General features: G+C 29.7%; 4 protein-coding genes across 4 annotated transcripts in view; all 4 read right to left on the reverse strand.

The window, feature by feature from the left end:
- LOC117926087 (probable LRR receptor-like serine/threonine-protein kinase At3g47570) overlaps positions 1-4,845 on the reverse strand; it is a 6,215-nt gene extending 1,370 nt beyond the window's left edge. The window contains exons 1-3 of the mRNA XM_034845171.1: positions 4,740-4,845; positions 2,750-3,040; positions 1-2,633 (exon numbers count right to left, since the gene is read on the reverse strand). The exon at positions 1-2,633 is cut by the window's left edge and continues 757 nt beyond it. Coding sequence (XP_034701062.1) covers positions 1-2,633; positions 2,750-3,040; positions 4,740-4,845 — 3,030 coding nt within the window. The remainder of the gene's footprint in view (positions 2,634-2,749; positions 3,041-4,739) is intronic.
- A 13,897-nt stretch (positions 4,846-18,742) lies between these two features.
- On the reverse strand, positions 18,743-20,333 carry LOC117926349 (trans-resveratrol di-O-methyltransferase-like). Its single transcript, XM_034845441.1, has 2 exons — positions 19,544-20,333; positions 18,743-19,200 (listed from the first exon to the last, which is right to left on the reverse strand). The coding sequence occupies exons 1-2, from the start codon at positions 20,312-20,314 to the stop codon at positions 18,898-18,900; spliced, it is 1,074 nt and encodes a 357-aa protein (XP_034701332.1). The 5' UTR covers positions 20,315-20,333; the 3' UTR covers positions 18,743-18,897.
- Positions 20,334-22,748: 2,415 nt separating this feature from the next.
- On the reverse strand, positions 22,749-38,815 carry LOC117926088 (LRR receptor-like serine/threonine-protein kinase FLS2). Its single transcript, XM_034845173.1, has 5 exons — positions 38,582-38,815; positions 31,624-31,666; positions 26,208-26,693; positions 23,502-26,087; positions 22,749-23,155 (listed from the first exon to the last, which is right to left on the reverse strand). The coding sequence occupies exons 1-5, from the start codon at positions 38,813-38,815 to the stop codon at positions 22,749-22,751; spliced, it is 3,756 nt and encodes a 1,251-aa protein (XP_034701064.1).
- A 1,521-nt stretch (positions 38,816-40,336) lies between these two features.
- LOC117926089 (receptor kinase-like protein Xa21) lies at positions 40,337-46,236 on the reverse strand. The gene is made up of 4 exons (XM_034845174.1): positions 45,964-46,236; positions 43,957-44,442; positions 41,189-43,840; positions 40,337-40,826 (listed from the first exon to the last, which is right to left on the reverse strand). The coding sequence occupies exons 1-4, from the start codon at positions 46,067-46,069 to the stop codon at positions 40,477-40,479; spliced, it is 3,594 nt and encodes a 1,197-aa protein (XP_034701065.1). The 5' UTR covers positions 46,070-46,236; the 3' UTR covers positions 40,337-40,476.
- Between the last annotated feature and the right edge of the window lie 20,835 nt (positions 46,237-67,071).

A 67,071-nucleotide genomic window follows, 5' to 3' on the forward strand; every position in this document is an offset into this window, starting at 1 on the left:
AGCTTCATTGAAGATGAATGATTCAGCAGTGAAATTCATGAAAGGTCCTCCATCCGGAATTTCTCCTTGTAGTTTATTGAAAGAAACATTTAGATATTTGAGATAAGTAAGAGCCTCTAATGACTTGGGAATGACTCCAGATAAATTGTTTTGGGACAAATCCAAGAATTTCAAGCTTAGCAAATCACCAAACTCTAGAGGTATAGGGCCTTGTAGTCTGTTTTGGGACAAGGAAAGGTCTTCCAAACTTTGTAGTTCTCCCAATGTTCTTGGAATGTGACCTGAAACTTGGTTCTTTGACAGGTCCAATGTTCTAATGGACTTTATGTTTCCAACTTCGGGAGGTAGATGACCAGTTAGGAAATTTGAAGACAAGTTAAGAACCAACAAACCTCTAAGGGTCCATAAGGACGGAGGAATGTTGGAAGCTAATGCATTGGAGTGAAGAGAGAGTTCTCGTAGTGGAGGAAGATATCCAAGACAACTTGGGATTGATCCAGTTAGTTGGTTAGAACTCAAAAACAAGTATCCCAAGTTCTTCAAACGACAAAGATCATTTGGAATGGATCCTCGTAGTCTATTTCCAGCAATGCCTAATTCCTGGAGCTTCTTTAGTTGACCCAATGTAGTTGGAATCAACCCTGTCAAGTCATTATCTCCTAGCTCTAGAGATATCAAACTGGTCAAATTACCAATTCCTGTGGGGATGGTTCCTCTGAATTGGCAGGCTGATGCATCAAAACTTTCAAGAGAAATGGAAAGATTCCCTAGTGAATTTGGAAGAATACCTTTTAAAGGATTATCTTCTATCCACAATGTTCTCAAAAATTTACAATTTGTCAGAGAAGTAAGAAAACCAACCTCAGAGGCGGAGTGTTCATCAGTCAATTGATTGAATCCAAGGTCGAGAAATTCAAGCCTTCTCAAGTTACCTAGATCTTTTGGCACATCACCAGTGAAGAAATTGTCCCATATGTCCAGCTCGGTAAGTTCTGACATGTTTGAAATAGACATTGGAATTATTCCACTGAATTCATTGCGTCCTATAGCAAGCCCTTCAAGATCGGGGAGTTGAGTGCCAAGTCTTGATGGGAGACTGCCTGAAAAGTGATTTTGTGCCAACGAAAGGCTCTGCAGTTTTGAGATGTTAAAAATAGCTTCTGGTATTATCCCTGTTAGATTGTTTTCGCTAAGTTTCAAGTTCTGTAAGTTGATGAGATTCCCCAACTCATTGGGGATGTTACCTTGAATATTGTTGTCCCCCAATTCAAGATCCTGTAAGGCGGTTAAATTACCAAATGAAGGTGGAATGTTACCTGTGAACCTATTCCCCCATAAAGACAGTGACAGCAATTGTCCACATAAGGAGAGAGTTGTAGGAAGTTGACCACTGAGCTGATTGAAAGAAAGATAAAGCCCTTGAAGATTATGAAGATGTTTGCAGATATCCATTGGAAGAGTCCTAGAAAGGCTATTATCAGTCAAAGCAATCTCTTGCAATGAAGAGATATTGAAAAGTTGGTCAGGAATAGGACCATTTAGTCCACTAGACTCAAAGTCCAGAATATTTAAATTTGAAAGATTCCCAATCTCTCTAGGAATTCCACCTGCCAATTTGTTATAACCAAGATATAATTCTTCAAGATTCAATAAACTCCCTATAGCTTTTGGTATGCCTCCAGTTAAGTGATTGACTGATAATGATAGCACTCGGAGCTGTCGACAATGCAACAAGCTGGAGGGGATTTCACCTTTGAGTTGATTGCTTGAGAGATCAATGAATTCAAGCTTGGGAAGATCAGGAAGATGTTTGCAGATATCCATTGGAAGACTCCCAGAAAGGCTATTATTACTAAAATCAATCTCTTGCAATGAAGAGATATTGAAAATTGCTTCTGGTATTATCCTTGTTAGATTGTTTGCGCCAAGTTTCAAGTACTGTAAGTTGATGAGATTCCCCAACTCACTGGGGATGTTACCTTGAATATTGTTTTCCGCCAATTCAAGAACCTGTAAGGCGGTTAAATTACCAAATGAAGGTGGAATGTTACCTGTGAACCTATTCCCCCATAAAGACAGTGACTGCAATTGTCCACATAAGGACAGAGTTGAAGGAAGTTGACCACTGAGCTTATTCCAAGAAAGATAGAGCCCTTGGAGATTAGGAAGATGTTTGCAGATATCCATTGGAAGACTCCCAGGAAGGCTATTATCAGTCAAATCGATTATTTGCAAAGAAGAGATATTGAAAATTTCAGGAGGAATAGGGCCACTTATTCCACTAGACCCAAGCTGCAAAATATTTAAATTTGAAAGATTCCCAATCTCTTTAGGAATTCCACCTGCCAAATTGTTATAAGCAAGATATAATTCTTCAAGATTCGATAAACTCCCTATGGCTTGTGGTATGCCTCCAGTGAACTGATTGAGTGATAATGATAGCCCTCGGAGATGTCGACAATGCGACAAGCTGGAGGGGATTTCACCTTCGAGTTGATTGGTTGAGAGATCAATGATTTCAAGCTTGGGAAGATCATAACCCATGCCTGTAGGGAGGATACCTACTAGGTTATTTTCTCCCAGATGCAAAAACCTCAATGAAGAGATGTTGAACAGTGATTGAGGTATTTCTCCTGCAAGAAAAATAAAATGAGTGGGTTGGAAAAACAACAACACTATGCTTACATATTTGAAAGCTTAAGGAAAAGTGAGAGAGGATCGAAAAAAAGAGAGGAAAGAAAAAGTGTACCTGTCAAGCTGTTATTGAGGAGAGACAATCTCTGAAGCTCCACCAAATTACCAATTGCTCTTGGTATGCTCCCCGTGAATTCATTATATGATAAGGAAATTGCTTGAAGGTTTGTACATTGGCCTAAACTGGTGGGGATCTTTCCACTCAAGTGATTTGACGTAAGATTAAGCTCCTTGAGCTTTGGATTGGTGTTGCACATATCCATGGGAAGACTTCCAGAGAGGCTATTGTAGGAGAGACTAATGTTGAGCAAAGAAGATATGTTGAAAATGGTGGCAGGTATGGAACCTGTTAAGTTGTTCATTCGCAAAGACAATATCTTCAGATTACGAAGATGACTGAACGTCTTTGGAATTTCACCGGTCAACTGATTATTGCCAAGATATAGCTCTTCAAGTTTTGATAAATTACAAATGGCTTCTGGAATGCTTCCAACCAATTTATTATTAAATAAATTCAGTTGTTGAAGCTCTTTGCACTTACCTAAAATAAAAGAAAAAAAAATTGAAATATTATTATTTTGAACATGTAGACTATGCTTGGTTCAAAAGAGTATTAAAGAAAAAAATATATCAAGATAATTTTCTTTGGTTTTACTATAAAAAATAAGAAAAAAAAAATAAAATATAATTAAAATTAATTAGAATTTTATGTATTTTTAAACTATTAAATCTTTGTATCAAATAATTAAAATAAGGTAATGAATTTGAAGAAACACAAAAAAAATTAATTTATTAACTTTAAATTTATTTTCTTTCCCTTATATTTTCCCAAATATAGTCATAGGTTTTATTTAGTTGGAAAAAAATATGAGAGAAAGAAAATTGAGAAGAAAAATAGGAAGACAAAATAAAGAAAAAATATTTAAAGTCAATAAATTATTTATATGCTATTTCAAACACATTTAATTTGTTTTAAATTTTCTATATAAAGATTAAATAATTTAAAAATAGATAATTTTTAATTAATTTTGATTATATTAGATTTTTTTATATTTTTACAAAAAATCAAATATAAGGAAATTATTTTCTTTAATATTTTTTTCTTAGTACTTTCACAGAATGAATCATAAATTGACATTTGCTACGAAATTAGGTTTAGTTGAAACCTTTACGTTGGTGTGAGTTGTGTACAATAATGTTTCTTACTCTATAATAATAATTTGTGAAATTAACTATACACTTCATAGAAATGTTGAGTATTACATAGAATATGATCAACTAATTTTCATTTTTTTATTAGGAATATTAACAACAAAATAATCCACTATTGTTTATCACAAATAAATATTATATTGTAGCTTTAAATATTTTATATTGAATTAAATTAAGTTATATATATGAAATTATTTGATATCTATTAAATATTTGATTACATTTTAATGTATAATATATTACATTAAATTATGTTGTTTTTTAAATAATTTAATTTTTTTGGATCAAAATTTTCTATATTTGAAATTATCTATCAATTGTAAAATGTTACAATAAATAAATCAATTAATGTTATAACTTAAAAAGAAAAGAACTAAGTCAGTTGAAACTTTTTATTATTGTTGTGTATATTTATTTAGATTTGTATTTGGTATTACTCATTCTAAAATTTAAAACAAAAAATTATCACCATCCCTATAGTTATGCTAAATTCATTCAAAATAGAAAAAGAAAATAATTTTTAAGAAATGAAAAAAAAACTAGAACTAATTTTTAACTTGTATAATGATTGATTTAATTAAAATGAATTTTGTATCAAAATAAAGAGAATAAATTAAACCTGTATTATTATACATGATCACAATAATTTAACAATCCAATTTGCCAAATATTTAATTATTATTTTTGAAACTATAATTTATCAATTATGCAACTATTTCATCATGGTTGAAAGTAAAATATTATGGTAATCCTAGCTTTTATTGATGTTATATATTGAAGTAGGAAACATGAGTATTGACTTATAAAGTAGACAAAATTTATGAGAATCTTACCAATATCCTTGGGAAGAGATGCATGGAAGTAGTTATTACTGAGATCAAGGGAAACAAGAAAAGAGAGGTTGCCGACTTGTGGCACAATAGTTCCTTGAAGACCCATGTTCGAGAGATTGATTGCAGAAACTCTTTGTTGAGGAGCGTTGCAAGAAATACCATACCAACTACAATAGGAGCTTTTGGTAGACCAATTTGTTGCCAAAATGCCTTGGGAATCATATGTGATATGGGCTTTCAAGGCAATAAGAGCAACCTCATCAACTAAATTGATGGAGAAAACCATGGGAGTGAAGCAAGCCACCCAACAATATACCAAAACAAATGCTAAAACAAAAGGAGAAAAGAGGTACATCTTTCCCATTGGAGAAAAAACAAGAAGAAAATGAAGTGGATACAATAATGTTGGACGAGGATGTTATATAGTATATGAAGTTGGGGTAAAGGGAAAGTAATTGGTGGCAAAAACAATCTTTTTTTTTTCTACAAAAGAAGGGTTAATGAGGTCAAAAAGAGGCATCTTTACAGCAACGTGTATACTCAAGAGGGAACAACCATGTAACATTCCACCTACTAAATGGGAAAAAAATTAAGAATTACACTACTTTCACATGTAGTTGTCTGAATGGTGCAAAAGCATTAGTTATTGATTGTGAAGTCTCACATTCAAATGCTACTCCTTTTTTATTAGAAGGCAATTCAATGCATTATATATTCAATAAAAAATGTTTTAACAACTTCCATATATTTTACAACTCAATGATTATTGCAGTGATCGATCATTGAGTTGGTAGTTGATAAAGGTTGGAGGAGATTAGAATAAGGTTAAAAGCTGAGGTTAAGGGAGGGAAAGTGATCAGTGGGCAACAACCTTTTTTTGGGAAAAAGGGGTCTAGGGTGGTGGAAAAGGCTTCAGTGTAGTCCTATGGAGATTGACAACACCATGGTGCAGTCCACTTACCAAAGAAGAACAAAAAAAAAAAAAGGAAACACAACTTAACAAAGTGGTGCACAAGCATTGGCTATTGACTTCGTAGTCCAACTTCCCATGCTACTCTTTTTTTAGAGGATAATTCAATCTATGTAATCTGTTTAATAATTTATTAAATTAATTTAACATCTTTGATATAATTACACACTCAATGATGGTTGCACTCAAAGTAATTAATCCATCAATCTTGTGCTTAGAATTTTCTTTCTATAAGTTAATTGGATTGCATATGTACCATAATATATATTTGAACAAAATATTTATCATTTTATATCTCTATCACATTAGAGATTAGAGACATTAGTAGATCATGTTATTCCATTTCAAGTATGAGTTTGTCCAAATTATTGATTTTTTTTTTCTTAATCTAATTTGCTTTAAGTGATCATTCCATGTTTTTTGTATTGTTATTTCTAAATGATATTTTAATATATTTTATGAAAAACTTATTTCCTATATTTTCATTTTCCTAATTTGAAATATTCATAGAAAATCTAAATTATCTCAATTTGATTCTAAACTTTAAACCAAGTTTGAACTTCATTGATTGTTGTGTTAATTGGATGAGATGATATATATATATATATATATATATATATATATATATTATTTTTTAATTGAAATAAAACCATAATGGTCATGGCGGTGTGACACCTGCATTGTCATGGTAATTATTTTTGGGAAAAGTTGCTTCCTATTGACAAATCAAAGGTACATATCATCCCATTAGTTAATCTTCATTTTTAATTTTTTTTTTCTTTCTAACATTTTACTGGATTTTTTTTTTCAAATTGAGATTTTAATTCTCATATGTAAAAAATATAAAATTAAAATCATTGACCTTTTAAAAATTGCTCAAATTCAATGGTTGATGGTGAATATTGATCATGTTATATATCTGATTAAGTAAAACAATGATACCACCTTTACTCTCTACAAGTAGAAAAGTGTATAGTTATGACCATATCCAACGGGTGCAACATGGAAAACACGCAACTATACAGTTCTTCTATCACAAAAATCCTCCTTTTCATTCCTTTTCCCTCTCTCTCTCTCTCTCTCTCCCTCTCTCTCTCTTTTCCTTTTCTTCTCTCTCTCTCCCTTCCTTGGTTGTGAGAAAAAGCCCCCTTAAAAAAAAAGTCCAATTTTCTCTAAAAATAATTTTGATTTTCTATTTAAAAATTTGAGTTCTCCCTTAAAAAAAATATTTAATTTTCTGTTTAAAAATTTTATATTTCATTTTTTTTTACCCCAAAAAAATTCTCATTTTTTATTTCAAAAAATTATGATCTTCTCTCAAAACATCCTAATTTTACCCTTAAAAATTTCTGATTTCTCTCTTTCCAAAACAAATATAAAAAGTTTATAGGTCAAGTGTAAGAGGGTAAAAATATTTCTAATTCAATGGGTTTTAAAAGACCCTAGGACAAATTTCAAGTTTACAAATACATCTATCTTTTCCTTGAGTGATTAGGAATTAATTAATGTTAGACGAGGATGTGGTAGTACATGAAGCTATCATTAAGGTGAAGTAATTGGTGGGGAAAAACCTTTTTCTGTTTTTTTTTTCTTGAAGTCAAAAGTATGCATCTTTAGTGCAAAGTGTATTCAAGAAGAAATTAGGAAAAAAATTAAGAAGCACACCGCTTTCACATGGAGTTGTCTCAATGGTGCAAAAACATTGGTTATTTACTAGGTAGTCTCACATCCAATGCTACTCCTTTATTAGAAGATAATTCGAGTAGTAATTTATTTAATGATTTAATAAAAATATTTTAACTATAAGATTATGAAACCTGAATTAATTTTGTTATACTAGATAGAGGATATCAAAAGTTTTCCAATTTTGTTATATTAAACAGAGGACATCGGAAGTTGATAAATTGAACTATCAAAAAAAAAATTATTTCTTGAATGGATGAGTTTGCCCAAATGTATTTAACTCATAATTTAGGGTTTAGTGAAAAAGTGAAAAAACATGTTTGTAGCCACTAGTATGAGAAGAAGAAAAAACTCTACTACTATAACTTTTTATTTCCGTTTGATGAGTGGATTTTACACTCACAGGAGGTAAGGAGGTTGGAGAAGATTAGGATGTGTCATAAAAGCTGAGGTTAAGGAAGCAAAAGTAACGAAAGTTTTTCCAGAAAACTCAACTCTCTTTCTTCTATTTTTATTCTTTCATACTAACCATTGTGTAACAGTCTTAACTAATCCAAAGAGTCTAACAAACTACCTAACCTATCTAAATGCAGCAACTTCTAAAGCACACCAGCAGTCCTTCCACTACTGAGAGCTATGAGAGATCTTGATGTCTATCAAGTAATTAGCGGGCAACAACTTTTTTCACCCAAAGATGTCCGTAATTAGTGGGCAACAACCTTTTTTTAGAAAAAGATGTCATCCCATCAGAGTGACAACCATGGTGCAGTCCACTCACCAAAGTGGTGCAAAAACATTGGTTATTTATTGACTGGTAAACCCTTCTTTAGATAATTGAATCTATTTGATCTGTTTAATAATTTAATAAAATATTGTTTTAACAACTTTGATGTAATCTGTTTAGTAATTTAACAAACCTGTTTTAAGATATTATTACAACTCATTGATGATTGGATTCAAATTAATTAATCCCTTAAGATTCTGCTTGGAATTATCTACCTTAATATTCTTAAAATTTTCTCCTTTTTTAGAAGTAAATTGATTACACATCATAATATATATGTAAACAAAATATTTGTCATTTCATATCTATATCACTTTAAATATAGATATAGATGTATTAATATGAATGTCCATATTATTCCATTCAAGTATGAGTTAATTGTTTGATGAATTGCTGATTTTTCTTTTTCTTTTTTTATTTTTATTTTTAAATCTAATTTGCTTAAGTAATTCCATATTTTTAGTATTTTTGTTATTAAAAGATGCTTTAATATATCTTATGAAAGACTTATTTCCCATATTTTCAAATTCCTACTTTGAAGTATTCATAGGATATCTAAGTTATTTCTATTTGATTTTAAAATTCAATCTAAGTTCAAACTTAGTTGATTACCATATGGATTTGATGAAATGACAAATTTTTGTTTATAGAAATAAAATCATGATTGACAGTGCTATATGGTGATTATTGTCGGAAAAGTTAATATTCATTCAAATTTGTTTTTATTTTTCCTTTTTCTTTTTATTTTTTTAACATTTTATTGAATTCTTTTCATAATTTGAGATTTGAATTCTCACAAAAAAATAAAAAATTAAAATTATTGACCTTTTCAAAATTGCTCAGATTCAATGATAAATATTGATAAAAAAAAATTAATTTAAGTTATTTAAAGTAAATACAAAAATAAAAATTTTCACATAAAAAGTAAAATTTTTAAGCCATTTTAAATTTTATGTTTAAGAAAAAAGAATAAGGAAAAAAATAAAAAATAAAAAATAGAAAAAGACTAAAATATGGTATAAGATATCAACTTCCAACAAAAAGCTCCATTTCATGGACTTTTTTTGTAACTTTACAAATTAAGCTTCATGATAAATTTCTTAGTAAAATAATTAAATTTCTTAAAATTCCTATGCAACTAAATAAAGATTAATATATATATTAAGAAAAATCATATTTATGTTTTTGATTAGCAAGGTCATATAAATGTTAAACACTTGTTGATGACAATGTTTAGTTTAATGACAAGAAATATGAGTGATTAAATTAATCTTTTTATATTGATTACTTGTTTAAAGTTTTAATAAAATTTTATGGAAATTTTAGTTTTCAAATATGTAGCTCAAACAAAAAACATTTGTTTAGACTTTGAAAAAAGAAAACAGTTAAAAAAAATTAATTTGATGCAAAAGCATTGGTTATTGACTAGCTAGTCTCACATCCAATGCTACTTCTTTATTAACTTGTTTAACGATTTAATAAAAATGTTTTAATTATAAGATTATGACACCTGAATTGGTTTTATTATACTAGATAGAGGACATCAAAAGTTTTCCGATTTTGTTATATTAAACAGAGGATATCAGAAGTCGATAAATTGAACTATCAAAAAAAAAAAATTATTTATTGAATGGATGAGTTTGCCCCAAATGTATTTAACCCATTATGATTTAGGGTTAAGTGAAAAAGAGAAAAAAAAAAAAATGTTTGTAGCCACAAGTATGAGAAGAAGAAAAATCTTTACTATTTTAACTTATTATTTTCTGTTTGATGAGTGGATTATGGAGTGTTGTTACACTCACTAGAGGTAAGGAGGTTGGAGAAGATTAGGATGTGTCATAAACGCTGAGGTTAAGGTGTAATGCCCAAAACCCAATTTAGGGGTAAAATCATAATTTAAAAATTATTAATTAATTAGAGTAATTCAATAATGGTAAAAAGGTCTTTTCGTATTAAAAACCCCTAAATATATATTAGATATTTCTTATCTTCTCTATTCAAAAAACCCTTTTACACAGAAATCAGAAATATCAGAAAGCATAGGGCTGAAGATTTGGAGGTTTAGGATCTGAACATTAATTTTTCAAGTAAAATCTTTAATCCTTAAATTAATATTTTATATTCGTTAATTAGTTTTGAACACTTTAGATATTCTTTAAAATATCTCAATTTTGATTAGAGTTCGTTTAATTAATTTCTAGGTCAAAAAGATTAAAAATTTATGAACATAGTTTGATTTATTAATAGAGATCGATAAATTTTGATTACTCAAATGAATAGATCTATATATATATATATATAGTTTCAGATGTGAAAATTACACAAAATTTGTGAATATGGAGGTTAAAAATTTTGACTTTAGAGAGGAAAAAAAATGATGAAAGATGCGTAGGAAGGATTTGGCATGTTGAAAAAAAAAAAAGAGAATTGCATGGGGTATTTGTTAAGTTTCAGTAGGAGATTTAAATAATAATAATAATAATAGTTTAATGCAAATAAATATTCTTAAAAGATTTAATTTAGATAAGTTAGAAAAAAGAAATAAATTATTGTTTAGGAAGTTGAAAATAATATTGGATGACAATAATATTAATATGAAAAATTAATTAGGATCCCTAATACTAAATAAAATATTTTTAAGATTGTCAAATTTATATATTTAGATAAATAATCAATAATCAATATTGTGTATGATATTATGTTAGGTGATGGGTAAATTTGTCAAGCTAAATACTTCAAGTTTTTGAGTGCTTCTTCAAGGTAAGGGAAATTAATGCAGATTTTTATAAAAGAAAATAATTTTCTTTTTATATTATATTTTGAAATGTGTAAAAATATTATTTTTATCTTTTCACATGGATCAAATATGTGTTTTGTATGAAAAGTATTTTTTTGAGAATTTTCTTTGTTTATTTATGAAAAATGAAAAATTGAGGAGATATGATATTTTGTTTTGTAAGTTTGAATTAACGAAATAAAGTGTTTGACTCTGGATTATATGGTCCTAGTCAACGGGTTATAATTGTTGACATTTTTGACCCTAATCAACGGGTTATAATAGTTGATATTATATGATCCTAGTTAACGGTTTATAATTATTTATTGAATGGATGAGTTTGCCCAAATGTATTTAACTCATAATTTAGGGTTTAGTGAAAAAGTGAAAAAACATGTTTGTAGCCACTAGCATGAGAAGAAGAAAAAACTCACAGGAGGTAAGGAGGTTGGAGAAGATTAGGATGTGTCATAAAAGCTGAGGTTAAGGAAGCAAAAGTAATGCAAAGTTTTTCCAGAAAACTCAACTCTCTTTCTTCTATTTTTATTCTTTCATACTAAACATTGTGTAACAGTCTTAACTAATCTAAAGAGTCTAACAAACTACCTAACCTATCTAAATGCAACAACTTCTAAAGCACACCAGCAGTCCTTCCACTACTGAGAGCTATGAGAGATCTTGATGTCTATCAAGTAATCAGTGGGCAACAACTTTTTTAACCAAAAGATGCCCGTAATTAGTGGGCAACAACCTCTTTTAGAAAAAGATGTCATCCCATCAGAGTGACAACCATGGTGCAGTCCACTCACTAAAGTGGTGCAAAAACATTGGTTATTTATTGACTTGGTAGTCACCATTTCCGGTGCTACCCCTTCTTTAGATAATTGAATCTATTTGATCTGTTTAATAATTTAATAAAATATTGTTTTAACAACTTTGATGTAATCTGTTTAGTAATTTAACAAAACTGTTTTAACAACTTCCATATAATTACAACTCATCGATGTAATGAACTGTTTCAAGACCAACCCCAATTGCTTTTTGAATTGATCCCCATCAGAACGAAATTAACTTGATTGATACATGTACCTACTAATTCGACATAGATCCAAGATATTTCATTGAATCATGTGATGAAGAGACTCGACTTGTCCCCTCCCTGAACCAAATTCTTAGAGAAAAAAGAATTTTCGATAACTTATTGATCCCTCTTCCCCGATTTATCGTTTGTTAATTTCCTGGCTTAGTTTAGTGTGAGATAGAGATAGGCATATCTCATCTTAACAATGAGTGAATCAATGAATGACAGTGGAAGAAATGGTGTTTAACCTGTTTTGTTTTGACGAACAAATGACTACCTGAAAAGAGACTATCTTTCGTATTTTCGAATTATTAATTTATATTTTTTTATATATTTTATATTTTTATTTGTCTTTATCATTATTTATTATTTAAACTTTATTATTTTAATTTTTTTTTTTTTAATATTAATTATTTTTAATATACTTATAGTAAAATAAGTAATATCGATTTATATATAGAATGTTGATTAGAATGACTGATTCATGAATCTAAATGACGAATAAAAAAATTCTATGGAATTCTCTACCTTAATATTCTTAAAATTTTCTCCTCTTTTTAGAACATAATATATATGTAAACAAAATATTTTTTTTATGAATGTTCATGTTATTCCATTCAAGTATGAGTTTGTTTGATGAATCGGTGATTTTTCTTTTTATATATATTTTTTATTTTTTTAATCTAAGTTGTTTCTATTTGATTTTAAAATTCAATCCAAGTTCAAATTTAGTTGATTACCATATGATTGGATGAAATGACAAATTTTTGTGTATAGAAATAAAACCATGGTGATTATTGTTGGAAAAGTTACTTTATATTAACAAATCAACTGTATATAACATCCCAAAAGTTAATCTTCATTCAATTTTTTTTTTCCTTTTTTCTTTTAACATTTTACTAAATTATTTTCATAATTTGAGATCTTAATTCTCACAAATAAAAAATAAAAAATTAAAATTGTTGACCTTTTCAAAATTGCTCAAATTCAATGATGAATATTGATCAAAATATTAATTTAAGTTATTCAAAGTAAATACAAAAATAAAAATTTTCACATAAAAAGTAGATTTTTTAAGCCATTTTAAATTTTATATTTAAGAAAAAGAATAAGGAAAAAAAAAATAAAAAACTAAAATATGGTATAAGATATCGACTACCAACAAAAAGCTCCATTTCATGGACTTTTTGGTAACTTTACAAATTAAGCTTCATGCTGAATTTCTTAGTAAAATAATTAAATTTCTTAAAATTCCTATGCAACCAAATAACGATTAATATATATTAAGAAAAATCATATTTATGTTTTGATTAGAAAGGTTATATAAATGTTAAATACTTGTTGATGGCAATGTACAGTTTAATGACTAGAAATATGAGTGATTAAATTAATCTTTTTATATTGATTACTTGTTTAAAGTTTTAATAAAATTTTATTGAAATTTTAGTTTCAAATATATAGCACAAACAAAAAACATTTGTTTAGACTTTGAAAAAAGAATACAATTAAAAAAAATTATATTTAATTAACTCATTCTCAAACTTGACTTGTTCAACCTGTTTCTAAAAATAAAAAAATAGGAAGTATATTCAAAGTTTTATATTTTATATTTTTGGTTTGGTTCAATACACATTGTGTAATATTTTTTCATTTTTACTCAAGGATATGGTTTTCCATGATGCAAATATGGATAATTTTAGTCCAAAAAGAAAAAGAAAAAAAAAAGAAAAAAAAGAAAAAACTGTAGTATTAATTAACCTTTTTGTGCTTTTTTTTTAGTTTCACATTATTTTTAACTCTTTGATAATGAACATAATTAAAGACTTAAGGATAATTTATTTTACAAAATTAACCCTACACTCATTATATAAAAAGTTTTAAATGTTATTTTAGTACATGAAGCTATCTTTAAGGTGAAGTAATTGGTGGGCAAAAACCTTTTTCTGTTTTTTTTCCTAAGGTCAAAAGGATGCATCTGTAGTGCAAAGTGTATTCAAGAAGAAATTAGGAAAAAATTAAGAAGCACACCGCTTTCACACGGAGCTGTCTCAATGGTCCAAAAGCATTAATGGTTATTGACTAGCTAGTCTCACATCCAATGCTACTTCTTTATTAGTAACTTGTTTAACGATTTAATAAAAATGTTTTAATTATAAGATTATGAAACTTGCATTGGTTTTGTTTTAATTATAAGATTATGAAACCTGAATTAGTTTTGTTATACTAGATAGAGGATATCAAAAGTTTTTTGATTTTGTTATATTAAACAGAGGATATCAGAAGTCGATAAATTAAACTATCGAAAAAAAATTATTTATTGAATGGATGAGTTTGCCCCAAATGCATTTAACCCCTTATGATTTAGGGTTTAGTGAAAAAGAGAAAAAAAATGTTTGTAGCCACAAGTATGAGAAGAAGAAAAATCTTTACTATTATAACTTTTTATTTTTTGTTTCCTTAGTGGATTATGGAGTGTTGTTACACTCACCGGAGGTAAGGAGGTCGGAGAAGATTGGGATGTGTCATAAACGCTTAGGTTAAGGTGTAATGTCCAAAACCCAATTTAGGGGTAAATCATAATTTAGAAATTATTAATTAATTAGAGTAATTTAATAAGGGTAAAAAGATCTTTTCATATTTAAAACCCCTAAATATATATTAGATTTTTCCTATCTTCTTTATTCAGAAAACCATTTTACATAGAAATCAGAAAGATTAGAAAGCATAGGGTTGAAGATTTAGAGGTTTAGGGTCTAAAGATCAATTTTTCAAGTAAAATTTTTAATCCTTAAATTAATATTTTATATTTGTTAATTAGTTTTGAATACTTTATATATTCTTTAGAATATCTCAATTTTGATTAGAGTTCGTTTAATTAATTTCTCAGTCAAAAAGATTAAAAATTTATAAACATAGTTTGATTTATTAGTGGAGATTGATAAATTTTGATTACTCAAATGAATAGATCTAGATAAAAAAAAAATTATATAGTTTCGGATGTGAAATTACATAAAATTTGTGAGTATGGAGGTTAAAAGGTTTTGACTTTAGAAAGGAAAAAAAATGATGAAAGATGCGTAGGAAGGATTTGGCATGTTGAAAAAAGAAAAAGAAAAAAGAAAGAATTGCATGAGGTATTTGTTAAGTTTCACTAGGAGATTTAAATAATAGTAATAATAGTTTAATACAAATAAATATTCTTAAAAGATTTAATTTAGATAAGTTAGAAAAAAAAATATTAAATAGTAATAATAGTTTAATACAAATAAATATTCTTAAAAGATTTAATTTAGATAAGTTAGAAAAATAAATAAATAAATAAATAAATTATTGTTTAGGAAGTTGAAAATAATATTGGATGGTAATAATATTAATATGAGAAATTAATTAGGATCCCTATTACTAAATAAAATATTATTTTTAAGATTGTCAAATTTATATATTTAGATAAATAATCAATAATCAATATTGTGTATGATATGGTGTTAGGTGAGGAGTAAATTTGTCAAGATAAATACTTCAAGTTTTTGAGTGCTTCTTCAAGGTAAGAGAAATTAATGCAGATTTTTATAAAAGAAAATAATTTTTTTTTAATATTATATTTTGAAATGTGTAAAAATATTATTTTTATCTTTTCACATGGATCAAATATGTGTTTTTTATGAAAAATATATTTTTTTAAAAAGTTTTTTCTTTGTTTATTTGTGAAAAGTGAAAAATTGAGGAGATATGATATTTTATTTTGTAAGTTTGAATTAATGAAATAAAGTGTTTGACTCTAAATTATATGACCCTAGTCAACGAGTTATAATTGTTGACATTTTCGCCATAATCTATGGATTATAATAGTTGATATTATATAACCCTAGTCAATGGGTTATAATTATTGACATTTGGTTTTATTCACCTTAACTATAACGAATTTAAAATTAGCCACTCATTTGTGAAGTCCCACCTAATTGGACACCATTTGTTATTTGATAACCATAGTAAATATATTTTGAATGCATTCGATTTGGTTTTGATGAGAAATTGTTTTGAAATGGATATGAGAAAGTTTTGTTAAAAAGTTTGAATGTATTAGTATTTTGAACTCAAAAGTTTTTATGAAAATAAGTATATGTTATATCTCATATTTGTAAGTATGATTGAAAATGTTTGATCCATGAAATTGCATTGATATTCCTTATTGAGCTTTAAGCTCATGCCCCTTCGTTGATAATTTTTCAAGTACTCTCAGGTGAGGAGTGATGGCTAGGCTGAGAAATTTTTCTTTATTAGGATTTTAGTTCAAACTTTATTTTGGACATTGTTTAGATGTTAAAATTTAATTCCCCATTTAAAATTTTGTCCTACTAGTCTGAACAGGAATTTGGTAATTAGTAATTTTTAGTTACAATATGAATATTTGTGTCTTTCCACTTTGAGCCTTTGAGCTTGAGGTGTGAAATGACCGTCATGCCCTTGAAATGAGTTTTGGGGTGTGACACAAGGAAGGGAAGTAACGAAAGTTTTTTTTAGAAAACTCAACTCTCCTATTTTTATTCTTTCATGATATCCATTGTGTAACAGTCTAAGTAACCCAAAGAGTCTAACAAACCACCTAACCTATCTAAATGCAACAACTTCTAATTCACACCAGCAGTCGTCTTCCACTACTGAGAGCAATGAGAGATCTTGATGTCTATCAAGTAATCAGTGGGCAACAACTTTTTTAACAAAAAGATGTCCGTAATTAGTGGGCAACAACCTTTTTTAGAAAAAGATGTCATCCCATCAGAGTGACAACCATGGTGCAGTCCACTTACCAAAGTGGTGCAAAAACATTGGCTAGTTATTGACTTAGTAGTCACCATTTCCGGTGCTACCCCTTTTTTAGATAATCGAATCTATTTGATCCGTTTAATAATTTAATAAAATATTGTTTTAACAACTTTGATGTAATCTGTTTAGTAGTTTAACAAAAATGTTTTACCAACTTCGATATAATTACAACTCAAGGATGATTGCACTCATACTAATTAATCCCTTAAAGATTCTGCTTGGAATTCTCTACCTTAATATTCTTAAAATTTTCTCCTCTTTTTAGAAGTAAATTGATTACACATCATAACATATATGTAAACAAAATATTTGTCATTTCAAATGTATATCACTTTACATGTAGATATATATAGATGTATTAATATGAATGTTCATGTTATTCCATTTAAGTATGAGTTTGTTTTTTCTTTTTATATTTTTTTATTTTTTTAATCTAAGTTGTTTTTATTTGATTTTAAAATTCAATCTAAGTTCAAACTTAATTGATTACTATAGGATTTGATGAAATGACAAATTTTTGTGTATAGAAATAAAACCATGGTTAGCCCTGCAATGAGACACCCACGTTGCCATGGTGATTATTGTTGGAAAAGTTATTTCCTATTGATAAATCAACTGTATATAATATCCCAAAAGTTAATCTTCATTCAATTTTTTTTCCTTCTTTTTTTTTTTTTTTAACATTTTACTGAAATCTTTTCATAATTTGAGATCTTAATTCTCACAAATAAAAAATAAAAAATAAAAATTGTTGACCTTTTCTACATTTCACTTAGAACTTAGCAACATAGTCAACTCTTGTTTTAACATAGGAGAGATGATACCTAAGTTCAAGGTCAAAACCATAGAGAAAAGTAAGGACATCAACTCTCTACGAGATTTGATGAACTTATAGGATCATTTTAGACCTATGAAATGTCTCTACATGAGACCTAGAAGCCACAGGAAACCACTTTTAAGGCTTCTAGGAATGAAAAAAAAAAAAAAAACCGAGAATTTTGAATTGGGACGAATAGAAGAGCTTGCCTTAATATCTAAATGAACTAAAGATGCTATGAGATTTCAAAGAAGGCTCTTTAGGAGATAAGACTCAAAGAAAGTTTGATGAACAAGAAAAAGAATTTAGTGAATACCCTTCTTCCACATTATGGAAGAGGACTTTTGGTTCGCCGAAGAAGCCAACGCGAACAAGAACACACATGAGGCGCTGAAGGCATGTTGCTTTAGATGATTGGACTGAGACGACAGTGACCAGTTCAGAGGGTCATGGGTTGGCTGTGGTTGTGGTTGTGGATGGCATCCGATATGTCATGTCTAATGGCTAATTAATAATAAGAAAAATGATTTTTTTCATGTTTGGTCTCTATATTAAAAAAAATTAAATATCATTAAAATTAGTTAAAAATTTATATATTTTTAAATTATTTAATCTTTATGCAGAAGTAGAAAAATAAATCAAATGAGTTTGAAGTAATATATAAAATAATTTAATAACTTTAAATCTATTTTTATTTTATTTTATTTTATCTTTTACTTTTTCTCTCTATTTTATTTTCATAGTAGTTTTCCTCACATTTTTCGATAACCAAACGTAATCTTAAGTATTTGAATCTACAATCATTTCATGAGTCGACTTTCTTTGAATTTACACATGGCTTTAATAAAATGGAAAGGTAATTTTTTTCTTTTTTTCTTTTTGATAAATTGAGGGAAAAACATAGAGGATGAGATTCAAAGAGGGTATAAGATCATATTAAACAACCAATTTTTCTAAAATTTTAAACTTATAGAATTTAGGCTCACAATCATGCACTCTAACTTATAGAACCACCAAATTTAATATTACAGAAAATAATAATTCATTACTCCAAAACAAACACGTAGATTATATGAAGAAATTCATTATTATTATTGAAATTCGTACAACAAAGATGAACAGTACTTCTGCCCAATCAAACGGAGCAAGAACCATCTTAATCTTAGCAGACTTTATATGAATAAACCATGCATAAATTTGCCATACTACAAACAAATAGAGCATCAAGGATAAACCTCAATGAGGGACCTCAAACCCAAAATGGGAGTTATCTTGTAGTGACTGAAACCAGCATCCAAGAATAGCTTCTCCCATTCGTTCTCGTCCCTCTCTCTACCCGCGGCGAAAATCATCATCGTCATATCAAAGAACAGCTGTGTTTCTGTGGACTTGTAGTCTCCTTGATTCTTCATCATGATCATGTCTATGATAATCACCTTTCCTCCGTTTTCCTTGCTCGGAATTGCTTCCCTGCATCGCTTTAGTATCTTCACGCATTCTTCATCGCTCCAGTCGTGCAGTATCCACTAGTCATTTGAATTCCAGTTAGACATGGAAGTATATAATTAGGTTCGGATGGAGAAAGCTTCACCAGAAATCCAATTCAATTCATGTCCATGGACAAAAACTATGAAAGAGCCACATGATGAATTCGACACCTAGTATTTTGTGATCGGTGTGACCTTATTTCAGTTGGTTTTTCCAGCCGAACCCCTATATAACATGTAGCATATTTGAACCCGGACTGACTGACAACGTAGAATGATTTTTTATTTTTTATTTATTTTTGAACATTTAGAAAAAAAATCTTTCTTATTCTTTGTGATCCAGACAACGTTATGTAACTGACAAGAGAAAATTGGGGTATACCTTGAGTAAAATTGCATCTGCAGGAGGAATTGCCTCAAACATATCACCTGCAAAGTAGTTCAAGTTCTTGCTCCCTTGCAAGCCAGCAACCACGTGGGGGAGATCTAACACGGTGCAGTTCAAATGTGGGAAAGCGTTAGCAATGGCCTTGGCCACTTTTCCGGTGCCACCCCCTACATCAACTAATGAGTTCAACCCCGCAAATACGCCCTTGCCCTCCTTAATCAGCACGCTGGTGAGTAAGCGAGCATCGCTAGCCATGGCTTCATTGAAGGAATTGTTGAGCTGAGGTTCATGGCCGGCATAATCCCAAAATGGCCGCTCATAAGCAGTGTGGAACGGAGTGGGATCATCATTTTGAAACCAAGCACTCAGATAATGCCATGGTTTAGTTAAAATTGGGTCGAGCATGGCAAGCACCAAGGGCCTTATGCTCAAGGAGTCATCCATTAGAAGGAGCCTAGAGGCATCTGTAAGCACATAACCCTCTTCTTCCTCACCTTGTTGGACTCTTTGCGCAGCAAGGAAGCCAGAATGAACAAGAATGCGCATGAGACGGTACACGCACTGACTCCTTTTAGGGTGGACTGGGAGCTTAGCGACCAGCTCAGGAAGAGTCATGGGCTTGCCATGGTTGTGGATGATGTCTGGGATGCCTAGTTGAGTAGCACATTTTAGTGACATAGACTTTATGAAGTTGAATATATGGTTCCAGACATGAGCTTGAGCATGAAGCAGCTCAGCTGATATCTCACCGTTTGCCAAATCCATGTATCTCACACCGATCTCTTACCGCTGATTTTTACATATTCCAACCTTGAACCTCGACCTCTTTATATAGCCAAGGCACGTAATATTCCAAAACCACGCCACTGAAAGAGAAACGTTGCGTTCTGTGTATAAGAGTGGGTCCTAATATTAAAAACATAATACACGTGTTTGCCTAGTGAATGGGCAGAGAGAGTGAAAGACAACTGTGGTGTACTTTTGTGGACAGATGCAGCACCGGGCCCAGAGTGCCATCGTACTGTCGCTGAACTGACGGGGCCGCCGATTTGGACCTGTTGTATATAAAGCTCTTTATTCCCTTTACACGTGGGAATGTGCTATTCAACTTCATAAATTCCATGTCTCTGAAATGTGCTATTCAACTTGGCATCCCATACATCATTCACTACCATTGTCAGCCCATGACTCTTCATGAGCTGGTTGCTAAGCTCCCTGTCCGTCCGAATGAGACACTGTGCGTTCATCGCCTCATGCGCATTCTTGTTCATTCTGGATTCTTTACTAAGCAAAGAGTCCAAGAAAGTGCGGACGAAGACCTCCTTGTGTTTATTAAATTTGTTGAAAAATACAGTGCAGCAGGGCAACGACACCTCCTTGGAAATTGGTCCGAAGAAAGAAATTGGTCATGGAAAAAAGTGTATTCAAGAAGAAAGAAATTGGTCGGAAGCCACCTCCTTGGAAAAAAGTGGGTCATGGAGGGCAAGCAGGGGCAACGAACAGTGCAGTCCTACCAAAACCGAGAAAGAAACCTGAAAAGTTGGTCAAGCAAAGCGTATTCAAGAAGAGGCGACGATGGTGCAGTCCACCTACCAAAGGGGGAAAAAACACCACTTGCACATGGAGCTGTCCAGCTAAGTGATGCAAAGGCATTCAGTCTTGATTGGAAGGTTTTGATCCAACGGCAGGAATTTTGCAGGTACGGTACCAACTTCGGTGCCGTAGAAATTTCCATTGTGTAACAGTCTAACTAATCTAAGGAAGTCTAACAAACTACCTATTTTGGAACAAGATGTCCTAGGAGGTGAAAAAGGGCTTCAATATAGTCCATCCAGAGTGATAACCATGGTGCAGTTCACTTACCAAAGTGGTGCAAGAACATTGGTTATTGACTTGGTAGTCACACTTTCCGATGCTACCCTTTTTTTAGAAAATTTGTTTAATAATTTAATAAATTGTTTTAACAACTTTGATATAAAACATTAATATTCTTTTATATATATGAATAAAATATTTTATCATTCCATATCTATCACTTTAAATATAGATATAGATGTATTGATACTAATGGTCATGCTTTTTCATTCAAATATGAATTTGTTCTATGAATTGCTGATTTTTTTTAAATCTAATTTGCTTAAATAATTCCATATTTTTTAGGATTATTGTTCCTAAAAGATGTTTTAATATATTTTGTGAAAGACTTATTCATCATATTTTCAATTTCCTAATTTGGAGTATTCATAGGAAATCTAAGTTATATCTATTTGATTCTAAAATTCAATCTAAGTTCAAACTACATTGATTACCATATGACTTTGATGAAATGACAAATTTTTGTTTATAGAAACAAAACCATGGTTAGCAGTGCTATGTGACACCCACATTACCATAGTGATTATTTTCAAAAAAGTTACTTCGTATTGACAAATGACTTGTATATATCATCCCCAAAGTTAATCTTCACTCAATCTATTGTTGGTTTTTTTTTTTTTTTTTTTAACATTTTACTAAATTCTTTTTCCAATTTGAGATCTTAATTCTTACAAATAAAAACACAAAATTAAAATTGTTGACCTTTTCAAAATTGTTCAGATTACATAATAAATATTGATCATGTTACATTTCTAATTGAGTAAAATAAACCATTTTTACTCTATTCTTTCAATAGTTGATTGTTGTCAATTTATATTACATTCTTTTCAAACCATAAAACATGTTTGGAAGAAGAAAGACACATTTTAATATGAATTCTCAAAGTTCTTAATTCTCACGAGCCATGATTTTGAAATAAGCCAAATCCATTTATACACAATCTGGAAGTAATTGCAAGTTATAAGAAATTAAGATATGTCTGCAAGCAGATGTCGATTTTGACTAGACAATTTGTTGAAATGATCAATCATAGACAAATAATTTATTGTAGTAAAGTCTATTATATCTTAAAAAGAAAAGCACAAAATGTTCTTCCAAAAATTACTCACTGGGCACCTTCATTTAATGTTATGTTAATGGAAAAATACAAAATAAAAGCATTTAATTAGACCCATGACATTATTCAAACTGAATTACATTAGGGAAAATGGATGGAACTACACAAACACTTGAGCATAATTTGCATAGAGTTCATATAATAAGGAACTTTCAACTACTTGGCAGGCCATGCCCAATGGTCCCTCAATTCTTGATTTGTGAACTTTTAAACAAGCTCAGGGAGGAAGAAAGAGACCTGATCTTCATGCCTTCTTTCTCTTAATTGTGGAGTCCTTACATCAGTAATTTGATTGAGGATCTTCTTGAGTCTAACCACCACATCTTTCATATTAATCCTCTTCCGAGGAGGCTCAGTTGTACAATCCAAAGCTAATGTCCTGATGGAAGAAAAACAAGCTTGTTTTAAGGCAAAATTTTCATCTTCTTCTATTAGAAGATTTACATCTATAACCTCCATTATGTTGTTGGTTGATGACTCCACCCAACTCTTCAAGGTTAGTTCCTCCATGAACATTTCATCTGTAGGCTTTTTCCTCACAAAAGTTTCCATCAGCATAATCCCATAACTATATATATCACCTTTTGTGGATACTATTCCCTCTGAGCTAGACTCTACATGCTTGCATATTAGTTTTCATTAATAAAATGAACAAAGAAAGATAAATATTAATAAAAAACGATCTTATGAAAAAATATTAAGTATTAAGAAGTCATAAAAGATGTAAGACATTTATAAAGAGCCAATGATTGAAAACAATTTTAAAAACCTAGAAAACTTGCAATAACTTATCCTCTAACTTGCTCCCTGCATGTAATATTAGTTGTTCATTATGTAAAACTTTGATGCCAACTAGTGCTTGTTGGTCAAATGGAAAACCAGCTAGTTGAGAGAGAAAAAAATGGCATAAGTTCGTATCATTGTAATATATGAATGTGTTGAAGTTGTTGGAAACTTTACCTGGTGCCATATAGCCTATGGTGCCCAAGGTTTTGGTTCGCTTCATAAACTCATTTCCCATCAACAGTTTCGCAATGCCAAAATCACTAATGTGTGCAACCATGTCATCATCTAACAAGACATTGCTAGGCTTCAAGTCACAGTGAACCACAGGATTTGAATAATCATGATGGAGATACTCTAGCCCTGATGCCACATCTATCATAATTTTTAATCGTTGGACAAAATCCAAGAAGTAGTTGTGATAGTACAACCACTTCTCTAAGCTCCCATTAGGCATATGCTCAAGCACCAAGGCTTTGAAGTCCAAGTTGTAGCAACTACTGGTTATCTTGGCAAGATTTCTATGCCGAATATTCTGCATTACTTCATAATATTCTACCTCAAAACTCTTGAAACCTCCTTGCAATTCCACATTGAAAACCTTTACAGCAACAATCAACCCATCGGATAACACCCCTTTATATACCATTCCTAAGCTTCCTTTCCCAATCAAATTCTCTTCATCAAAATAGTTGGTTGCATAAAGGAGTTCTTGATGTGAAATCATTGGACGCATTCTGGGAAGCAATGTCAAATCAACTTGAACCTGCAGTGCTTCTGATTTAGTCTGTCTTTGCTTCCGTAGAACAAAGAGAACCACTACTATTATTATTGATAATGATACAGCCAGTGGAACAATACATTTCAAGAGGAGTGATTTTGTGTGCCTTCTAGGATCTTTCTCACATGCCATGACTTGAAACCGAGGTGCTCCACAAAGTGCTAGGTTGGAGATGAAAGATTCAGCAGTGAAGTTTGCAAAGGGTCCTCCGTTTGGAATCTCTCGTTGTAGTTTGTTGAAAGAAACATTTAAGTATTTGAGATATTTCAGAGCCTCTAATGACATGGGAATAGAACCAGATAAATTGTTCCCAGACAGATCCAAGTATTCCAAGCTCACCAAATCACCAAAATTGGGGGGCATATGACCCTGCAGCTTGTTATGGGATAAGTGAAGTTGGACCAGTTTTTGAAGAAGTGATATGGTGCTTGGGATGTTTCCTGAAAATTGGTTCTTTGACAGGTCCAATACCACTAAAGACTTCATGTTTCCAACTTCTAGAGGCAATTGGCTGTTGAGGAAGTTTGAAGACAAGTTAAGAACCAAGAGATCTCTAAGGGTCCACAGAGATGAAGGTACTTCAGAAGCTAGTCCATTGGAGTGAAGATTGATGCCTCGTAGTAAAGTAAGATTCCCAAAGCAGCCAGGGATTGTTCCGGAAAGTTTATTGGAACTCAAATCCAAGAATCCCAAGTTTGCCAAATGGCATAGACCACTAGGAATGGGCCCGTGTATTTGGTTTTGAGAAAAATACAACACCTGGAGCTTCTGTAGCCGTCCAGATGATGTTGGAATCAACCCTGTCAAGTTATTATCATCAAGTCTCAAATCGATCAAGTTGGTTAGATTACTAATCCCTGTAGGGATGGTGCCTCTGAGTTGGCAGCCACTCGCGACAATACTTTCAAGAGAAATGGAGAGATTCCCTAATGAATTTGGAATAATGCCTTTTAAAGGATTAGCACTGATCCACAAATTTCTCAAAGAGTTGCAATTCGTTAATGATGTAAGAAAGGCAAGCTCAGAGTCAGAGTGTTCATTACTCAACTGGTTTCGTGAAAGGGAGAGGTATTGGAGTCGTCTCAAGTTACCTAGATCTTTTGGCACATATCCAGTGAAGAAGTTAACGCTGATGTCTAGGACTGTTAGCTTTGACATGTTTAAAATAGACAATGGAATTATTCCACTAAATTGATTGCCACCTATATAAAGCCCTTCAAGATCCGGGAGCCAAGTGCCAATACTTGATGGGAGACTGCCTGAAAGGTGATTTAGTACCAGCGAAAGGGACTGCAGCTTAGAGACGTTAAAAATAGCTTCTGGTACTATCCCCGTTAGATTGCTTGGGCCAAGATTCAAGAATTTTAAGTTGATGAGACTCCCCAACTCCTTGGGGATATTACCTTGAATATTGTTTTCCCCCAATTGAAGATCCTGTAAGGCAGTTAAATTACCAAATGAAGGTGGAATGGTACCTGTGAATTTGTTGTAAAATAGGGACAGTGACAGAAGTTGCCTGCATAAGGATATAGTTGCAGGAAGTTGACCACTGAGCTGATTGATAGCAAGATAAAGCCCTTTGAGATTAGGAAGATGTTCGCAGATATCCATTGGAAGACTCCCAGAAAAACTATTATTACTTAAATAAATCTCTTGCAATGAAGAGATATTGAAAATTTTGGTAGGAATAGGACCACTTAGTCCACTAGAAGTTAGGCTCAAAATATTTAAATTAAGAAGATTCCCCATCTCCTTAGGAATTCCACCTGCCAATTTGTTATAACCAAGATATAATCCTTCCAGATTAGATAAACTCCCTATGGCATCTGGAATGCGTCCAGTGAATTGATTGAATGATAATGATAGCTTTTGGAGCTCTTGACAATGTGACAAAGTAGAGGGGATTTCACCTTTTAGGTTATTTACTTCCAGATTCAGAAACTTCAGGCTAGAAATGTTGAACAGAGAATGAGGCATTTCTCCTGGAACACAATTAAAATGAGTGGGTTGGAAAAACATTAACGCTATGCTTACATCTTTGAAAGCTTGAGGGAAAGTGAAAGAATAAGAAGGAAAAATAAAAAAGAAAAGAAAGAGTGTACCTGTCAAACTGTTATTCTGGAGAGACAATCTCCGAAGCTCCACCAATTCACCAATTCCTCTTGGTATGCTTCCCGTGAATTCATTATATGATAAGGAAATTACTTGAAGTTTTATACATTGGCCTAAACCATTAGGGATCTGTCCACTCAAATGATTTGATGAAAGATTAAGCTCCTTGAGCTTTGGATTGGTGTTGCATATATTCATGGGAAGACTCCCAGAGAGGCTATTGTAGGACAGACTAATGTTGAGTAAAGAAGATATGTTGAAAATGGTGGCTGGTATGGAACCTGTTAAGTTGTTCATTCGCAATGACAATATCTTCAGATTACAAAGATGACTCATCTTCTTTGGAATTTCACCAATTAACTGATTATTGCCAAGATATAGCTCTTCAAGTTTTGGTAAATTACAAATGGCTTCTGGAATGCTTCCAACCAGTTTATTATTGAATAAATTCAGCTGTTGAAGCTCCTTGCACTTACCTAAAATAAAAAAAGATTTGAAATATTATTATTATTAACATATAGACTATGTTTGGTTATAGAAGATAACAAAAGAAAGAAAAAAAAATATTAAAGGAAAATTATTTTCTCCCAATGGTTTTACCATAGAAAATAGGAAAAATATAAAATATAATTAAAATTAATTAAAATAAATGCATTTTAAAATTATTAAAATTTTATATCAAGGAATTAAAATAAGTAATGAATTAGAAGAAACATATAAAATCAATTTATTAACTTTAAATCTATTTTTTAAATTTAAATAAATTTGAAGGAACATATAAAATTTAATCTATTAAATTTAAATCTTTTTTATTTTTTTATTTTTTATTTTTCTTTACTTTTTTCTTCTTCTAAGTTTCCTTTTTATTTTCTTTCCCTCTTATTTTTTTGGGAACCAAACATAGTCAAAGATTTTGCTTGCTTACAAGAAAATACGAGGAAAACAAAATAGACAAAAAAAAAAAAAATTATAAAAAAGAAAGAGCAAAAATAAAAGTAAAGAAAAAAAAAGATTTAAAGTCAATATATTATTTATCATGAACCTATAGACTATGTTTGGTTGTAGAAGATAATAAAAGAAAGAAAAAAAATATTAAAGGAAAATTATCTTCTCCCAATGGTTTTACTATAGAAAATTGGAAAAAAAAAATGTATGCATTTTTAAATTATTAAATTTTTATATAGAAGAATTAAAATAAGTAAATGAATTTGAAGAAAGATATAAAATCAATTTATTAACTTTAAATCTATTTTTAATTTTAAATGAATTTGAAGGAACATATAAAATTTAAATCTTTTTTTTTCTTTGCTTTTTCTTCTTCTAAGTTTCCTTTTTATTTTCTTTCCCTCATATATATAAAAGAAAGAGTAAAAATAAAAGTAAAGAAAAAAAATAGATTTAAAGTCAATAGATTATTTACATGCTACTTTAAACACATTTTACTTGTTTTAATTCATTTATATAAAGATTAAATAATTTTAAAATAGATAAGTTTTAATTAATTATATTTGATTTTTTTCATAGTAAAATCAAATATAAAAAAAAATCTTTATTTTTTTTCTTAGTACTTTATAGAAATCAAATATCACGATAATATTTGAAAAAGGCACTAATATGGAGAAAAACTTATCATGAACCACATGTTGATGGTTGCCAAGCATTTAGGTAGAGCATTTTGGTTTGATTGAATACAATTTGTAACTTATATGACGGTTTGAATTGTGTACAATAATGTTTATTACTCTATAATATATTATCAAATAATTTGTGAAATTAACCATGCACTTAACACAAATGTCAAGTATTAGATAGAATATAATTAACTAATTGACATTTTATTTTTATTTTTTATAAGAAATATTAATAACAAAAATATCCACTATTTTTTGTTACAAATAAATATTGTATTGTAGCTTTAAATATATTATATTAAATTAAATTTAGTTATATATATATATATATATATATATATATGAAATTATTTAATATCTATGAAATATTTTATTACATTTAATTTAAAATATATTACTTAAATTATGTTTTTCTTTTTCAATAATTTAACTTTTTGGATCAAAATTTTCAATATTCAAGATTATCTATCAAATGAAAAATGTTACCATAAATAAATTATTTAATTTTGTAACTTTAAAAGAAAAACATTTTGTTAGTTGAAAACTTTTATTATTGTTATATTTATTTAATCTAATTTGTGGGTACTACCCATTCTAAAATTTAAAATAAAAAATTATTACAATTGTAATAATTATGTTTACTTGAATTCAATAAAAATAGAAAGAAGAAAATAATTTTTAAGAAATGAAAAAAAAAATACAACTCGTTTTTAAATCATATAATGATTTATTTAATTAAAATGAATCTTATATCAAAATAAAGAGAATAAGTTAAACTTTTATCATTCCATATTATCCAATTTAACAAATATTTAATTATTATTTTTTAAACTATAATTTATCAATTACTCAACTATCTCATCATGGTTGAAAGCTAAAAATTATGATAATCTCAACCTTATTGATGTTATATATTGAAGCAGGAAATATGAGTATTGACCTGTAAAATAGAGAAAAATTATGAGAATCTTACCAATATCCTTAGGAAGAGAGGTATGAAAGTAGTTATTACTAAGATCAAGGGAAACAAGAAAGGAGAGGTTGCCAACTTGTGGTGCAATAGTTCCTTCAAGACCCATGTTAGAAAGATTGATTGCAGAAACTCTTTGTTGAGCAGCATTGCAAGAAATACCATACCAACAGCAATGGGGGCTTTTGGTTGACCAATTTGTTGCCAAAATGCTTTGGGAATCATATGTGATATGGGCTTTCAAGGCAACAAGAGCAAACTCATCAACTAAATTGATGGAGAATACCATGGAAGTGAAGCAAGCCACCCAATAATGCACCAAAGCAAACACTGAAACATAAGGTGAAAAGAGATGCACCTTTCCTTGGAGAGAACAAGAAAAAAAGGTCGTTGATAAAGGTTGAAGGAGAGGATGTGGTTTAACAAAGCAGGGGTTAAGGGAGAGTAATTGGTGGGTAGCAACCTTCTTGGAAGAAGTGTCTGAGGAAGTGGAAAAGGGCTTCATGTGCAGTCCCACCGAGAGTGACAACCATGGAACTATCTAAGTGGTTCAAAAGCATTGGTTATTGACTTGGCAATCTCTTTCCTATGTTACTCCTTGTTTAGAAGATTGTGACCTATTTATAATTAATTTAATGGATTGCTTTAACAACTTTGATATAATTACAACTCAAGATGATTGCACTCAATCTAAATCCATTAACCTTATGCTTGGAGTTCTCTATATTAATTATACACTAGAAATCTTCTCCACATTTTGTAAGTTAAATGTATGACATTTTAAAAGTTTGTATATTTCAATTACAAAACACCTACAAGGGTAAATCGTATTATCTTCTTTTTAATACAATTTTTTTTTAATTCCTTTTTAATAATTAGAAAAAAAAAGAAAAAGAAAAAAGAAACCAACAATTTTTACATGAAAAACCACCCATAAAATCTCCCAAATACCATATAAATGTAAAAAAATCACATGGTAAGAGACTATAGAGCAGAAGCCCAATATTAAAAGAAAAGTATACAAATTTACATGGCAAATGTTCTCCCTAAGTTTTAATTTCTAATATATATACTAGTTTTTAAGTCCAAAAGGCAAGATCATATTTGCACCAAGTGGACTACCTTAACACCTGAAGGGATGCAGATCTCTCTCACCAACCCAAAGAATGAGACTCACAAAAATATGGGAATATTGGGATGTAGTAAAGGCTAATAATCTTTTTATGAAATTTGCATCAATAACCAAAATGATTTTTAGGCACAATATTTATATAGAGATGAAACCTTAGTGGACAGACACCTATCATTAAAACAAAATCAAGAATTCAAATTTGGAAAAATTTGCTTCAAACGCTTGGGTGTTCTTAAAGTGCTTGAGCACTAGGTTTGAGTGTTGGTCTAGTTTTTAACTAATCTATTTAAAAATATTTTAGCTTAATTAAAAAACTAAACCCAATTTTATCTCATAATTTATCCTAATTAACCTTTTTTGAATCTCTCTATACTTGTTTAATTTTGGGTTGATGACACAACAATTTTGAATCTTCAATAAAGAGTAAGAAAAGTCAAGTAAACAATTGCTAAGTCAAGATGAATAGAACAAAATTGTTAATTCAAACAAAACAACCTAATTTATATTTGAACAAAAGATTTATCATTTCATATCTATATCACATCATAACAAATTATTTATCATTTCATTAGAGCGACACTATACTATTGGTTATGTCAATTTAGAAAGGCAAATGATACTTTTTTTGGTCCACTTTTTTCAATCAATTTAAATAGAGAGAGTGTGTGATAATTTGTATATAACTTCTCTATCAAATATATTGAAGAAGCAGATAAAAATATAGCCAAATCTAGAATGTAACATTACTTGTGGAACAAGAGGACTGGTGAAAGACTTGAAATTTTTTCAAAAAGCTGCCCTTCAGAAATTTTTTTAAATAATTATTAGGGTAAAGACATTTCATTTTTCAAAAATAAATTTATTATATGATTTAAAAATCAAGGCAATCGAACCATTAAAAATAAAACCAAAAGTAAGCGTGTTAGTTTTTTTTTTTTTTTAAACCGAAAATATTTCTGAAACCATTTAAATTTTTGCTATACATTTAAGTGTTCAAGAGTCTATATGGAATTTTATATTTCAAGAGAACACCCCAACAGCTACTACCTTGTAATTAGGAGGTTTTGATGAGTTTACTTGGAAATGGTAGCTCAATAATATAAAATTTTCAACTACTAATCCCCATTTTGCAAGTAAATATTTGCTAAAAGATGTCATATTTCTCCTCTTTCTTTGTATATGATTGTGGATGTTTCGAGCTATCTTTGGTATATATTCTAGACAACATGGAAGAAATCTGTCAATGAAGAAGCAATAAATAAGCTCCAAACCTATATACATGAAGTTCACATTTTCTCTATTTCATGATTGAATCTTTGGATAATCATCATAGAAGCAAGACTTTTCTAACTCCCATAAAAATTATAATTCAGGTGTCATTTTCTGCATGACCAAATATAAAATTTGATGTTTCCTGCACATCACTGAAAGCATGGATTATGACCAGAGCTGCTGCAACTGTCTCTAGCTGGACACACTCAAAACAATGCAACAAGCATTTGCATTTCATAATGCAATTGAGAAATGTAGGAAGAATGAAGAAAGAACAAAGTAATTGGTGGGTAAACCCTGTGTGGTGATCCCTAACCCTCAACCTCTTTTGGAGACGTGGGTTGAGCCGGTCAAGAAGGGACAGCTGCGGTGCAGTTTTCCAAAAGGACAAAAGAGCTAACCTCGGGTCAAGCCTGGTGCAGTGAAGAGTGGGTTATCACGGTGCTGCAGTCCACATTCCACAGGAGACAAAACTCAATCTGCATATAGAGCTGTCCGCATATCACGATCTAATGGTGTATTCAAGAAGAAAGAAATTGGTCGGAAACCACCTCCTTGGAAAAAAGTGGGTCATGGAGGGCAAGCAGGGGCAAGTTGATCAAGCAAAGCGTATTCAAGAAGAGGCAATACGATGATGCAGTCCAGCTAAGTGGTGCAAAGGCATTCAGTCTTGATTGGAAGCTTCTGATCCAAAAACGGGAATTTTGCTGGTACCGTACCCACTTCCGTACAACAGAATTTTCCATTGTGTAACAGCCTAACTAATCTAACAAAGTCTAACAAACTACCTAACTTTAGAAGTGCAACAACTTCTGAAGTACAGCAGCAAGCAGCAAGCAGCAGCCGTTACACCAGTTAGGCCAGTGAGAGCTGTGAGTGATCTTAACGTCTATCAAGTAATTCGTGAGCAACAACTTTTTCTGGAAAAAGATGTCCTAGGAGGTGAGAAAGGGCTTCAATGTAGTCCCATCCAGAATGATAACCATATGGGTACAGTTCACTTATTAAAGTGGTGCAAAAACATTGGTTATTGACTTGGTAGTCACACTTTTCCCTTGCTACTCTTTTTCTAGATAATTCAATCTAATGTAATCTGTTTAATAATTTAATAAATCGTTTTAACAACTTCAATGTCATTACATCTAATTGGACTCAAACTTATTAATTCCTTAACCTTGTGCTTGGAATTCTCTACCTTAATAATCTAATATATATATGAACAAATATTTATCATTCCTTATCTATATCATTGTAAATATACAGATATAAAACCCATAGGATTAAAGACTACAAAACACAAATCTTCTTTTAGAAGAAAAATATACAAATTTATATGGTGCATGTTATCCTTAAGTTTTATTCTTCAATACATATACTAGTTTTCAAATTCGTAACACAACACCACACATGCAATCAATGGATTATCTCAACACTTAAAGGGATGCAGATCTCTCTCACGAACTCAAAGAATGAGAATTACAAAAACCTAGGAGTTTTAGAATCCATAAAGGCTGATAATCTTTTTTTCAAATTTCTATCAATAACGAAAAAAATTCCTAGACATAATATTTATACAAGGATGAAACCCTAGTGGATTGACACCTAAAGTTTCCGAAAATCAATTCTTAAAACATGAAAAGAATTAAAACAAAATTGGGAATTCAAATTTGGAAAGATCGACTTCAAACGCTCAAATACTAGAGTGCTTCTCGTGCTTGAGTGCTCTCAAACGCTTGAGCCTAAATTTGAGTACTTAATTAAGCGCTAGGTTTGAGCATGCATCCGGTTTTTAATAATCTAATAAAAATATTTTAGCTCGATTAAAATCCTAAAGTCTACCTTATCTAATGATTTATCCTTCATTGTTTTTGCCATTGAGCTTTGGTCTAAATAATGAAACATTTGGTCAAATGTTTAACATCAATATCAATTCTATAAGAATACTTCCATTTGAATGTGATATATAGCATATGGTTGTAATACAAATGAATTGGGTGCACACCATTGAGAGTTGAGTATAGCTTATTTATTTGATTTGTACCAACAATGGGGATGCAAAGCAAAAGGAACTATGGTACGATCAACCAATTGGGACAAAAACATGAAGAAATGAAACCTCTCTACAAAGCAATGTGATCAAGGGTACAAAGCAACGTGACTAAGGACACAAAGCAATTAGATAATGATATAAATTAATAGAATAGAAGATTTATAACTTTGTCCTTGAAAGCAAAATTAAGAGATATTGGAGTGGAATTAATAAAGTAGAATCAACGATTATTGGAGAAGAGTAATATAATATGGGAGCATGACACAAATTATGGGAGTGAAATATCAAATTTATAGGGGTGAAATTAGGGCTTGTTGGTGATTCATATATACATGAATATTTATATTTTTTGAAGAAATAACTGGCAAACCTATATACATGAAGATTTACATTTTCTGCTTGTCCTGATTGAATCATTGGATAATCATGGATCAAAGAAGCAAAGACTTTTCCAACTCCCATAAAAATTATAAATCCAGAGTCATTTTCTGCATGAGCAAACACAAAGTTTGGTATTTCCTACACCTCATAGAATGCATGGATTATGACTAGAGCTGCTGCAACTGTCTCCCGTTAGACATATTAAAGTAATTGTTGGGGTTAGGGTAACCCCTGTGTGGTGGTCCCTAAAGTGACAAGAACACCCTCAACCGCTTTTGGAGAAGTGGGTTAAGCCGGACAAGAAGGGGCAATAGTTATGGTGCAGTTTTCCAAAAGGGACAAAAGAGCTACCCGGGTCAAGCCTGGTGCATTGAAGAGTGGGCAATCATGGTGCCGTAGTCCTCATGCCACAGTAGACAAAGTTCCACTTGCAAATAGAGCTGTCTACCTTTTGTGAATGATTTTTAAGATTTATTTTCTTATTTTCTAAAAATTATAAGCTTTATAATAATTGCTAAATCAATCAAAGTGAAAAGCATTTGGTATGATAGTTCAATGTATTGAATTTAATTTAACTCTTGCGTTTATTCACTTGTTATTTGAGGTGAATTCAAAATTGTTCGAATTGTGCAATCGTCAATTACTGACATTGGTAAACGACCCAAAGCAATTGCTAAAAAACCGATCCTTGTTTACCAACCACACATTGTCTAACCAAATCCAATTCTCTCTCGATACGTTCCTCAAAAAATCCGATTCGTGCGGATTTTTCCCCCAACTAACGAAGAGATCTTGGCGGAATTGCCACATATGAAATTTAAAGACTAAAGATAATTTATTTTACAAAATTAACCCTACACTCACTCTATTAATACTTTTCAATGATCTTTTCCCATATTATATATTTAAAGTATTCATCAGTAAAAATTATCTTTTGATATAAAATATCATATCTATTGTAATTTACTCAACTAAATAATTTATTTGTAATTTGTTCATGTAAATTAAACATATAAATCTAATTAGACTATGTTATAAATCCTATAAATTTTATAGATGTCGAATCTCATTATGTTATTGGTAGTTTCAAATATGAAATTATGATTATTAAATTTGCCAAAAAAATACATCATTAACTGTTTTTTTCTAATGTTCTTATATATTATTATAAAAGCAATAACAATATTCCTTTACTCAAAAGAACATCTAGCATATTATATTAAAGAAATCCATAACTATGTAATAATATTAACAAATTTATAACTTTAAATAAATTATCAATATATATATATATATATATATATATATATATATATATAATGATAGACAAAATACAAATAATAATACTATTAATAATAATAATAATATTATTATTATTATTAAAAAGTACATATATTATACCTTATAATTTTATTTTCTGTTCTTTTGTGAAACTTTATTAACAAGAAATTTGACAACCCTCTATTGAAATAATAATCAATAATAATAAAATTTTCAACTACCAATCCCCATTTTGCAACCAAAAATTTGCTAAAATTCTTTGTATATGATTGTGGGTGTTTTGAATGTGATATATATAACCGATGGTTGTAATAAATATAAATGGGGTACACACACCATTGATATGGGTTTGAAATTAGGGAATGTCGGAGATTCATATACACATGAAGATTTACATTTTCTAAAGAAATAAGTTTCAAACCTATATACATGAATTTACATTTTCCGCATTTCATGATTGAATCTTTGGATAATCATCAAAGAAGCGAGACTTTTCTAACTCCCATAAAAATTATAATTCAGGTGTCATTTTCTGCATGACCAAACATAAAGTTTGATATTTCCTACACATGACTGCAAGCATGGATTATGACCAGAGCTGCTGCAACTGTCTCCAGCTGGACACACTCAAAACAATGCAACAAGCATCTGCATGTCATAATGGAATTGGAGAAATGTAGGAAGAATGAAGAAAGAACAAAGTAATTGCTGGGTAAACCCTGTGTGGTGATCCCTAAAGGGACAAGACACCCTCAACCTCTTTCGGAGAAGTGGGTTGAGCCGGTCAAGAAGGGACAGTGCGGTGCGGTTTTCCAAAAGGACAAAAGAGCTAACCTCGGGTCAAGCCTGGTGCAGTGAAGAGCTGTCAGCATATGACGATCTAAAGGTGTATTCAAGAAGAAAGAAATTGGTGGGAAACCACCTCCTTGGAAAAAAAGTGGGTCATGGAGGGCAACAACAGTGCAGTCCTGCCAAAACCGAGAAAGAAACCTGAAAAGTTGGGTTCTTTGAACATTTTATTAGATGTCACTTTTCTTTTCTTTGTGCCTATTTGACATTTTAATTTTTTAATCAAGAATGCAAAATTAAAATGCTAGCATTTTCAAATTTTCCTTTTTAAGAAAAATGCTTAAGAAAATGTTTAGAAGTTGTATATCTAGAATAGGAAGGTTTTTGGAGAATAAGCATTTTCTTCTTAATTAAGAAAGCGGAGCTTAAGCTTTATAAATTTAATTAAAAACAATGAAATCAAATACCAACACAAATTAAGAAGAAAGTAAAAGAAACACTATCCTCAAACTTGAACATAACATAGGTTGGTTACAAAATCTTAAGAGAGGAATGCATTTTGCTTTAATTCCTATTTTGTGAGAAGAAAGTTATTTTTTGAGCTTAAGCTTGCTAGGTTTTTCTTTTAGGGGATGATGAATGTCAAAGTTGCATTTAATGAAAAGAAGTACTTGCTCAACTCACTTGTGATTTCTGGTCACCCTAAATGCTTTAATAGATTGAATATGAAAATCTTAAAACTAGTACGCTCTAATGATAATTTCTTTAATGAAAGAATTGGATCAATTACTATATGATGCCCTGGCTGTTGTCCACAACAAGCTTGTGCATGCTGCATTGTTCATGATCATGGCTATTATAATCCTTCTTACATAGCTCCTCTCACACTTTTGCGCACATTATCCATGATCATGGTTATCATATATAGCTTGAGGTGACCTTATTAGAAGAGGTAACAATCATTCTTCCTTATCTTTTTCCTTTCCCTATTAAGTCCTTACTATGTTGTGAAGTGTTGAAGCTTCCCTTGCTTAAGTGACATAGCTTGATTAAGTCCTTATCTTTTTCCTTCCCCTGTTGGTCCAATGACCTTGTTCCTTGTGAGAATGAGAGTATGTATACGGTTTCTTTTTGTTATCCTAGGTGGCATTAGAGTTGGGTATCTTTTCATCCTTTTTATCTCTTATAAGATTTGTTCATATGATACTTGCAATAAAGTATAGCATGGACGAGGTTAGGTTTCTCACCTTTGGTTAACATGGTGTGTGGGCTGCTTGTTTTTGTGGTCTCACCCATCCTCCCAGTCTTCCTATCTTCCTATACCATGTTTGAGTTGGCTTCCATTAAAGGGCCTAGTTGATAACAATGCTTCCACATGATCCTTTCGATGAGATTGTTGTGATTTCAAATCTTCCTCAAGCATAATGTATTTTTGAGCTTTGAAAAACAATTCTTCTATAGTAATAGGGGGCAATTTTGATGGCAACCTGAATAGCTTCGACCTCTCCAAGAGTCCTTACTTAAAAGCTATCACCATGACCTCAATGATGCACCTTGAACTAGGGATAGTTGATGCTGAATCGCCTTACTAAGTATATATTCTTTCAAATATTATACAATTAATATATTAATTAGTAAAAATTATTTTTGATATAAAATATCATATGTATTACAATTTACTCAACTAATTAAATAATTCATTTGCAATTTGCTCATGTAGTTTAAGCATATAAATCTAACCAAATTATGTTCCAAATCCTCTAAATTCCCTAGATGTCGAATCTCATTATTTGTTGATAGTTTCAAATATGAAATTATGATTATTAAATTCATCAAAAGAATACATTATTAAAGAACAAGTATTACTAGAAGCAATAACAATATTCCTTTACTTAAAAAACATCCAATTATAATAACAAATTTATTTATAATTTTAAATATATTATCATAATATATGATCGACAAAAGTACTTGTATTATACCTTATAATTTTATTTTCTTATCTTTTGTGAAACTATACTAACTTTGGGAACCCTTTAATGAAATCACTTTAATTAAAGAGTAATCATATAAACCAATCAAACTGAGTTTACTTCTAATTATAAATTTATTATGTTAAGGAATTAGAAATAAAATTAAAATAATTTTCACAATATATTCATAAAAGTAGAAAATATAATAAATAAATAAATAAAATAAAAAAGTTCTTATATTTTACCTTTTAATTTTTTTCGCTTTCTATGTTAATTTTTTTGTGTAAATTTATGAAACAAGAAATTTTAGAACCTTTTAATGAAAAAGTAATTCTTATAAATTAGTTAAATATAATTTATTTAGAATTTTAATTTTATTACATTAAGGAATTTAAAATAAATAAAAATAACTACTATGTTATATAAATAATGATACATAAATTAAAAAATAAATAACATGAAAAAATAATTCTTATAAATGAATTAAATAGAAAAGGTTGAATGGATCAGTTTGTTGCCAAATGCCTTTAAGAGTCATAGGTTGGATGGACTTTCAAGGCAAGAAAAGGAAACCCATCTGCTAAATTATTTGAGAACAAAGCAACCTTTAGCACAATATCTCTACTAAACCTTAAAAATAAAAGCATGATATGCCCTTCCATGACTCACTTGGATATAACTTATTCTAAAACTCTGCTAATGGAGAAAAGATAGAATTAAAAACATTAAGACCCATGACATATACCTAAGAATGGTGAGGATCGTTATTTTTGTACTCTTAACCAACTCCCACATGTTTCGAACTATTGACATGAACCGTTGTGTAACAATTTGAGGTAATCCTTATATCAACAATTCGATTATGATCTTCATAAGTCTAACTACCACATCTTTCATGTCAATCCTCTCCTCAAGTGAATCGGTTGTACATGTCAAAGCTAAAGCCATAATGGAGGACAAACAACTCAGCTTTGTGGCAAAGTCTTCATCCTCTCTCCTCAATAGAGTGGCATCCACAACCTCTTTCATCGAATCGGCTAATGACTCCACCCAACTCTTCAAGGATAGATCTCCATTGAACATTTCATCCATAGGCTTGTTCCTTGCAAATACCTCCATTAGCATGATCCCATAGCTAAAAACATCACCCTTTGTGGATACTATCCCATCTGAGCCATACTCTACTTACGCATCATGTTATTTTTATTATAAAATCAAAAAATTGGAAAGCTAGTTCAAAGAAAGGAAACAAATTTACAAATTCAAAAATAAATTGTAGTAAATAGGCATAGAAGTAGTGAGGAACTTCCAATTGTGCCCAAGGTCTTTGTTTGTTGCATAGACTCTGTTTCAGTCAACAGTCTTGTGATCCCAAAATCGTCCACATGAGCAACCATGTCATCATCTAACAAAATATTGTTGGGCTTTAAGTCGTAATGCACCACAAGGCTTGGACAATCATGATGAAGATACTCCAATGCTGATGCCACATCAATCATGATGTTTAATCTTTGGATGAGATCCAAAAAATAGTTGTGAGAATATAACCACTTGTCAAGACTTCCATTAGACAAATATTCGAGCACCAAGGCTTTGAAGTCAAGGTTTGAGCAACAAGTAATTATCTTGATGAGATTCTGATGGCGAATACTTTGCATCGCTTCACATTCTGAATCAAAACTCTGGTAGGCTCCTTGGAATTCTAAATTGAAAACCTTTATAGCAACAGTTAAGCCATTAGATAATATGCCTTTATATATCATGCCTAGGCTTCCTTTCCCAATCAAATTATATTCACCAAAGTAGTTTGTTGAATAAAGAAGTTGCTGGTGTGAAATCTTTTCATGCGTTCCAGGAAGCCATGAATCAATTGGAGTTGCAGGCATAATGTATGTTTGAATTTGTAGTTACTTCCTATTAACAAATCAAAGGCATGTATATATCATCCCAAAAATTGATCTTCATTCAATTTTATTTTTTTTTGTTAACATTTTATTAAATTCTTTTCACAATTTGAGATCTTAATTCTCACCAAAATAATAATAATAATAATAATAAAATAATAAAACTATTGACCTTTTCAAAATTCCACAAATTCAATGATAAATATTGATCATGTCACATCTCTGATAAAATAAAAGAAACACCACTTTTACTTTATTCTTTCAATAGTTGATTGTTGTCAATTTATATTATATTCTTTTTGAACCATAAAATATGTTTGGAATTAGAAAGAGGCATTTGAATATGAATTCTCTATCTTTCTAATCCTCATGAACCATGACTTTGAATAAGCCAAATCTAATTATACGCAATTTGGAAGTAATTGCAAGTTATAAGAAATTTAGTACAGTATGCCTACAAGAAAAGGTCGATTTTGACCAAACACTTTGCGGAAATGATCATGTAGAACATTAAATTTGTGCGTACAAATCAAGCACAACCAAATAATTTATTGTTGTAAATTATACCGTATCTTAAAAAGAAAAGCACAAAATGTTATTCTAGAAGTCATTCACTGGATACCTTCACTTTAATATTATGCTAATGGTAAAATATGAAATAAAAGCATATACTCATGGCATCATTCAAGCTGAATTTCTTTAGAGAAAATGGAAGGAACTACACAAACACTTGAGAATAACTTGCATAGAGTTCATATAATAACTAACTTTCAATACTTGGCAGCCATGCCCAATAGTCCCTCAATTCTTAATTTGTGAACTCTTAAACAAGCTCAGGGTGGAATAAGAGGACACAATCTCCATGCCTTCTTCTTCTTATGGAGTTCTTACATCAACAATTTGATTTAGGATCTTCTTGAGTCTAGCTACCACATCTTTCATGTTAATCCTCTTCTCAGGAGGCTCAATTGTACAATCAAGAGCTAATGTCATGATGGAAGAAAAACAAGCTTGTTTTAAGGCAAAACTTTCATCTTCTTCTGTCAAGAGATTGGCATCTATAACCTCCATTATGTTGTTGGCTGATGACTCCACCCAACTCTTCAAGGTTAGTTCCTCCACGAACATTTCATCTGTAGGCTTCTTCCTCACAAAAATTTCCATCAATATGATCCCATAACTATATGTATCACATTTTGTGGATACTATTCCCTCTGAACCATACTCTGCATGCTTGCATATTAGTTTTCATTAATAAAATGAACAATAAATAGTAATATAGAGAAAGATAAATAATTAATAAAAAACCAATCTTCTTGTTAAAAAATATTTAGTAATAAGAGGTTAAAAAAGATGTAAGACGTTTGTAAAGAGCCAATGATTACCTCTCCATTTTTCAACTTACAATAACTTAATTATCCTCTAATCTACTCCCTGCATGTAATATTAGTTGTTCATTATGTAAAACTAAGATGCCAACTAGTGTTTCTTGGTCAAATGGAAAACCAGCTAGTTGAGAGAGAAAAAAAATGACATAAGCTCGCATCATTGTAATATATGAATGTGTTGACGTTGTAGGAAACTTTACCTGGTGCCATGTAGCCTATGGTGCCTAAGGTTTTGGTTCGCTTCATAAACTCACTTCCCATCAACAGTTTTGCAATGCCAAAGTCACTTATGTGTGCAACCATGTCATCATCTAACAAGACATTGCTGGGCTTTAAGTCACAGTGAACCACAGGATTTGAATAATCATGATGGAGATACTCTAGCCCTGATGCCACATCTATCATAATTTTTAATCTTTGGATAAAATCCAAACAGTAGTTGTGAGAGTACAACCACTTCTCTAAGCTCTCTTTAGGCATATACTCAAGCACCAAGGCTTTGAAGTCCAAGTTCGAGCAACTACTGATTATCTTGGCAAGATTTCGATGGCGAATATTCCGCATTACTTCACATTCTACCTCAAAACTCTTGAAAGCTGCATGCAATTCCAAATTGAAAACCTTCACAGCAACAATCAGCCCATCGGACAATACGCCTTTATATACCATGCCTAAGCTTCCTTTCCCAATCAAATTCTCTTCACCAAAGTAGCTGGTTGCATAAAGGAGTTCTTGATGTGAAATCAATCTATGCATTCTGGGAAGCAACAAATCAACTTGAACCGGACTTTCTGACTCTGTCTGTCTTCGCTTCCATAGAATAAAGAGAACCACTAGTATCATTGTTGATAATGATACACTTAGTGGCACAATACATTTCAAGAGGAGTGATTTTGTGTTCCTTCTAGTATCTTTCTCACATGCCATGACTTGAAACTGAGGTGCTCCACAAAGTGCTAGGTTGGAGATGAAAGATTCAGCAGTGAAGTTTGCAAAGGGTCCTCTGTTTGGAATCTCTCCTTGTAGTTTATTGAAGGAAACATTTAGGTATTTAAGATATTTCAGAGCCTCTAATGACGTGGGAATAGTACCAGAAAAATTGTTCCCAGACAGATCCAAGTATTCCAAGCTCACCAAAGCACCAAAATTTGGGGGCATATGACCTTGTAGCTTGTTATGGGATAGGTAAAGTTGGAGCAGGTTTTGAAGAAGTGATATGGTGCTTGGGATGTTCCCTGAAAATTGGTTCTTTGACAAGTCCAATACCAGTAAGGACTTCATGTTTCCAACTTCTAGGGGTAGTTGGCAGTTGAGGAAGTTTGAAGACAAGTTAAGAACCAAGAGATCTCTAAGGGTCCACAGAGATGAAGGTATCTCAGAAGCTAGTCCATTGGAGTGAAGATCGATGCTTCGTAGTGAAGTAAGATTCCCAAAGCAGCTTGGGATTGTTCCGAAAAGTTTATTTGAACTCAAATCCAAGTATCCCAAGTTTGTCAAATGGCACAGAACACTAGGAATGGATCCGTGTATTCGATTTCCAGAGATAGCGAACCACTGCAGCTTCTGTAGGTGTCCAAATGATATTGGAATCAACCCTGTCAAGTCATTATCATTGAGTCTCAAATCAATCAAGTTGATCAAATTACCAATTCCTGTGGGGATGGCTCCTTTGAATTGGCAGGCTGATGCATCAAAACTTTCAAGAGAAATGGAAAGATTCCCTAATGAATTTGGAAGAATACCTTTTAAAGGATTATCTTCTATCCACAATCTTCTCAAAAATTTACAATTTGTCAGAGAAGTAAGAAAACCAACCTCAGAGGCAGAGTGTTCATCGGTCAATTGATTGAATCCAAGGTTGAGAAATTCAAGCCTTCTCAAGCTACCTAGATCTTTTGGCACATCACCAGTGAAGAAATTGTCCCATATGTCCAGCACCGTAAGTTCTGACATATTTGAAATAGACATTGGAATTATTCCACTGAATTCATTGCCTCCTATAGCAAGCCCTTCAAGATCGGGGAGCTGAGTGCCAATACTTGATGGGAGACTGCCTGAAAAGTGATTTTGTGCCAACGAAAGGGTCTGCAGTTTTGAGATGTTAAAAATAGCTTCTGGTATTATCCCTGTTAGATTGTTTACGCTAAGTTTCAAATTCTGTAAGTTGATGAGATTCCCCAACTCATTGGGGATGTTACCTTGAATATTGTTTTCCCCCAATTCAAGATCCTGTAAGACGGTTAAATTACCAAATGAATGTGGAATGTTACCTGTGAACCTATTCCCCCATAAAGACAGTGACAGCAATTGTCCACATAAGGAGAGAGTTGTAGGAAGTTGACCACTGAGCTGATTGAAAGAAAGATAAAGCCCTTGAAGATTATGAAGATGTTTGCAGATATCCATTGGAAGACTCCCATGAAGGCTATTATCAGTCAAATCAATCATTTGCAAAGAAGAGATATTGAAAATTTCAGGAGGAATAGGGCCACTTATTCCACTAGACCCAAGCTGCAAACTATTTAAATTTGAAAGATTCCCAATCTCTCTAGGAATTCCACCTGCCAAATTGTTATAAGCAAGATATACTTCTTCAAGATTCGATAAGCTCCCTATGGCTTGTGGTATGCCTCCGGTGAACTGATTGAGTGATAATGATAGCCCTCGGAGCTGTCGACAATGCGACAAGCTGGAGGGGATTTCACCTTTGAATTGATTGGTTGAGAGATCAATGATTTCAAGCTTGGGAAGATCATAACCCATGCCTGTAGGGAGGATACCTACTAGGTTATTTTCTCCCAGACGCAAAAACCTCAATGAAGAGATGTTGAACAGTGATTGAGGTATTTCTCCTGTAAGAAAAATAAAATGAGTGGGTTGGAAAAACAACAACTCTATGCTTACATATTTGAAAGCTTAAGGAAAAGTGAGAGAGGATCGAAAAAAACAGAGGAAAGAAAAAGTGTACCTGTCAAGCTGTTATTGCGGAGAGACAATCTCTGAAGCTCCACCAAATTACCAATTGCTCTTGGTATGCTCCCTGTGAATTCATTATATGATAAGGAAATTCCTTGAAGCTTTGTACATTGGCCTAAACCGGTGGGGATCTTTCCACTCAAGTGATTTGACGTAAGATTAAGCTCCTTGAGCTTTGGATTAGTGTTGCACATATCCATGGGAAGACTTCCAGAGAGGCTATTGTAGGAGAGACTAATCTTGAGCAAAGAAGATATGTTGAAAATGGTGGCAGGTATGGAACCTGTTAAGTTGTTCATTCGCAATGACAATATCTTCAGATTACGAAGATGACTGAACGTCTTTGGAATTTCACCGATCAACTGATTATTGCCAAGATATAGCTCTTCAAGTTTTGATAAATTACAAATGGCTTCTGGAATGCTTCCAACCAATTTATTATTAAATAAATTCAGTTGTTGAAGCTCTTTGCACTTACCTAAAATAAAAGAAAAAAAAATTGAAATATTATTATTTTGAACATGTAGACTATGCTTGGTTCAAAAGAGTATTAAAGAAAAAAATATATTAAGGGAAAATAATTTTCTCTGGTTTTACTATAAAAAATAAGAAAAAAATAAAATATAATTAAAATTAATTAGAATTTTATGTATTTTTAAATTATTAAATATTTGCATCAAATAATTAAAATAAGGTAATGAATTTGAAGAAACACAAAAAAGTTAATTTATTAACTTTAAATTTATTTTATTTATTTATTTTCTTTCCCTTATATTTTCCCAAATATAGTCATAGGTTTTATTTGGTTGGAAAAAAATATGAGAGAAAGAAACTTGAGAAGAAAAATAGGAAGACAAAATAAAGAAAAAAAGATTTAAAGTCGATAAATTATTTATATGCTATTTCAAACACATTTAATTTTTTTTAAATTTTCTATATAAAGATTAAATAATTTAAAAATAGATAATTTTTAATTAATTTTGATTATATTAGATTTTTTATATTTTTACAAAAAAATCAAATATAAGGAAATTATTTGCTTTAATATTTTTTTCTTAGTACTTTCACAGAATGAATCACAAATTGACATTTGCTACGAAATTAGGTTTAGTTGAAACCTTTACGTTGGTTTGAATTGTGTACAATAATGTTTCTTACTCTATAATAATAATTTGTGAAATTAACTATACACTTCATAGAAATGTTGAGTATTACATAGAATATGATCAACTAATATTCATTTTTTTTATTAGGAATATTAACAACAAAATAATCCACTATTGTTTATCACAAATAAATATTATATTGTAGCTTTAAGTATTTTGTATTGAATTAAATTAAGTTATATATATGAAATTATTTGATATCTATTAAATATTTGATTACATTTTAATGTATAATATATTACATTAAATTATGCTGTTTTTTAAATAATTTAATTTTTTTTGGATCAAAATTTTCTATACTTGAAATTATCTATCAATTGTAAAATGTTACAATAAATAAATCAATTAATGTTATAACTTAAAAAGAAAAGAACTAAGTCAGTTGAAACTTTTTATTATTGTTGTGTATATTTATTTAGATTTGTATTTGGTATTACTCATTCTAAAATTTAAAACAAAAATTTATCACCGTTCCTATAGTTATGCTAAATTCATTCAAAATAGAAAAAGAAAATAATTTTTAAGAAATGAAAAAAAAACTAGAACTAATTTTTAACTTGTATAATGATTGATTTAATTAAAATGAATTTTGTATCAAAATAAAGAGAATAAATTAAACCTGTATTATTATACATGATCACAATAATTTAACAATCCAATTTGCCAAATATTTAATTATTATTTTTGAAACTATAATTTATCAATTACTCAACTATTTCATCATGGTTGAAAGTAAAATATTATGGTAATCCTAGCTTTTATTGATGTTATATATTGAAGTAGGAAACATGAGTATTGACCTATAAAGTAGACAAAGTTTAAGAGAATCTTACCAATATCCTTGGGAAGAGACGCATGGAAGTAGTTATTACTGAGATCAAGGGAAACAAGAAAAGAGAGGTTGCCGACTTGTGGCACAATAGTTCCTTGGAGACCCATGTTAGAGAGATTGATTGCAGAAACTCTTTGTTGAGGAGCGTTGCAAGAAATACCATACCAACTACAATAGGAGCTTTTGGTAGACCAATTTGTTGCCAAAATGCCTTGGGAATCATATGTGATATGGGCTTTCAAGGCAATAAGAGCAACCTCATCAACTAAATTGATGGAGAAAACCATGGGAGTGAAGCAAGCCACCCAACAATATACCAAAACAAATGCTAAAACAAAAGGAGAAAAGAGGTACATCTTTCCCCTTGGAGAAAAAGCAAGAAGAAAATGAAGTGGACACAATAATGTTGGACGAGGATGTTATATAGTATATGAAGTTGGGGTCAAGGGAAAGTAATTGGGGGCAAAAATAACCTTTTCTTTTTTTCTACAAAAGAGGGGTTAATGAGGTCAAAAAGAGGCATCTTTACAGCAATGTGTATACTCAAGAGGGAACAACCATGTTACATTCCACCTACTAAATGGGAAAAAAAATTAAGAATTACACCACTTTCACATGTAGTTGTCTGAATGGTGCAAAAGCATTAGTTATTGATTGTGAAGTCTCACATTCAAATGCTACTCCTTTTTTATTAGAAGGCAATTCAATGCATTATATATTCAATAAAAAATGTTTTAACAACTTCCATATATTTACAACTTAATGATTATTGCAGTAATCGATCATTGAGTTGGTAGTTGATAAAGGTTGGAGGAGATTAGAATAAGGTTAAAAGTTGAGGTTAAGGAAGGGAAAGTGACCAGTGGGCAACAACCTTTTTTTTGGGAAAAAGGGGTCTAGGGTGGTGGAAAAGGCTTCAGTGTAGTCCTATGGAGATTGACAACACCATGGTGCAGTCCACTTACCAAAGGAGAAAAAAAAAAAAAAAAGGAAACACAAATTAACAAAGTGGTGCTCAAGCATTGGCTATTGACTTCGTAGTCCAACTTCCCATGCTACTCTTTTTTTAGAGGATCATTCAATCTATGTAATCTGTTTAATAATTTATTAAATTAATTTAACATCTTTGATATAATTACACACTCAATGATGGTTGCACTCAAAGTAATTAATCCATCAACCTTGTGCTTAGAATTTTCTTTCTATAAGTTAATTGGATGGCATATGTACCATAATATATATTTGAACAAAATATTTATCATTTTATATCTCTATCACATTGGAGATTAGAGACATTAGTAGATCATGTTATTCCATTTCAAGTATGAGTTTGTTCAAATTGTTGATTTTTTTTCTTAATCTAATTTGCTTTAAGTGATCATTCCATGTTTTTTGTATTGTTATTTCTAAATGATATTTTAATATATTTTATGAAAAACTTATTTCCTATATTTTCAATTTCCTAATTTGAAATATTCATAGAAAATCTAAATTATCTCAATTTGATTCTAAACTTTAAACCAAGTTTAAACTTCATTGATTGTTGTGTTAATTGGATGAGATGAGATTATATATATATATATATATATTATTTTTTTAATAGAAATAAAACCATAATGGTCATGGTGGTGTGACACCCGCATTGTCATGGTAATTATTTTTCGGAAAAGTTGCTTCCTATTGACAAATCAAAGGTACATATCATCCCATTAGTTAATCTTCATTTAAATTTGATTTTTTTTTCTTTCTAACATTTTACTAGATTTTTATTTTTTTTTTAAATTGAGATTTTAATTCTCATATGTAAAAAATATAAAATTAAAATCATTGACCTTTTAAAAATTGCTCAAATTCAATGGTTGATGGTGAATATTGACATGTTATATATCTTATTAAGTAAAACAATAATACCACCTTTACTCTCTACAAGTAGAAAAGTGTATAGTTATGACCATATCCAACGGGTACAACATGGAAAACACGCAAAAATCATCCTTTTCATTCTCTCTCTCTCTCTCTCTCTCTCTTTCTTTTCCTTTTCTTCTCCCTCTCTCCCTTCCTTGGTTGTGAGAAAATGCCCCCTTAAAAAAAAGTCCAATTTTCTCTAAAAATAATTTTTATTCTCTATTTAAAAATTCGAGTTCTCCCTTAAAAAAAATTTAATTTTCCGATTAAAAATTTGATATTTCAATTTTTTTTTTTTATTTTACCCCAAAAAAATTCTCATTTTCTATTTCAAAAAATTATGATATTCTCTCAAAACATCCTAATTTTACCCTTAAAAATTTCTGATTTCTCTCTTTCCAAAACAAATATAAAAAGTTTATAGGTCAAATGTAAGAGGGTAAAAATATTTCTAATTCAATGGGTTTTAAAAGACCCTAGGACAAATTTCAAGTTTACAAATACATCTATCTTTTCCTTGAGTGATTAGGAATTAATTAATGTTAGACGAGGATGTGGTAGTACATGAAGCTATCTTTAAGGTGAAGTAATTGGTGGGCAAAAACCTTTTTCTGTGTTTTTTTCCTGAAGTCAAAAGGATGCGTCTTTAGTGCAAAGTGTATTCAAGAAGAAATGAGGAAAAAAATTAAGAAGCACACCGCTTTCACATGGAGTTGTCTCAATGGTGCAAAAACATTGGTTATTTACTAGGTAGTCTCACATCCAATGCTACTCCTTTATTAGAAGATAATTCGAGTAGTAATTTATTTAATGATTTAATAAAAATATTTTAACTATAAGATTATGAAACCTGAATTAATTTTGTTATACTAGATAGAGGATATCAAAAGTTTTCCAATTTTGTTATATTAAACAGAGGATATGGGAAGTTGATAAATTGAACTATCGAAAAAAAATTTATTTATTGAATGGATGAGTTTGCCCAAATGTATTTAACTCATAATTTAGGGTTTAGTGAAAAAGTGAAAAAACATGTTTGTAGCCACTAGTATGAGAAGAAGAAAAAACTCTACTACTATGACTTTTTATTTCCGTTTGATGAGTGGATTCTGGAGTGTTGTTACACTCACAGGAGGTAAGGAGGTTGGAGAAGATTAGGATGTGTCATAAAAGCTGAGGTTAAGGACGCAAAAGTAACGAAAGTTTTTCCAGAAAACTCAACTCTCTTTCTTCTATTTTTATTCTTTCATACTAACCATTGTGTAACAGTCTTAACTAATCCAAAGAGTCTAACAAACTACCTAACCTATCTAAATGCAACAACTTCTAAAGCACACCAGCAGTCGTCTTCCAGAGCTATGAGAGATCTTGATGTCTATCAAGTAATTAGCGGGCAACAACATTTTTAACCCAAAGATGTCCGTAATTAGTGGGCAACAACCTTTTTTAGAAAAAGATGTCATCCCATCAGAGTGACAACCATGGTGCAGTCCACTCACCAAAGTGGTGCAAAAACATTGGTTATTTATTGACTTGGTAGTCACCATTTCCGGTGCTACCCCTTCTTTAGATAATTGAATCTATTTGATTTGTTTAATAATTTAATAAAATATTGTTTTAACAACTTTGATGTAATCTATTTAGTAATTTAACAAAACTGTTTTAAGATATTATTACAACTCATTGATGATTGGACTCAAATTAATTAATCCCTTAAGATTCTGCTTGGAATTATCTACCTTAATATTCTTAAAATTTTCTCCTTTTTTAGAAGTAAATTGATTACACATCATAATATATATGTAAATTTCATATCTATATCACTTTAAATATAGATATAGATGTATTAATATGAATGTTCATATTATTCCGTTCAAGTATGAGTTTGTTTGATGAATTGCTGATTTTTCTTTTTTCTTTTTCTTTTTAAATCTAATTTGCTTAAGTAATTCCATATTTTTAGTATTTTTGTTACTAAAAGATGCTTTAATATATCTTATGAAAGACTTATTTCCCAAATTTTCAAATTCCTACTTTGAAGTATTCATAGGATATCTAAGTTATTTCTATTTGATTTTAAAATTCAATCTAAGTTCAAACTTAGTTGATTACCATATGGATTTGATGAAATGACAAATTTTTGTTTATAGAAATAAAACCATGATTTGCACTGCTATGTGACACCCACATTGCCATGGAGATTATTGTCAGAAAAGTTACTTCCTATTGACATATCAATGATATATATCATCCCAAAAATTAATCTTCATTCAAATTTGTTTTTATTTTTCCTTTTCCTTTTTATTTTTTTTAAACATTTTATTGAATTCTTTTCATAATTTGAGATTTGAATTCTCACAAAAAAAAAATTAAAAAAATAAAATTATTGACCTTTTCAAAATTGCTCATATTCAATGATAAATATTGATAAAAAAAAATAATTTAAGTTATTTAAAGTAAATACAAAAATAAAAACTTTCACATAAAAAGTAAATTTTTTAAGCCATTTTAAATTTTATGTTTAAGAAAAAAGAATAAGGAAAAAAAATAAAAAATAATAAATAAAAAAGACTAAAACATGGTATAAGATATCAACTTCCAACAAAAAGCTCCATTTCATGGACTTTTTTGTAACTTTACAAATTAAGCTTCATGATGAATTTCTTAGTAAAATAATTAAATTTCTTAAAATTCCTATGCAACTAAATAATTATTAATATATATATTAAGAAAAATCATATTTATGTTTTTCATATAAATGTTAAATACTTGTTGACGACAATGCTTAGTTTAATGACAAGAAATATGAGTGATTAAATTAATCTTTTATATTGATTACTTGTTTAAAGTTTTAATAAAATTTTATGGAAATTTTAGTTTTCAAATATGTTGCTTAAACAAAAAACATTTGTTTAGACTTTGAAAAAAGAAAACAGTTAAAAAAAAAAATTATATTTCATTAACTAGTTCTCAAACTTGACTTGTTCAATCATTTTGCGAGTTTAATCGTTTTACTAATCAGAGCACATGGCCTGACCAACCCTTACATAGAACCTTTTTATTTCTGTTTCTAAAAATAAAAAAATAGGAAGTATATTCAAAGTTTTATATTTTATATTTTTGGTTTGGTTCAATACACATTGTGTAATTTTTTTTTTTACTCAAGGATATGGTTTTTCATGTTGCAAATATGAATGATTTTAGTTGAAAAAGAAAAAAAAAAACTGTAGTATTAATTAACCTTTTTTGTGTTTTTTTTTTTAGTTTCACATTATTTTAAACTCTTTGATAATGAACATAATTAAAGACTAAGGATAATTTATTTTACAAAATTAACCCTACACTCATTATATACAAAATTTTAAATGTTATTTTAGTATATGAAGCTATCTTTAAGGTGAAGTAATTGGTGGGCAAAAACCTTTTTTTGTTTTTTTTTTCCTAAGGTCAAAAGGATGCATCTTTAGTGCAAAGTGTATTCAAGAAGAAATTAGGAAAAAATTAAGAAGCACACCGCTTTCACATGGAGCTGTCTCAATGATGCAAAAGCATTGGTTATTGACTAGCTAGTCTCACATACAATGCTACTTCTTTATTAGTAACTTGTCTAATGATTTAATAAAAATGTTTTAATTATAAGATTATGAAACCCGAATTGGTTTTATTATACTAGATAGAGGACATCAAAAGTTTTCTGATTTTGTTATATTAAACAGAGGATATCAGAAATCGATAAATTGAACTATCGAAAAAAAATTATTTATTGAATGGATGAGTTTGCCCCAAATGTATTTAACCCCTTATGATTTAGGGTTTAGTGAAAAAGAGAAAAAAAATGTTTGTAGCCACAAGTATGAGAAGAAGAAAAATCTTTACTATTATAACTTTTTATTTTCTGTTTGATGAGTGGATTATGGAGTATTGTTACACTCACTGGAGGTAAGGAGGTTGGAGAAGATTAGGATGTGTCATAAACGCTGAGGTTAAGGTGTAATGCCCAAAACCCAATTTAGGGGTAAAATCGTAATTTTAAAATTATTAATTAATTAGAGTAATTTAATAATGGTTAAAAGGTCTTTTCGTATTTAAAACCCCTAAATATGTATTAGATATTTCTTATCTTCTCTATTCAGAAAACCCTTTTACACATAAATCAGAAAGATCAGAAAGCATAGGGTTGAAGATTTGAAGGTTTAGGGTCTGAAGATTAATTTTTCAAGTAAAATTTTTAATCCTTAAATTAATATTTTATATTCGTTAATTAGTTTTGAACACTTTAGATATTCTTTAGAATATCTCAATTTTGATTAGAGTTCGTTTAATTAATTTCTAGGTCAAAAAGATTAAAAATTTATGAACATAGTTTGATTTATTAATAGAGATCGATAAATTTTGATTACTCAAATGAATAGATCTAGATAAATATATATATATATATATATGTATGAAAATTACATAAAATTTGTGAGTATGGAGGTTAAAAATTTTGACTTTAGAGAGGAAAAAAAAATGATGAAAGATGCATAGGAAGGATTTGACATGTTGAAAAAAAAAAAAAAAGAATTGCATGGGGTATTTGTTAAGTTTCAATAGGAGATTTAAATAATAGTAATAATAGTTTAATGCAAATAAATATTCTTAAAAGATTTAATTTAGATAAGTTAGAAAAAAAAATTATTGTTTAGAAAGTTGAAAATCATATTGAATGGTAATAATATTAATATGAGAAATTAATTAGGATCCCTAATACTAAATAAAATATTTTTAAGATTATCAAATTTATATATTTAGATAAATAATCAATAATCAATATTGTATATGATATTATGTTAGGTGATGAGTAAATTCATCAAGCTAAATACTTCAAGTTTTTTAGTGCTTCTTCAAGGTAAGAGAAATTAATGCAGATTTTTATAAAATAAAATAATTTTCTTTTTATATTATATTTTGAAATGTGTAAAAATATCATTTTTATCTTTTCACATGGATCAAATATGTGTTTTGTATGAAAAATATTTTTTTGAGAATTTTCTTTGTTTATTTATGAAAAGTGAAAAATTGAGGAGATATGATATTTTGTTTTGTAAGTTTGAATTAATGAAATAAAACGTTTGACTCTGGATTATATGGTCTTAGTCAATGGGTTATAATTGTTGACATTGTCGGCCATAATCAACGGGTTATAATAGTTGATATTATATGACCCTAGTCAATGAGTTATAATTGTTGACATTTGGTTTTGTTCACCTTAATTAGAACAAATTTGAAACTAGCCACTCATTTGTGAAGTCCAACCTAATTGGACACCATTTGTTATTTGATAACCAGAGTAAAGATATTTTGAATGCATTCGATATGGTTTTGATGAGAAATTGTTTTGAAATGGATATGAGAAAGTTTTGTTGAAAAGTTTGAATGTATTAGTATTTTGAACTTAAAAGTTTTTATGAAAATAAGTATATGTTATATCTCCTATTTGCAAGTATGATTGAAAATGTTTGATTCATGAAACTGGATTGATATTCCTTATTGAGCTTTAAGCTCATGCCCATTCGTTGATAATTTTTCAAGTACTCTCAATTCGGGCGATGAGTGATGGCTAGGCTAGGGAATTTTTCTTTATTAGGATTTTAGTTCAAATTTATTTTGGACATTGTTTAGATGTTAAAATTTAATTCCCCATTTAAATTATTTGAATTTGAAGTTATTTAGACAATAATACTTTGGTTGATGTCTTAGTTTTTTTAAAGTTGATACTTGGAGATTTTAAAATTTTGTCTTATTACTCTGAATAGAAATTTGGTAATTGGTAATTTCTAGTTACAATATGAAGGAGGTGTGAAATGATCATCATTCCCTTGGAATGAGTTTTGGGGCGTCACATAAGGAAGAGAAAGTAACGAAAGTTTTTTCAGAAAACTCAACTCTCCTTCTTCTATTTTTATTCTTTCATGATATCCATTGTGTAACAGTCTAACTAATCCGAAGAGTCTAACAAACCACCTAATCTATCTAAATGCAACAACTTCTAAAGCACACCAGCAGTCGTCTTCCACTACTGAGAGCGATGAGAGATCTTGATGTCTATCAAGTAATAAGTGGGCAACAACTTTTTTAACAAAAAGATGTCCGTAATTAGTGGGCAACAACCTTTTTTAGTAAAAGATGTTATCCCATCAGAGTGACAACCATGGTGCAGTCCACTCACCAAAGAGGTGCAAAAACATTGGTTAGTTATTGACTTGGTAGTCACCATTTCCAGTGGTACCCCTTTCTAGATAATTGAATCTATTTGATCTGTTTAATAATTTAATAAAATATTGTTTTAACAGTTTTGATGTAATCTGTTTAGCAATTTAACAAAACTGTTTTCACAACTTCGATATAATTACAACTCATGGATGATTACACTCAAACTAATTAAGATTCTGCTTGGAATTCTCCACCTTAATATTCTTAAAATTTTCTCCTTTTTTTAGAAGTAAATTGATTACACATCATAATATATTGTAAACAAAATATTTATCATTACACATCACTTTAGATATAGATATAGATGTATTAATATGAATGTTCATGTTATTCCATTCAAGTATGAGTTTGTTTGATGAATTGGTGATTTTATTTTTATATTTTTTTAATCTAAGTTATTTCTATTTGATTTTAAAATTCATTGATTACCATATGATTTGATGAAATGACAGATTTTTGTGTATAGAAATAAAACCATGGTTAGCACTGCAATGAGACACCCACATTGCCATGGTGATTATTGTCGAAAAAGTTACTTCCTATTGAAGAATCAACAGTAAATAACATCTCGAAAGTTAATCTTCATTCAATTTTTTTTCCTTTTTTTTTTAAACATTTTACTGAATTCTTTTCATAATTGAGATCTTAATTCTCACAAAGAAAAAATATAAAATTAAAATTGTTGACCTTTTCAAAATTGTTCAAATTCAATGATGAATATTGATCAAAAAATTAATTTAAGTTATTCAAAGTAAATACTAAAATATAATCTCACATAAAAAGTAAATTTTTATGCCATTTAAAATTTTATGTTTAAGAAAAAAGAATAAGGAAAAAAATGAAAATAAAAAACTAAAATATGGTATAAGATATCAACTTCCAACAAAAAGCTCCATTTCATGGACTTTTTTTGTAACTTTACAAATTAAGCTTCATGATGAATTTCTTAGTAAAATAATTAAATTTCTTAAAATTCCTGTGCAACCAAATAATGATTAATATATATATTAAGAAAAATCATATTTATGTTTTTGATTAGCAAGGTTATATAAATGTTAAGTACTTGTTGATGACAATGTTCAGTTTAATGACTAGAAATATGAGTGATTAAATTAATCTTTTTATATTGATTACTTGTTTAATGTTTTAATAAATTTTTATGGAAATTTTAGTTTTCAAATATATAGCACAAACAAAAAACATTTGTTTAGACTTTGAAAAAAGAAAACAGTTAAAAAAATATATATATGTAAATTAACTAGTTCTCAAACTTGACTTGTTCAATCATTTTGCCAGTTTAATAGTTGTACTAATCAGAGCACATGGTCCGACCAACCCAACCCGTACATAGAACTTTTTTATTTTTGTTTCTAAACATAAAAAAATAGGAAGTATATTCGAAGTTTTATATTTTATATTTTTGGTTTGGTTCAATACACATTGTTTAATATTTTTTTTTTTTTTAATTTTTACTCAAGGATATGGTTTTTCATGCTGCAAATATGGATATTTTTAGTCCAAAAAGAAAAAAAAAACTGTAGTATTAATTAACCTTTTGTTTTATTTAGTTTCACATTATTTTTAACTCTTTGATAATGAAAATAGTTAAAGACTAAGGATAATTTATTTTACAAAATTGACCCTACACTCGTTATATAAAAAATTTTAAATGTTATTTTCAAATATTATTTTCAAATTTTTGTGTATAGAAATAAAACCATGGTGATTATTGTTGGAAAAGTTACTTTATATTAACAAATCAATTGTATATAACATCCCAAAAGTTAATCTTCATTCAATTTTTTTTTTCCTTTTTTCTTTTAACATTTTACTAAATTCTTTTCATAATTTGAGATCTTAATTCTCACAAATAAAAAATAAAAAATTAAAATTGTTGACCTTTTCAAAATTGCTCAAATTCAATCATGAATATTGATCAAAATATTAATTTAAGTTATTCAAAGTAAATACAAAAATAAAAATTTTCACATAAAAAGTAGATTTTTTAAGCCATTTTAAATTTTATATTTAAGAAAAAGAATAAGGAAAAAAAATAAAAAACTAAAATATGGTATAAGATATCGACTACCAACAAAAAGCTCCATTTCATGGACTTTTTGGTAACTTTACAAATTAAGCTTTATGCTGAATTTCTTAGTAAAATAATTAAATTTCTTAAAATTCCTATGCAACCAAATAATGATTAATATATATTAAGAAAAATCATATTTATGTTTTGATTAGAAAGGTTATATAAATGTTAAATACTTGTTGATGACAATGTACAGTTTAATGACTAGAAATATGAGTGATTAAATTAATCTTTTTATATTGATTACTTGTTTAAAGTTTTAATAAAATTTTATGGAAATTTTAGTTTTCAAATATATAGCACAAACAAAAAACATTTGTTTAGACTTTGAAAACATAATACAGTTAAAAAAAATTATATTTAATTAACTCGTTCTCAAACTTGACTTGTTCAATCATTTTGCCAGTTTAATCGTTGTACTAATCAGAGCACATGGCCCGACCAACCCTTACAAAGAACTTTTTTATTTATGTTTCTAAAAATAAAAAAATAGGAAGTATATTCAAAGTTTTATATTTTATATTTTTGGTTTGGTTCAATACACGTTGTGTAATATTTTTTTATTTTTACTCAAGGATATGGTTTTCCATGATGCAAATATGGATAATTTTAGTCCAAAAAGAAAAAAAAAAGAAAAGAAAAAACTGTAGTATTAATTAACCTTTTTTGTGTTTTTTTTTTTTAGTTTCACATTATTTTTAACTCTTTGATAATGAACATAATTAAAGACTAAGGATAATTTATTTTACAAAATTAACCCTACACTCATTATATAAAAATTTTTAAATGTTATTTTAGTACATGAAGCTATCTTTAAGGTGAAGTAATTGGTGGGCAAAAACCTTTTTCTGTTTTTTTTTCTTAAGGTCAAAAGGATGCATCTTTAGTGCAAAGTGTATTCAAGAAGAAATTAGGAAAAAATTAAGAAGCACACCGCTTTCACATGGAGCTGTCTCAATGGTGCAAAAGCATTGGTTATTGACTAGCTAGTCTCACATCCAATGTTACTTCTTTATTAGTAACTTGTTTAACGATTTAATAAAAATGTTTTAATTATAAGATTATGAAACTTGCATTGGTTTTGTTTTAATTATAAGATTATGAAACCTGAATTAGTTTTATTATACTAGATAGAGGATATCAAAAGTTTTCTAATTTTGTTATATTAAATAGAGGATATCAGAAGTCGATAAATTAAACTATCGAAAAAAAATTATTTATTGAATGGATGAGTTTGCCCCAAATGTATTTAACCCCTTATGATTTAGGGTTTAGTGAAAAAGAGAAAAAATATGTTTGTAGCCACAAGTATGAGAAGAAGAAAAATCTTTACTATTATAACTTTTTATTTTCTGTTTGATGAGTGGATTATGGAGTGTTGTTACACTCACCGAAGGAAAGGAGGTCGGAGAAGATTAGGATGTGTCATAAACGCTGAGGTTAAGGTGTAATGTCCAAAACCCAATTTAGGGGTAAAATCATAATTTAGAAATTATTAATTAATTAGAGTAATTTAATAAGAGTAAAAAAGTCTTTTCGTATTTAAAACCCCTAAATATATATTAGATCTTTCCTATCTTCTTTATTCAGAAAACCCTTTTACATAGAAATAAGAAAGATTAGAAAACACAGGGTTGAAGATTTGGAGGTTTAGGGTCTAAAGATCAATTTTTCAAGTAAAATTTTTAATCCTTAAATTAATATTTTATATTCGTTAATTAGTTTTGAACACTTTAGATATTCTTTAGAATATCTCAATTTTGATTAGAGTTCGTTTAATTAATTTCTCGGTCAAAAAGATTAAAAATTTATAAACATAGTTTGATTTATTAATGAAGATTGATAAATTTTGATTACTCAAATGAATAGATCTAGATAAAAAAACAAAATTATATAGTCTCGGATGTGAAAATTATATAAAATTTGTCAGTATGGAGGTTAAAAGTTTTGACTTTAGAGAGGAAAAAAAATGATGAAAGATGCATAGGAAGGATTTGGCATGTTGAAAAAAAAAAAGAAAAAAGAAAGAATTGCATGGGGTATTTGTTAAGTTTCACTAGGAGATTTAAATAATAGTACTAATAGTTAAATGCAAATAAATATTCTTAAAAGATTTAATTTAGATAAGTTAGAAAAATAAATAAATAAATAAATAAATTATTGTTTAGGAAGTTGAAAATAATATTGGATGGTAATAATATTAATATGAGAAATTAATTAGGATCCCTATTACTAAATAAAATATTATTTTTAAGATTGTCAAATTTATATATTTAGATAAATAATCAATAATCAATACTGTGTAAGATATTATGTTAGGTGAGGAGTAAATTCGTCAAGATAAATGTTTCAAGGTTTTGAGTGCTTCTTTAAGGTAAGAGAAATTAATGTAGATTTTTATAAAAGAAAATAATTTTCTTTTTATATTATATTTTGGAATGTGTAAAAATATTATTTTTATCTTTTCACATGGATCAAATATGTGTTTTTTATGAAAAGTATTTTTTTTTTTAGATTTTTCTTTGTTTATTTGTGAAAAGTGAAAAATTGAGGAGATATGATATTTTGTTTTGTAAGTTTGAATTAATGAAATAAAGTGTTTGACTCTAAATTATATGGCCCTAGTCAACGGGTTATAATTGTTGACATTTTCGCCCTAATCTACGGGTTAAAATAGTTGATATTATGTGACCCTAGTTAATGAGTTATAATTATTGACATTTGGTTTTATTCACCTTAACTATAACGAATTTGAAACTAGCCACTCATTTGTGAAGTCCCACCTAATTGGACACCATTTGTTATTTGATAACCATAGTAAAGATATTTTGAATGCATTCGATTTGGTTTTGATGAGAAATTGTTTTGAAATGGATATGAGAAAGTTTTGTTAAAAAGTTTGAATGTATTAGTATTTTAAACTCAAAAGTTTTTATGAAAATAAGTATATGTTATATCTCATATTTGCAACCATGATTGAAAATGTTTGATCCATGAAACTGCATTGATATTCCTTATTGAGCTTTAAGCTCATGCCCCTTCGTTGATAATTTTTCAGGTACTATCAAGTGAGGAGTGATGGTTAGGCTAGGGAATTTTTCTTTATTAGGATTTTAGTTTAAACTTTATTTTGGACATTGTTTAGATGTTAAAATTTAATTCCCCATTTAAAATTTTGTCCTACTACTCTGAACACAAATTTGGTAATTGGTAATTTTCAGTTACAATATGAATATTTGTGTCATTTCCACTTTGATCATTTGGGCTTGAGGTGTGAAATGACCGTTATACCCTTAAAATGAGTTTTGGGGTGTGACACAAGGAAGGGAAGTAACGAAAGTTTTTTTAGAAAACTCAACTCTCCTTCTATTTTTATTCTTTCATGATATCCATTGTGTAACAGTCTAACTAATCCAAAGAGTCTAACAAACCACCTAACCTATCTAAATGCAACAACTTCTAATTCACACCAGCAGTCGTCTTCCACTACTGAGAGCGATGAGAGATCTTGATGTCTATCAAGTAATCAGTGGGCAACAACTTTTTTAACAAAAAGATGTCCGTAATTAGTGGGCAACAACCTTTTTTAGAAAAAGATGTCATCCCATCAGAGTGACAACCATGGTGCAGTCCACTTACCAAAGTGGTGCAAAAACATTGGCTAGTTATTGACTTAGTAGTCACCATTTCCGGTGCTACCCCTTTTTTAGATAATCGAATCTATTTGATCTGTTTAATAATTTAATAAAATATTGTTTTAGCAACTTTGATGTAATCTGTTTAGTAGTTTAACAAAAATGTTTTACCAACTTCGATATAATTACAACTCATGGATGATTGCACTCATACTAATTAATCCCTTAAAGATTCTGCTTGGAATTCTCTACCTTAATATTCTTAAAATTTTTTCCTCTTTTTAGAAGTAAATTGATTACACATCATAACATATATGTAAACAAAATATTATTCATTTCAAATGTATATCACTTTAGATGTAGATATATATAGATGTATTAATATGAATGTTCATGTTATTCCATTCAAATATGAGTTTGTTTTTTCTTTTTATATTTTTTAATTTTTTAATTTTTTAATCTAAGTTGTTTTTATTTGATTTTAAAATTCAATCTAAGTTCAAACTTAATTGATTACTATAGGATTTGATGAAATGACAAATTTTTGTGTATAGAAATAAAACCATGGTTAGCACTGCAATGAGACACCCACGTTGCCATGGTGATTATTGTTGGAAAAGTTACTTCCTATTGATAAATCAACTGTATATAATATCCCAAAAGTTAATCTTCATTCAATTTTTTTTCCTTCTCTTTTTTTTTTTTAACATTTTACTGAATTCTTTTCATAATTTGAGATCTTAATTCTCACAAATAAAAAATATAAAATTAAAATTGTTGACCTTTTCTACATTTCACTTAGAACTTAGCAACATAGTCAACTCTTGTTTTAACATAGGAGAGATGATACCTAAGTTCAAGGTCACAACCATAGAGGAAAGTAAGGACATCAACTCTCTACGAGATTTGATGAACTTATAGGATCATTTTAGACCTATGAAATGTCTCTACATGAGACCTAGAAGCCACAGGAAACCACTTTTAAGGCTTCTAGGAATGAAAAAAAAAAAAAAAAAACTGAGAATTTTGAATTGGGACGAATAGAAGAGCTTGCCTTAATATCTAAATGAACTAAAGATGCTATGAGATTTCAAAGAAGGCTCTTTTGGAGATAAGACTCAAAGAAAGTTTGATGAACAAGAAAAAGAATTTAGTGAATACCCTTCTTCCACATTATGGAAGAGGACTTTTGGTTCGACGAAGAAGCCGAAGCGAACAAGAACACACATGAGGCGCTGAAGGCATGTTGCTTTAGATGATTGGACTGAGACGACAGTGACCAGTTCAGAGGGTCATGGGTTGGCTGTGGTTGTGGTTGTGGATGGCATCCGATATGTCATGTCTAATGGTTAATTAATAATAATATTAGGCCTATGAAGACATGTTGTATGCCTCACATCTCTAAGATTGTACTCGTGAGTGTGCTATGTTGTGCAATAAATTAAAGCTAAATAACATTTGAATAAGTTCATGGTATATCTATTGTCATTTTTAACTCAATGGAACATTGAGAGCTGGCTGTTTGAGAAAGCCATAAAATTGGCTCACAAAGTCCAAGTTGAAAAGCAAAATCTTAAATAAGAGGTTGTTTGAGACCATAATACATATTCACGTATTCTCGTGCTAGTGATTCTTGAAGTATGACAAACTGGACAAAGTGACTATATGGACAGAAAAATATAAAATTGAAAGAGAAAAAGTGTTTTTTTTTCTTCTTATTTTGCAAATTTCCCAAAACCCTAAATCCCACTTTGGCAACTCTGCACAGGAGGGATTGTAGACCCTTCATTTTGTCTTCTTAGCACTTGCATTATTAAGTGCTCTTTCAATACTTCACAGTAGTTATTGGTGGCTCATCGACACTCATATTTCTTTTTCTAAGCCACCTTCAAGAACCCTTACTGTGACCTTGGCTACCTTTCGAGCTTAGTTTAGATCTCACTTAGATCTTTTTGAGGATGGATTCCACTTAGATGTTTTCGTAATTAAGCCTAGTTCACTTAGGTTGGTTTCTTGAGTCTAACTGTCTAATTTTAGGGTTAGGCGAGCTTGGGACTTGATTTCAGTTCTTGATTAATTAAGATGGTTTTTTCGTTTTTTTAGTGGTGTAAGTTCGATATTCCATTTTTCATTATTTTTTGTTGATTCATTATATTAATTTTCAGATTTGATTGTATACATGATACTTATTTATTAATTGTTAGTCCATTCATTCATTTATTTATCTATTTATTTATTTTCACAAAATTGCATGAGTTTGACGAAATTAATTCTTTTTAAGTTGCATGAAATAGTATCTTATTTTTTCTAATATGCATATGATTGATATTTTGGTTTTAATTACATAATTTTAATTTTTAATTATAAGATCATGCTTTCTTTTTAAGTTTCTCAAATTTTATATCTTCATTTTATTAATGAATGGTTGCTAACTTATTATTATTATTTTTGTTTTGCATAAGGAAAACGGGCTGGCATCTCAATGGAAGGCATGATCCTCCAGACTTTTTAAAGGTGAGAAAACTTACCATGGAAGCAAGAAAAGCTGAAAGGAGTTTTGGTGGGAAATGGAGTGTATGGGGAAGGAGCAAGCTGTGATTTCTGAAAAAAATAGAGAGAAGCCTTTTAGATGAAGGATTCTGAGGAGAAAAAGAAAAAAAAAAGTTCTGATTTTTAAAGGAAAAGCAGAGATAGGGACAAAGAGGCACAGAGGAAAAAATTGAAAGAGCGCTCGAAGAGAGAGAGAAAGAACCAGAAACAAAAGGAAAACATAAAGGAAAATAAAGGAGAAGACATTTAAAGGACAGAGAATGAGGGCTAGTCATTTTATCAGCTATAGGAGGGGATGCAACTTGCTTGAAGCTTGGTCAACAAGGTTTGGAGGAGTTGTTATAGGTATGGCTGTAGTAAGTTTCTGGTTCATTGGTTCATTTCAATTATCATGCATTCCTTTTCTTTTTTCTGTCGATCTTCCGATGTCGTTTGTTGTTTGGTGTGGACATTAAGGGTCACAAGAAGGTTTTGTTGAAACTGTAGCAGGGATGAGTCGAACACAACTTGGAGAACATCAAGGTATTAATAGAATTTTGGACACCTTGTGATGAATTATCTAATTGTCCTAATTCTGATTTAATTTTCCATATTTTCTTCTTTATTTATTTCTTTTGAATACATTAGAATAGGTTGGGTGTGGACAAATCGGGCCACACATGAGTGTTATTAGATTTGACATTTGGGAATTTGTTTGATTGAATGTTGATTGTTTGATAAATTATGATTGAGATTGGGTTAATTTTTCTTCAAACTCTTTTATTTGAATAAGCCATTGGAAAATTGCATGACAATGGGCTTTGAATAAATGCATTAATTAGGTTTTATGCATCCTTGATTTTTCATTTTTGGCTAATGCAAGTTTTCGGCTTACCTATCATAATTCACACACGTTTGACACCAATAGATGATTGCTTGTCTAGGCTTAATTAGGCACACACTTAGGATACTTTTGTATCATAATTTAAGACCCAAATTAAGACATAATTAGTCTTGAATGTAGTTGCACCTTAGGTTAATATTTAGGACACTTGAGTGTCATCATGGCACACTAGAGAATTCACATATACACATATACACATTTACATTTTTTCTTGATAGTTTGTGTTTGAGATTCTATGTGTTTTAATATTTTTTTAAATTTGTTTTAACTTTTTTTATATAGCCAAATTAATCTTCTAACTTCATTTTAAAATTAATCTTAGATCAATTAGGTAAAGAAATGTCAATTTTCCAAAATTCATGCAACCAAATTTATTCGGTATGCATATTTGAAAAAAGGTTTTAAAATGAATTTTGGTTTTGAATATACATGAATTAAATTTGATAACTCTAATCAATGGAGTCTTTATGAATAAATTCAAGGAAATTAAAATGGGATTTAGTAGATCCCTACATGCAAAGTTTTTTTCCAAAACATAGTTTTTCATTGAAATTGTGGGTAGTTCACTGTACTTTTGCATTCGTAAATTGGAATCTGACAATAGAGACCCTTCAAAAATTTTATAACTATTCTATGACATTCTAGACTCCTTGAACTTGATTTTAGAATCTTGCTTGGGTCAAATATGGTTTTCCAATTAGAAGATATAAATTAATATTTCAGAAGGTTCAGTTGTCACTCTATTTTTTACACTTAGTTTTGTTTTGCAAAATTAAATTACTAAAAGATCTCTTTAATTTCTTTAAATATTTTTCTCTTAATATATACATCTTAAATTTAATTTTTGATCCATAAAATATTAATAAATAATTTCTAAAATGAGAGTTTTTTTTTTCTTCTTGAATCCACTATACAAGTGCTCTTCTGGAGTTGAGAGATGCTTATTTATTTTTAAATATGTTATGAATGTGATATTTCCCTGTAATTATTTTTCATATAAAATAAAAATATTAATCTAGTATAAGTTTTTTATTTATTTATGATTTTAGTACATATTTAAGTTGATTAAAAAAATCAATTGTTGAATACCTTAAAAATACGCCATGTTCTGGACATATTATCATCATTATGAAATCTGGTACTACATGAGGGCTGGTTAATTAATTTGGTCACTTAGATAAAAAAAACTAGACATATTGGAGATGTTCTCTGAAAATTTTCATGATAAAACTTAACTTCTAGATATTTGTTTTAGATTTATTTTGCAGAGTCTTCTATTCTGATCATTTGCTGATTTTTCTATGAAGTAACCCACTTGTGAATAAATTTGATATTAATTGGAATATAATTGATTAATTTGGCCTATTGGATGTTAATCTGGACATGTTAATGATGTTGCCTACTTTTTATTTTCGTGAGATAACATTTCTTGATATTTATTTGGAGTTTATTTTGTGAACCGATATTCTACCTATTAATGATAATTCCTTTGCTTTTGATAATTTGGTCCCTTTTGAACATGCTTGTGAACTTTCCTTGATTTGAGACATGCTAAGTATATATATATATAGGTTTAGTTTTTTATTATTCGTTAATCTTATTATTATTATTTGTGAATTAACCTCATTTTTATAAAAGCGCTAATGTTTGTTACTCAGGTACACTCTCTATCTTCTCATTTCAAAGTTCTATGAATATGTATGTCATTGGAAACTATATCCATGTGTTGATATTGACTTTGGGTGCCTTGATGACTTCCTATGATAAAATGCATGTTGAGTGAGATAATAACTGAACTGACTTTGATATTTTGTGATAGCATTTAAGTTGCCAATCCAAGTACGCATATTATCCTTTCTTTATGATTGTGGTTTGAATGCTTGTTTGGCATACTAGAGTTAGTAGACTTTTAAAATCACCTTAACCTATCTAGGTATTCATAATCAATTGATTAATTGTTGTATTTCCCTTAACTTAGCTAGTAGAGATCATTTTAGGGCTTAGAGGGGTGCTATTTCCTGGATGTACCTTCCCAATAAGTAATTTGATCCCCGAACCCAAACTCGAGTTTTCCATATACAACTTTTCTAAATAAACTAGGAGTCATTTTTTTTTTTTTGTTATTACTTGATTTCCTTTTACAAAATAAATAAAAGTAAGTGACGACTCTAAGTTTTTATATATGTACAATTTTTTACTTTAATCAAAAGCGAGTCTCACCAATCGAGTGGGGAGCGCATGATAAAAATGTAGGTCCATAGGGATCGTTTCAAATACACAGGCCTGCCCATGCATAACCCTCCCAAAATTGTATTTCTCCTAATTTCTAAGCCTCATTTACTACAACTTCTTACTTTTCCTTTTTCTTTTTCAAATGCAGGTCACTCTTCCTCCTTTATTCCTTAAACATATTTGATTCAAGTATCAAACATTAAGCCTATGCTTGGTTTTTGAAAAGTACTAACGAAAGAAAAAAAATGGCAAAGAAAATGATTTTCTCATGTTTGGTTTCACCATGAAAAATACAAAAGAAAATAAAATATAATTAAATTTTGTAAAAAAAATTATATATTTTTAAATTATTTAATCTTTATATAATGGTGAGAAGTAAGTCAAATGAGTTTGAAGAAACATATAAAAATAATTTATTGAATTTTAATTTTTTTTTTTTTTGTTTTCTTTCGCTTTCCTTCCACTTTTCCTTTCTTTTTTCTCCTTCACATTTTCCCTCAAGTTTTCTAAGAACCAAACGTGGCCTAAATTTTCCTTCTATTTAGTATCCCAATAATTTGCAACTCCATTAAAATATATGATTTCAAAAAAATTCTTACAAATGGGAACTCACAAATTAGGGTTTGTATTTTCTCACCAACTAACTAGCTAAAAAAATGTATAATAATAATAATCTCCACACAATAAATTTCTTATCCATAGATATCTTAACAATTTCTCATGCCTATTATGTACGTACTCTACAATACACAAACGATCGATTTTAATCCCAAAATACATACACAATTCTTTACCTTACACTTTTCTCTCAATCTCAGTATAAATGATCGGAAGAGAAGGACCTTTTTTTTTAGTTTGAAGGCTTTTCCATTCTTCATCACCCTTCTTATCCTTGTCTTTGAATCACCTTTCCTGTTTAGTTAATCCTCATTTTCATTTTTTTTTTTTTACTAAGACAAAAATAAGTCCTTTAAATAAAAAGAGTAATAAACTTTCACCCTTGAAAAGTCTCCTTTTCATAATTGATTTGGAGAGGTTTTCTTTTGAAAAGAAAATTTCAACCTTTTCTCTCTCTTAATAATGTTTAACAAATCCTTTTTATATCATTAAGGTTTTCTTTTGAAAAGAAAATTTCAACCTTTTCTCTCTCTTAATAATGTTTAACAAATCCTTTTTATATCATTAAAAAAAAATGACTGAAACATACAAAAAGTATCGAGGAACCAAAAAAATATTAAGAAAAATGATTTTTTTCATGTTTGGTCTCCATATTAAAAAAAATTAAATATAATTAAAATTAGTTAGAAATTTATATATTTTTAAATTATTTAATCTTTATGCAGAAGTAGAAAAATAAATTAAATGAGTTTGAAGTAATATATAAAATAATTTAATAACTTTAAATCTATTTTTATTTTCTTTTTCTTTTTTCTTTTTTTCACTTTTCCCCTCTATTTTATTTTCATCGTAGTTTTCCTCACATTTTTCGATAACCAAACACAACCGTAAGTATTTGAATCTACAATCATTTCATGAGTCAACTTTCTTTGAACTTACACG

Source organism: Vitis riparia, chromosome 12 (assembly GCF_004353265.1).
Source record: "Vitis riparia cultivar Riparia Gloire de Montpellier isolate 1030 chromosome 12, EGFV_Vit.rip_1.0, whole genome shotgun sequence".
Classification (NCBI taxonomy): domain Eukaryota; kingdom Viridiplantae; phylum Streptophyta; class Magnoliopsida; order Vitales; family Vitaceae; genus Vitis; species Vitis riparia.

Bases quoted from the DNA above. Each gene is read 5' to 3' on its own strand.
- LOC117926349 (XM_034845441.1), bottom strand. From the start codon at position 20,314: ATGGATTTGGCAAACGGTGAGATATCAGCTGAGCTGCTTCATGCTCAA. The intron at 19,201-19,543 runs GTATACCCCAAT...TCAAATGACTAG, and splicing joins CAGATGCAATTTTACTCAAG to TGGATACTGCACGACTGGAG.
- LOC117926088 (XM_034845173.1), bottom strand. From the start codon at position 38,815: ATGGAGGTATTTGCAAGGAACAAGCCTATGGATGAAATGTTCAATGGA. The intron at 26,694-31,623 runs GTTAGCTCTTTT...TTTTTATTTTAG, and splicing joins TGCACCAGGCTTGACCCGAG to GTAAGTGCAAGGAGCTTCAA. The intron at 23,156-23,501 runs GTAAAGTTTCCA...GCAAGCATGTAG, and splicing joins CATAGGCTATATGGCACCAG to AGTCTAGCTCAGAGGGAATA.
- LOC117926089 (XM_034845174.1), bottom strand. From the start codon at position 46,069: ATGGGTCTCCAAGGAACTATTGTGCCACAAGTCGGCAACCTCTCTTTT. The intron at 44,443-45,963 runs GTAAGATTCTCT...CTTTTATTTTAG, and splicing joins GTCTCTTCCCAAGGATATTG to GTAAGTGCAAAGAGCTTCAA. The intron at 40,827-41,188 runs GTAAAGTTTCCT...GCAAGCATGCAG, and splicing joins CATAGGCTACATGGCACCAG to AGTATGGTTCAGAGGGAATA.